We start from the raw sequence: 70,993 nt of genomic DNA on the forward strand, positions 1-70,993 counted from the left end.
ACAGCTCTACAACAGTTTTGGGTGATTGAAAAGAACAACAAAACCAGACGTATGTGGACTTTTACTGCTTGTGGTGCAGAAGGGGAGATAAAAGAGCCAATTTCACTGAAGAGAGCCAAGTTTCCTCACAGCCTCCAGGGGTTCTTGTAAATGCTCCTCATTGTGTTTCAAGAACTATTTTTAAGGTTTTGAGGAAGGCTGAGAACCTTACCATGGCCTTCTAGATAACCTGAAGAAGCATAGGGCAGGCCTATATCCTGCAGGGCTTTTCCCCTCTTGCATTGCAAGCAGGCTCCTTTATGGCATCTCAGATTGTGTTTTAGGGGCAGGAGAAAAATTCAGCCAGGGAGTTTGGCTTTGAGGGTAGGAGGAGGAGCACAGTAATAAGGCAAGGTAGACAGAGCTTCTGGGAGCATCCATATGGAACAAGAAATGGGACCTGTGGTCGGTCTGGACTTTAACTCCTCTCCAGGAGGGCACCTATTCCCCACCCTCTCAGGTGTCCAGGGTAGTTCTAGGTATCTCATTAGTGTGCATCAGCCAAGTGGCATCTTTGTGGTGCATGCTTCTCTGTTACAGACAGGAATTCGCAGCCAGATCCCAGAGAGCTCAATTGCCATTTACAAAGGAATATAGTTCAAAGAGGAGGTTGGCTAAAGACCTGAATGCCTGGGGAGAAATGCATTTATGTTTTCACCCCAAACTGGTATTTTTATATACTGTTTCTGGCCTCTTCTCTGCAGCCTACCAGGCCTGAGCAGAATCACAGGATTTTGTTAAATTTTATTCATGTTTCATGAATGCCTCTTCCTTGTCTGTAATTAACACTAATGAGGCTAGACCCTGCTTTAACTCAGCAAGACAGAGTGGAAACTCTGGTGCAAACACCTTCCAGCCTTTAACATGGCATCGCTGCCATGGTGTTTCACTCTGGGGAGTGCAGAGGGTCTGTTAGCCCTCCAAAACCCTGCAAATCTGAGTTACACAGAGCACAGGGAATGTGGAAGGGTCCAGGTCTCTACTGTGACTCCAGTTCTAGTCTTTATCTTGACCAGTCCAGTTGAATCCTTCTCCTTATAGAAGATTTTCTACCATCAGGAGGAAAATGGAGAGTTCAAAGACAATACAATGCCATTCTTTTGCTTCAAACATGTACGTGGCTTTCCTCTTCACCAGGCCATGCATCTTGGTGTTTGAGTGGAAACATTCTTTGTGGGAATGTTAAACACTTGGAGACAGAGAATGGCACATTTGAGAGGGATGCACAATCCCTCTTCTAGATTTTCACTTGGCAGTTGCATTCTGGAGTCCTGGATGGAGGGAGGAAAAGAGGAGCAGGGAAGGCAAGAGTAGTAACAGAGCTTGGGAGTGGACAGAAACAAGAGTGGATAATCTTGTAGGATGAGGTCTCCCAGGAGTTCTCTGCCTGGGCAGGCAAAGCTGTCCCTCCTCAGAAGTGTTGATGAAAATGTCATGGCAAGCATCTGGTGAAGCACTTAGACTACACAGGAGAGCTGTGGCATCTGCAATGCTGGAGTTTGTTAAGCACATGCTAGAGAAAGAGCAGTCTGGGCTAGGTTAGCTAGAATTGATCCCTTTGGGAAAAGGGAATGAGTCAGTGAGCTCTCAGCATCTCTTCCAACTCCATTTGCTAGGATTCCCTGGTTGCTGAGAGCCTTATGGGCAAGAAAAACCACCAGTCTTAATATTCATGCATGAATGGAGTTATACTTCTCTTGCAGGCAAGCAAGTCTATGCACATGCTTGGTACAGAAAATGGCCCCTGCCTACCTCCATCACAGGCTGAAGCCTTTGCTTGTTGCAAAAGGTGAAATCCTAAAGGGTTAGATTTGTGAAGTGGTCATGACCCAGCCTTTAGGTGGAAAGTGGGCACTCATAGTACAGCCGAAAAGAAAGGACAATCAGATTTCATCAATGACATCAAAACCAATGCAAAACTATGCAGAATAATTAAATAACTGTCTCAAAAGCGATGGCACAGCAGCGTTGAGAGAGCGTCTTTCACTTACTGTGCTCTTAAATAATCTCTAGGCCTGTCTTGTAGCTATCCATAAGGGAAGAGCCCAGCGATTTTCTCCAGGATTTGATAACCAATGTGGGTCTCCTCTACGTGCTTCCAGAAGGTTCCTTCTTCCAAAATCCCCCTTTGACTTTGGACAGACCTTCTCCATGCTTGGCCAACAACCTTTTGGAAACAAGTCCCATGGGTTTGTAATGATAAATAGGAAAGGAGTTACTATTAAATAGACATTCATTAGCTTTTCAGACCATCTAGGAAAATGAAGACAATGCTCTAGATGTGTGAGCTGAAGATGTGTGTGGGAGGATCTCTTCTCCTCTCTGCCTTAGATCATATCAAATCCACTAAAGCCACCACACCATGTCTCATGAAGTTTGTTCAACAAACTGTTCTGGAACTGGCTCCATTTGGTGGAGTATCACTATTTGAGTAATGAGAAGATGATGGCATTTTCTTCTGGTCAGGAAAAGAACGGATGGTGACAGAAGAAAAAAAAAAGTCTCTGCTGCACCATTGTCTGAGTCTTAAATGCCAGTTATTTTTAAATAAAAAAAAAAAAAACAACTTTAGAACTGTGTCCATCTTTGTGTTTCTGGCTATTTCATAGAAGGTGATGACAATCAAATAGAGAGGCTCATTTAAAGTGGGAAAAAAAGGCACCGAATCTATTAGTTACTTTGAGATTTGAGTCTTCTCTGTTCGTTTCATAAGAGCTCTCCTACACCTCAGATAAGTCAGTCCTCTTTACCTCTTTGCTGGAACATCTCACAAGGAGAGAGAATGCAGGAGAGCAGGGGAGGTGGGAAACAACATTGACTTGATGATTACATGGCATCTTCTTCATCCCTCAAGCAGATCCGCCTGAAGTTCATGGGTGGAAGACCAGGTTATGTAGTTATGATGTCCCCATGATTTTCAGCTAACACGAGGCTGTTCCAGGAGTCCTGTTTGGAGCTGGTTTGTGGAGACTGGCTGATGGCTGACTGGTAAGCCTGCGGGGAAAGCTTCAGAGCTGAAATGGCAGGGTGAATAGATGATCCATGGCCAGACATGGAAGAGACTGAGAATGCCTATGGAAAAAGAAAACAGCTGTGAACAAAGCTTCAGACCACAGAGGACCATATGAATCCCTTTAGGGGGGTCTGGTGCTATTGTAATAACACAAGTAATGTAATGTAGATTTGCTGTAGAGCTGCAGATTGAGCTTAGGCATGATACTTTGGACAGGCTCTTTCCTTCTTGTTCTAGACCCTGCTCTTTCCTACTGCTGCATACAGAGCATCTTGTTGTCTTCTAAATGTCAGAAATGATCATTTTACCTCTCAAGGCTTGAAATTTCATTGGCCTGTGGCTCTCCTAGCTTTCAGATGGCCTCCTGTGGATTGCAGGACCCACTCACAGTGCTGCAAAGTGCTGCAGGTGCAAGATCGGTCCAGCACAACACTCCACCATGTATTTTTCTCTCCAGGGAGAAAACTGGAGTTCTCTGCATGAACCCAAAAGGAGACCAGCTATCATATACTGCTGTCTCATAGTCGTGCTGTGTGATGATTAATCAGGGCATAGTTAGAAAACCCACACACAGATCAGCTGCCAGAGCTGGGTGTTGCTGTTGTGTGGATGCAGTGCTAATCTCAAGATACCTAGTGGTGGATACAGTACAGAGCACACCACCCTGCGGCCTTCTGCCATCATCCTGGCTTGCTCTACCTTCGCAGGGGCTCAGTTAAGTTTGTGCTGTGTGAGTTTATTCCCCTCACACTGCGTTTCTCAAATAGTTCCACACACAGACAGACAGTGCAGAGAAAGTAGGGTAATATTCCCAAGTTTTGCCTTGCTCACGACAAATCAAATCATAAAAAGGGAATGAGCATTTTCTTGCTATGGGACCTATATAGCTGCCCAGCTACAAGGAATTTCATGTTTTCAACAAAGCTACTACTTCTTGTGGTCCATTCAAAACTACCACACATCATTAAAAAGCTATATTGTGCTGCAGACATAGTGACAAGAATGTGGGGTTTTGCCCATCCCAGAGAATAGATCTCTTACTGTGAACCCCTCGACCCCTGGGTTGAAAAGAGGCAGCCTTTTTCTACAGAGCTTTTGAGGATGTTCTTCTCACCATGTCTACCACCCTAGTTCCCATCTTTGTCCCACTGCCACCATCTCCCCTCTGTACCTGAGAAATTGGGCTGGGGTGCCCATAATGAGATGAGAGCCCAGGTTCTGTTTTTATGGGGCGCATTTCCTCAGTGGGCATGGTGCTGCTGCTGCTGCTAGTGGAGCTGGTTGTTGGGGTAAGACTCTCACTGCTGGATGGACCTGTGAGGAAGCAGATGATAAACAAGGCTCTTTCCAAAGACCTTTCAGTACAGAGCTGTCACCACCCATCAAGAAATTAGTGTGGGTAAAATTAAGAAAATAAGCAGTGGGAAGGGCTTTGTTACTGCTGAAAGGCATTCAGGCATCCCCTGTTCTTGAAGAATCAGCCCATTTTGTGCTTGAGTGTCTAACTCACATTACATGATAGTCAGAAACACACGCACACACACGTATACACATGCAATAAACTCCTCCATTCAACGCTTACCTGCTGGCGTCTTTGTCTTGTTAAGGTTCTTTGGCTTGCGTTTCCTTGTCTGAATGCCCTCTTTTCTCATTGCTAAAGGCCTTGGAACCTATGGACCCAAATATAAAAGCACACTGGTTTCTCTATGTCCATAAGATCATCTAGGAGAACATGATTCCAGCTCTACCTTGTAGGCTCTGTGAAAACCAGCTGATTTAATTGAAAGCAACAGGATGGAGCCCAAGTTCACTGTTCAGCACTGCTGTGTGAAGATATATGTCAAAGCTAAAAGACAGGCAGCCAAATGGGAATAGATAGGCTTTTCACACCGTAGGCATTGCGTGTTTTAAGGCCAGAAGGGAACAAAGGCTCATCTTATTTAATTTCCTGTTTAATTCAGAGCAGAAGATGTCTTTCTTGCTAATGCTTGGTTTCTGGAAAGTTACCAAGCTAGTGTGGGGTGATGTCCCTTGGGAACTGATCCCACTGAGGTAGCCACCCTCATAGTCAGAAACACTCAGGGAAGTCTTGTTGGGTTAGGTACGGTTTCCCCTCATCCTTGTCTTCCAGCTTTAACCTGTCTCTCCACTCTGAAACACTGGACACCACTGAGAGCATGGATGTGTATAAAAACCCTAGGAGAAGCAACGAGAAGCAGAATGGGGTTTGCTACTAAGCAATCACCAGGGTGTTGAAGGCCTCTGTCTCTATCATAGGGGTGGCCCTATTGCCACTGACTGATGGGAGAAGGACTGGAGATGTTTATCTTGAAGTCGTGCTACGCCTTGGACTCTAACAGAACTCTTCTAGATGTGTCAGACATGACATAGATACATGAAGCCCCCCACTGACAGGAAAATATCTGGACACCCGTGCAAAAGAAGTCTTCTATCAGTCCCATGACAAGTCTAAAACCAAGTCTGAGCTGGGACCTGACACCCTGTGTGGAGAAGCTCAGCCCTTCTTTGTGCTTCTGACTCAGATTTTTCACTAAATTGCCTGAGTTTAGGTGGGAAGAATCTGAGCTTCGTTTTATTGGGTTTTAAGACTTTGATGCAATGAGTAGTTAATTAGTATGTGAAAAATGCCCTGCGTGCATCATCCCTTGCCAGTACAAACTTGGTGTAATGTTGAGAGGGACTAAAGCCCAGAGGGATGGCAGGAAAAACAGTTCCAGGAGAGCACAGAGTTGTACAAGAAACCCAATCCCCAGCTTGGTGCTGTCGATACCCTCCCCATAGAGAGCAGAGAGCAATAAAGGCGTTACCCCATGGAGCTTCATGTAGAGTCCGCAGGCATTACAGACGGGCTCTCCCTCAGCATTTCTGCGCCAGAGCGTAGTTGTTGTCGTGTGGCAGTTGGCACAAGAGAGGCCAACGCGGCGGGAAGCCGACTGCAAGAAAATGCAGAGGAAGAAAACATATCAGCCCTCCACCACGACCACCAGCATCATCTCAGATCCCAACAAGCTCACTCCAGCATGCCTCAGGTTCTCCTCTCCTCTTGCCTCTCTTACTTCTCTGCTGCAGTGGATAACACTAGTGTCTTTTTACTCCCTTCTTGCCTTTCAGCTTCTGCTCCACTGACTTCCCACTGCCTCCTGCCTGCCAGTGCTGCACAGACAGTTCAGCTGTCCTGGAGTATCTCAGATGGTGCCAGAGACATCGCTTAAACAGACCCCCAGATCTCCAGCAGAACTAGTAGCTGCTTAGAGACCCACTGCACGTGCACACACCTACACTAAGATGTCTGGATCTCAGACCCTCCTGCCCTTTCAGGCTCCCAAGCCCTTCACCTTCCAAGCATTATGGCGTATCCCAAGAAGAAGTTACCAATGCCATGAATGTTACATACTCCTTGTTGGCTTTGTGTGATGTTGCTCATGTGGCTTGAGGGGGAGATAAGAAAAAGAGTGCTTCCAGCAGCAGCATCTTCCTAAAGATAAAGAGGGATAATTGATAGGAAACCCCACTAATGAATCGGTGTGGGGAACAGGCCTTCTGAAGTTCCCTTTTTGGGTGAGCTAGTTTAGCCAGGCTCAAAATGCCACAGGAGAAAGACAATGGTCTTGAAACCATATAAAATACAAGTTTTGAACTTGGAAGCAGAGTGGGAGGTAGAGGAAGAAAAAGCCACATCCTCCACGCCTCCCTGACTCTTCTCAGCATCCTTCAAAGCTCAGGTCTTATGAGGTTGAGGACAAAGTCTGGATTGGCAGGGGTCAAATTCCCTCTTTGCTTGCTGATAAACTGGGGACTGAACAGAAGTACCAGAGCTGTGTGAAGATGCCTGTTCTTGAGGTCCCTGAAGAGGAGCCTATAGGGAGGAAATCTGGTGGTCTTGGACATCTAACCAGCTCTGCAGGCCTGAATTGCATAGCTGGCAGCTATTTGATGGGGTGAGAGCCTGAAAGATGAGGACCTGGCAGCTGCCAGGGATTTCCTCTGTGATCTTTGCTACAGCTTTCTCTCTGTGTCTTCTCCCTCATTATAAAACAGGATCAGTTAATCTGCAGCTGCAGAACAATAAAAATTGAAATTCGAGTGCTTCTTAAGACTTCGACAGCTGGAAAAACCTTGTGGTGCAGAGAAAACTAACACTCCTTTAGTTGTAACCTCACCATGTATTAGCTTCAATCATCAGACTTTGTAAGTGGACCAAGAGCTTAAAGGAGAGCTTGCAGTAAAGGCAAAGATCTCCCCTTGCAGGGCCTTCTGGCATATCTCAGTCTCTGAAAAAAGGGGTTACACAGTGACAGGTTAAACCCAATCACTTGTACTGAATATATTTATTTATGTAGACCAGTTGGCATTATTTTAACGAAATATTGCATGCCTAGACTTGTCCTTTTCGTCATGGAAAGTCTCTTCTAGAAGAAAAAGCAGGAATTTGGCCATTTTTGCCAGATTTCCAGTTTGCCAGATGCCCAGCCATGTGACAAAAGTGCAGGTACAGATATGTACAGTTCATGCATTTATATTTCTCATGGGGTTTTCCAAGCCTTACCCCAAGGCTGTGCAGAGTTAACAACGTGCATTGCTGCTTGCCCTGAGGGACCAGCCCTGGTACCCAACGGGCCATTCCTGACTACACAGATGTACCCAAGGATAACATGTAGCAACCAGTAAATGAAAGGGAGCGAGGGCCTGGGTGCCAGGGTGCAGACACTGCCTGGCTCAGTCGGTGCAGGATCTAGGAAGGGGTTCTCACAAGAGGGCGCTGGGTGGCTGTGTCTGGTGGCAGTGCTCAAGCCACCAGTGCCATTTTTGACACTTGGAGGGGAAGTCTGTGTTTGAGCGCAGGCAATGTGAAGGACAGGGCAGGTTGGGGATGGAGCCTCATGGAAGACAAGGAGTGGGGAAACGTGACCCTCAGGGATGGCTTCTTGGCTCCTTTCTGCCTGGGATCATTGATTGCAGGGTCCACGTCCCTGCAGCAGAGACTACAGAGACCTTCCCACAACCCCTCAACAAAACCAGCAGGTACAGGCAGGAGGATATCAACACTGAGATGTTCCCATCCCTTATGCATACCCCATCCTAACCCCACAGGCATTGGGATGCCCTGACCCTGCAGGCTTTGGGGTGCCCTAACCTGCCCCATAAGCTCTGCTTCAGCTCACCCAGTGGAGCCATGAGCGGGGTATCCAGAAAAGGTGGCCATTCACCATGGAGTGCGAGGGGTCATGCAGCAGTGACTGGGGAATAAGGACCCTGAGGGTAAGAGGAGATGGACTAGTAGTGCGGTGGAGCTGAGAAGAGTTTCCACTTGTCTTAATATGCCTTCAGGGATACTAAACCAAAGACTGGCTTTTGCTAAACTGACACCACAGTACTGCCCCTTTGTCCTACAACCCCTTCCACTGGCCAGCCTGGCTGTCTGCATAACTGGTCAGGACAGTACAAGGTCTTGGAGTGTACCAAGCACAAGACAGTCTGGCTTATTTTGGAAATCTGGACCAAACCCACCTAGGTTAGGCAGCTGGGAACCCAAGGAGTTGAAACACTCCTGGCATCTCCACCTAGCTGAGGTCTTTTTGCTTCTTCCTTGCACACAGCCTTGCCCCACATGCGTTGTGTGATCATGACTTACCAGCCTCCTCTGAGGTTTGAACAAGGGCCGGTTGATGCCATTCATCTTGTGGTAGAGCCCGCAGGCATTGCAGAGGTAGTGCCCCGTGCCATCTCTCCTCCAGAGTGGGGTGGACATGGCCCCACAGTTGACACACTCTCGCCCCTCTGAATAATCATCGAAAAATTCTGCTGCCATGATGAGAGAGAAGGGAAAAGAGTTGGTTACTTAGGCAGCTGTACATTTAATTTCTGGTCTGGTTCTCAGTTTAGCCCAGAAGTGGCATTTCAAGAAAACACAAACATTCAGATTTTATAGGTTGCAAGAAATAGCTCTTCCTGGGATTATTGGGAAAAGGATCCCCTTTCCCTGCCATACACTGTTGGCTGCAGGACTTCTGTGGCAGCAGGGATATGCGGGAACATAGATACAAGGAGACAGAAACAGAAAACTTCCCTTCTGCTCTGATGTTATCCAGTTTTCAAGAATGGACATATCCAGGGCAAACAGATTGGGGCAGGTGAACAGCCATGTTTACAGTCAAGACAAATTGCCTGTTACTATGGACAACCACAAGCCTGGACCCACAAAGCAGAACTGCCCAGAGATCAGATGCCTGAGCATCTCTCAGCGGGGCTCAAGGGGGTGTGGGCAGGGAAAGCTGTGCCATGTGCTCTGCTCCCCTACAGGACTTCTCCTCACCCAGCCCATGCCAGCTCCCACCCAGCCTCTCTGCAGACGGTAGCGGCTGCAGAGAGCCAAGAGGGAGAGATGTTCATCTAAGACCTACTCTCTGCGATGAACACCTCCTGAACTACAAGAATCTGCATGTATGACCCCAGCTCAGACTGTCAGCTAACAGACATCATTGAGCATTGATGTGTGTCAGAGGCTGAGCTTTTGATGCAGATTTCCATCGTGCTTGATGTCATTCTCTAGAGCTTGGTGCGTTCACCCACCATGTTCCTGGTTCATCCTCCACCGGGGCCCGGCTGCAGCTGTGATGTGAGTGTGAGGACAATTGCCCTGGGCCGAGCCAGTCCAATCCCTCTGACTATGGCAGGTCCATATCATCTGCAAGGCGGTGCAGAGGTCAACACAACACGCCTCAACTGCATAGTCATTTGGAAAGACACAGGTCAGTTCACCCTTGGCTATAATGCCCTCAAGAGGCCAAGACCTTTGCCTAATAAAATATAAACATCATCTATAGGCCTTGCTGAGATGTAAATATAGCTGCATCCAGATGGCATGGCCCTTGAATATGCATGTTGATGACAGTCATCCCACCTGGAGAATATAGGCTATTGAGTTCAGCTTGAGGATGGATTTCTTCTGTTACAAAACCATTCCTTGCTGCACATGGACATGTTCTGTTATAGGCACCAGAAAGGGAACACTATATGGTAAGATAACTGGGGAGAAGAAGATGACAAGACAGCAAAGGGTTCCATTACTTAGCATAGGCTGGGAATAAGCCAGGCTGCTGAAAAAATTCCCAACAAACTGCAGCGCACAGGCGATGTTTGGAGACAGTAAGAGACCTTTGCATCGGGACCTTCAGCCATTATAGGCCAGTGCCCCATTAACTCTTAAAATCTTATTATGTATCTTGCTACTTTTTGTGCTTGTCCGCCTGCTTCTTATACGAGTATCTCAGCTTTCTGCTGGAAGGCAATAGTTCCCCAAAGAGCAAACCCACAGAATCTGGCTTCTTGCCAATCTGTGCCTTGACCCCATGTGGATTCTCTGATATCTAATAAGGGTTATGCTCAAACATCAGTCTTATTTTCTCTTTTCTCCTGACTATTTTTGGAAAATCTGCAGGAAATTAAGTAACCATGAAACAGGCAAAAGATTAAAAAATTACGAAAGTGGCACCAGTAAACAAAGACTCAGAGAAGATAATTCACATGAGCCTAATTCTCTCTAGAAAACCAGGCTAAAAAAGGCAAGGGATTACACCATGTGCCCATGGGGAAATGATAGAAAACAGTAAATGAGCGTACCCAAGGGACTCTGGAGACAGAAAATAAGGAATCCAGCATCTTCTCAGCACCTTAGGAAAATCTCATTACCTTTGAGCAATTCTGGTGGTTTAGGAAAGATGGCAATCCCTCAAGGTTATTTTTGTACACATGGATTCAGTGATACCATAACCATAATGCCTCACTTTCCCCTTTAAAACCATAATTGAGTCACAGCCAAAATCTAGATCAAATAAACTTCCTTTGAAAAGAGAAAGGATTGGAACAGCTGGTCAGGAAAGAACTCATTTCCTTGAAAAATCTCAAGAAAGGAAAACATTTCACTACTTTTTTAATCTCAAAGTTGTTGAAGCTTTTGATTATCATTTTCCAAAGAAAAAGCCAAATTATTTTCACAGTAATTTTTGTGCTAGAAGAAAACCCCTTCTTCTTTGAAAATAATTCATTACAAAGTTGTTGACATAATCCAGTAAGAATTTAGCAGAGCAGAGGTAGTCCAAAGGTAACAGCTAAAACTCCTGACCAATTTGAGTTCTGAGTGTGACTAATTACAAAATATCATCTCTCCTGCAGATTTTTCCACCAGAAAACCAAAATCAAACGTTTTCAGCCAGAGAAAAAGGAGAAATTTCTTAACAGTCCCTCATAAATTAAGAGTTGAACTAGCTCTTGAATAAGAAGAGCTCCCTCAAAATGGGTGTAATATGAAGAAATATCGAGCATGGGTACACTTCTATTTTTAGAAGAAAACAGAGGATGTAGAGTTGAACCAAGGCAAAGTATAAGTCTCTTATTTTCTGACAATAATCAAATTTGCTGCTGAATATTAAGCGTTATTTCCTAAGAGTTTGTGTGATACCCAGCTTCAGTGTCCACAGTATTTTCATTGTTGGTTTATCATCAGACATCTAAAGCACCAGTACAAAGCAGTTTTGAGACCTGCTCTCCTTTTTCATCTGTATTTGTTCAAGCTACATTCTCCACTATGTGTTTGGTGGTTTGATTGGTGGGGTGTTTTCAGTTTCCACGGGATTTGGACTGGAGCTTCTCTCTTGAGGGACTTTTACTGGTTTAAGTGTCCAAAAGTCCTCTTCTGCTTCCATAGTAATAGCATTTGTGTGGTTTTCTCCTCTCAGCTGCAGGCAAAGGTGATCCTTGTGAACGTTAACAAACAGGAATCACTGGTGCTGGAGACGGGGAAGGAACAGACTTTGTTCCCAGGGCACACTGAGGCTCCACGCAATGGGTGGCTCTCCCTAATCACAGCCCTCATGGGGTGATATCAGATGGGTGCGTCCCCTGCATGCACCACCCAGTGCTGAGTCAGAAGATGACATCTGTAGAGTGCAACCTCATTAAAACCATTCCTGGAGCCCCATCAGAGCAGAGGGATCTCCTTGACCTCAAGAGATCTCACCTGGAGGACAATTATCCTCTCCATCTTCAAAGTATGCTTAATGACAGCAAAGGATGTGTCTTGGACACCACTGGACACCGGCTTAGAGAAGATGATGTAGGCTTAGTGCATGCCCTTTAGTGAACAAAGGGCATTTGGGCCCCAGCGGAGAAGTGGAAGGCAAGAGACTGGATTTATTTCTAAAAGAGGTACTATAATTTCACAGCATCACTAAACCCAAGTTTGAAGCTGCCAAGAGGAGCTTTCTGAGCTGACCTTCTGGCCACACAGCTGAGACAGCCCAGCTGCTCTTGAAAACCTGAAGGTCTACAAAATAATGAGAAAGTGTCACCCGAAGAGCTGCAGCCCATGCAGCTTGATGTGGATGGGTGTCCAAGACCTAGGAAACTCAAATGTTCCCAGGGCTCAGAGCCCGCAGGAACGGTGATCCACTGGCAGGCTGAGCTATATTAGGCATGGAGGTCACTGGGCTTCAAGTGCACTAATCGTTTAATTTGCCATTGTTATTAATAATGGGGATTAAAGAGGCTCCCCGGGAAAAAGCAGCGAAGTGTTTTCTTGGCTTCTGTCTCGGGGCTGGTGCTCTAAATCCCGGCATTATGAGATCCCCTGACACTTATTCCTTGTACTTAGCAGCCGGGAAAGGAAACGTTTATTCAGGCAGCAAATTGCCTGAGCGACTCCCGGAGGGCCTTGAACAATGCTGGGGAAAGGAAAGGCTCCCCCAGTCGCACTCAGGGCAATAATTTCCGTTTTGTGGCACAGGAGCCGCTGCCTGATAATGGAGATTTATGGGTCCGTCTGGTGACCTCTGTAATAGCCTCTCTGCTAGAAAGATTTACTCCCTCTTCCAAAGCCAGGTATGGCCAGTGTGGGACAGGGTTGAGGAGAGGATAACGTCTGATGGATAGGCTGAGAAGGACACTGGCCCATGGTTGGAGTAGCCTCCAGTGTGGTGAATGGCCTCATCTTCCTCTTTGAACGTATAGCACCACCAAATGCCTTTGCCGAGCCCTTATCTTGGATAATATCAATCTTGGGATCATTCAGTACTTCTTATGGGCTGGGTCCCTGGTGTTGACTAAAGCTAATGGCCTTCTACTTAGTTCTTCATAAGATCCTACCTCTGGTCCATGAAGGAGCTTCTCATGTGAGAGCATATCATGAAATTTTGCTGAACAACCCAGCTGGTGGAGAGGATGGATTGGGTCCTGTCCCTATCCTGGTCATCAGTTTGCTGTGTAAAAGGAGATCTTTTTCCCTCTCACACCTAGAATTTATGAGGACTGCAAGGTTGCCAGAGCAGGAAATGTCACTTGTGTGTTGCACAACAGCCTCCTAATCTTGGGTGAGGCCTTGAGCATGCTAATGTCGGAAATACTTTCCACAATGGGACATTCAGTCCCCAGGGAGCCAGGAGTAACTCTTAAGTGAGGTGCTGGGGTCTGGTAGAGAAAAAGCATTCTTGGGTATGGCCCTTCATGGCTTTTAGTCATTGGGAGTGGTCCTTCACATTCGCCACCGGGTCTACAAAAATCAACTGGTATGGACAATGCAGGGCTCAACAAGAAAGCAGATCTGAGCACCGCCAGCCAGCCCACACCTACAGGCACTTTATCCAGCATGGATAGGACATGACAGCATCTCTGACCAAGGACATGGCCCACCCAAAGTCTGAGTACTTTTGCCTTCCCAAGCAGGAGAATCAGATACCCTCTTGCAACCAAGTCAGCTCATAGGGAGGTTGCCCAGGGCTTGAGTCTGAAGAGTGGCTTGAACTGCCTTCCTTGGGTCTTCCCAGCAACTCTGCAAACCCCAGCTCTGCCAGTCTGACAGTATGTCCATTCCTAGGTCCAGACCTTCTGGGTTTGTTCGGGCTTTTCTTTGACAATCCTAAATCTCTTAGCCTTGGAGAGATCATCTTGAATACGCGAACCTGATGGATCAGGACCCAAAAGAATAATAACAATAAAAGCACCTGCAATAGAGAGATTTTGAATCCTTCAGTTCAGAGCCAGCAACCAGCTTCCAAGTTTATGTTCCCAAATCAACTTCTAGAAGGGGACAAAAAGCCCTCCCTTCACTGGTTTTGGTCAGACAACAACGAGGTTGTCCACCTTCTTCTGCCCTCCAAGCCCCCTCCTGCCTTCACTCCCTCTGGGTAAAGAAGAATGGAAAGAGACTTCCATTAATACAGCACTGGAGTTTTGTTTACAGCTGGAGGGACACTTGATATCAACATTTCCCCCTGCAGAAGTGTCTTCTCAACCCAGAGAAGCAACTCAATAAAGGAGAAGCTGTTCTTCAAACACAGCCAAGCACTTACAGGCTTTAAACAGACCCTGAGAGCAGTTTTCCCTGCAGTGAAGCAGATTCCTAAAACAATTTGTTATGATAAGAGGTGAAAGCCACGATCCTGTGTATATGTGAATCCCAAATGGACTCTCAGGGGCACTCACAGCTGAAGGCAAAGGACGTTGGCCCCTTGGACTTATGGACATCCTAGGATTCCACCCAAGACACCATCACTTTCTTCTTCAAGGCAGAGACATGACTGCACAGCAGGGGGAAACAGGTTTTGCCACTCCCAGTTGCTCAGGATGGTTTGTCCCAAATCCCAAGATGGTTTCCATTAAAAAGTGACAGTGTGGAAATCCTTCCGACAGCTCAAACCTTTAGGGGTCCTTTCAATAAGCCTTTTGCTGCAGCTAGTGGGGCTGAAAAGTCACATCTATTTCTTTTGAAAAGGTTGAGATGCTCCTATGAATTGCATGACTCCAGAAGCTGAAGTTTCAAGTGGAAAAGCCTAGCAAAAGCTTTCTGGTCAGATCACAGAAGTTACAAGTGTTGGTTGGTTCAATACTGTGGCAGAGCAGGGCTGAACTGGAAAGGAAGACAGCACCAAGAAACAAGGAGAGATGGAAGTAGAAAGGGCAGGGAGGGACTCTAAACAAAAGAGCCCAAATTTATGCATGGGAGAGATCTGTAGCCAAAAAAAAAGCTGTCAGTGAGCCTTTCTTTTTTCAACATCATCAGTTTGACACATAGACTGGAATCAGAAAGCTGATGTGCATTATCTTACCCTTCAGCTAATGGAGCCAAGGATGTTTCTGTAAATACAGGTTCTGCCTGTTGGCATTCCCCCCCACCCCACCCCCACCCTCTTCTCTGTCTGTTTCCCCTCTGAACAGAATTTGGGGAAAATTCATCCAGGACCCCACTAGGACCTCCCCATATGGGACCTAGACATGGGGAGAACAGGAGAGTGCCTGTTTGAGTAGTGCCCGTCACTGAGTTGGTTGCTGGTGGGAGTGTGGCTCCCTGCACTCCTCTGATTTGGATTAACAGAAGGCATCACCTGTGTGACTGCTGAACTGCAGGAAATGGAGAAGCAGGTAAATTCCCTATGCTTAGCCAGAAACACAGTTTCAAGCAAAACACATCATTGTGCAGCTTCACAGAAATGGCTTCATGCTGTTCCAAGAATGTTTTGGGGTTTATCTGACACATCTGCAGTGGAGAAAATGGTTGGTTGCTCAGTTGGCTGCCTAGATCAGCTTTCCCCCTGCAAACCTAAAGACCCTGCTTAGTGCTTAGGAAACATTCACCCTACAATCTGGCTGAGCCACACACTGCTTTTAAAAAGGCAAAGAAATCTGGGGGTTTTTTTCCCTTGCTTCATGAAATACCACAGCAAGACTGTTCCTGTGCGGCCCTTCCCAGACCAAATGTTTCATGTCAAGGCAAAGGGAACATTGTGTCCCTCCCCTGCAAAGCTCCCTCCTCTGCCTGCGGCAAGCCAAGGTCTATGGCACACACCATTGCCAACAGCCAAGAATACTCCTTTCCTTCATGGATATGTTTTCCCTGGTTTGAAGGACGGTGGAGTTAGAAGCAGCCAAGGGACCAGCTGAGACTGTATGCAAGAGGGGCACAACAGGAAGGTTGGTCACATGCTGGGCCTGGCTTTGAGTTCAGGCTTGGCTCTGCAATAGGCTTCCCTTGAGCAAGGCTTTTCATCTTGCAACACTCCTCTTCCCCCAGAGAAGGAGCAAAGGCTCTTCCCTGCCTCACTGGAGGGGGCAACAGGACCGCTTTCAAAGGCCACAGTCACAGATGTGGAGACAGTGGTTGGAGGAAAGGTGGGTGGAGACGGATTGGATTCCTCTAAAGCAGATTCAAACAAACTGCCTGGTTTGGGAAGGAGCAGGAGAAAGTCCTGGGGGACTGGCCAACCTCATTGCTCAGAAAAACATTGACAGCTGTCTGGCACACCAAAACTACCAGACTCCAAACCATCAAGCCCAATGGCTGTACCAGAGCTGTGTGGAAAGCCTGTCAACCCACACACTAAAGTACTATGTCCCACATCCAAAAGGTACACAGTCTGCTATACAGGAGACAGGCATGCACACATCCCCAAGAATGTAGGCTGCTTTGGGTTGGAGCACTTGCTGGCCACCGCTTTGATAGCAACCTGGTGTCCAACAGCAACTTCTGCTGGCTGTCAACTTGTGTGTGAGTGAACTCTAAGGTCTGCTTTCTTTTGCTGGGATGCATGCCTAATCCCACCCACCAAGATGACCTCGCCTTTCTTACTTTTACTTACAATTCTCACACTTGTAAATATCTGAGGCTCTTCTGATAAACAGGAGATTCCTCTGCTTATCGACTGTCCAAATATTTTTTAACAAATCTTAGATTAGCATGGAGAGCCCAGGGAATGGCCAAAATGAGGCTATCCACAGCCTGGGGTCTGCTTGGCAGGAGGCACCTGGAAATGGTTTTTCTCTCTTTTGACAAAGGAAAACCAGCTACAGCATTATCCTCCTTGAAATATGGCCCATCTCCAAATGGACATGTCTACCAGAGGCTCTTCTTGCAGGGAAAGGGACAATGGGGAAAAAAATGTAGAGGGTCAGAAAAGTTTAGGATTTTCAATGCCATGATCTCACCTAGGCAGCTATTTCTGGGTTGAACATAGGCAATGGATCATCTCCATCATGTGCAGCTGTGTGTGGTGTGCCCACAGGAGACCGCAAGCAGGTGTGCTGTGGAGGCATGCCAAGCTGCTGCTCCCTGGCTGAGCCATGGGAACTGGACATATGGCTACTGGGAGACTGGTGAATTGGGGCCAGTTACTGGGTAACTGGTGAACCCTGACCCTAAGCCCAGTTAACAGAGTCTAGCCATGTTCAGATGCTCTCGAACCCCAATCTACAGGGGTGACATACAAACTGCTTCCGAGGACCTGCACCAGGAGATGCTTGGGTCAGGCTCAGATGGTCTGTGCTTGGACCATGCCAGGAGCTGTGCTACTGATTGAAGAGCGTGGTCTGTTGGGCTGCCACGGCTGGCATCTGGCACTAGTTCATCATCAACGGTGGCACAGCCATCACGTGCTCTTGGTCCACTTGGGGTCCTACAGAGCAGATGATGAGCTGAAACTCCTTAAACAATGGGAACAAAATGGACTGTGGTCATACATCCTAGTGCAGCATCTGTCTGTCTGACGGTGACCATCTGGTCTGCCTGTAGGAGTAACTACCAGCACCCAGGTGGACCAAAGCCAGAGCCAGCTCTGGGCCCAGGGAAATTGGTGCTGTTTGGGATCATTACAAGGGCATCAGATAGCCAGACGTATGCCAGACCACAGAGCCAAACTCTTCCCCATAGTGGGAGAAGGCACAAGGGGGTGCAGCACAAACCACAGGCTGGGCGTTAGGAAAAGCGTTTTCATGAGGGGGTGGGGGAATTTCCATCCCTGGGCATTTCCAAGCCTCATCCAGGTAAAGGTAAAAGGTAAAGCCACAGCTGACCTCAGCCACTGCTAGTAGTTGTCCTGCTTCAAGCAGGAGGCTGGACTAGAGGTCTTCCAATCTGCATGTCTATGACCCTGCAACTCCAGAAACAGAAAGATTCTTGGGTTTGGGTTTTTTTTGCCCCAGACTAGCACAGATCAGACAGAAAGACATTTATCTGAATCAAATGGGCAAAATCCTCCTTGTAGGAATACAATTAATTGTATTATTGTTATCATATGTGTGCATGTGTATTATACATGTGTAAGTGTATATGTACATACATATGAATGTATATATTTGTATATTTACACATATACCATGTCCTGAAGAATGCCATTGTAGCAAGCTAGGAGTCATCTCTAATCAGTTATTTCTGGTTTTGCTGTTAGAACTACTATTCTATGGCTATATAGAACATACCTATATAGAATTGTGTGTGTATATATACATTTATATATACGTGCACAAATATAACACACACACATATATATTTTAAGACTCTCTTTGTATATAAAAAACATATATATACCATGTGTAGGAATGTAAGAAATAGGTAAGGTATATATGGTTCCACATGTCTGAGCCCTCTCTGAGCATGACAGCAGTAACCAATACTGAGGATCATGTGCATATCCAAACCCCTGCCTCAGTTTTCTTTAGTTCACCAATTTAGACACAGGCTCTGACTCAAATTTGGAGGTGTTGCACTGACAAATCCCACTCAGAAGAGTTACACCACAGTAAGTTAGGCCAGATCCTGGCCTCCCTACGGGACACCAGCCAGGGACAAACAAAAAGGTGTTTACTACAGTTCATCACGTTACAGGGGGCAGTCAGTTTGTCTAACCCCTGGCCCTTCTCTTTTCCTCTTTTATTAGTTATTCTGAACGTTAAGTCAACTCAGCCCCTGAGTAGGGTGGGAGGATGGAGCAATTCCTCCGGCTGCCGATAAAGATCTTCAAAGGTCAGTTCGCACAGAGACTGCAGCCCAGGCCAATGAAACTGCAGGTACCGAACTTATCAGGGCAACGTATAACTTGCAGTTTTTCTAACTCAATTGATTGGACTTTTTATCTAAAATAACAGGTATTATAAGATAGGCGAAAGTTGAGATAAGGAAGAAAATTGAGTAGGTCTTGAATCAAGATCAACTTGGGGACAGGTTCAAACTCCCACACCTGCCCCAGAGGAATCAATGAAAATTTCTTGGCATCATCTGCTCATTTTGAAATGCTGCTGAAGTTGAGTGAACTTTGAGACCGCGGCGTTTATTCTGTGATTATAATTAACCTGCTCACCCGTTGTTATTGATTTCGCATGAAGGGAGGTGACAGAGTCTGACTGGGATGTTGGTGTAGGAATAGAAATGCTTGGGGAGGGCAGGCAGCAGGGCAGGCAGCTAGCTCTGCCAGAGCAAGACCCTTCCCTGGCTGGGGGCAAAGGGAAGGGGGCATGAGGGGGATTTCACCCTCCTGCTTGTGGCCCTGCTTGTGCTGGGAACTGAGAAAACCCTTGAGGCCAGACCTCCACATCCAGAGGGTCTGGGTAAATCACAGCATCAATGATCTGCCCCACTGAAGCAACGAAGGACCAAACATGGGAAGCCCCTAGAGAAATTAACCTAATATTTGTGCACAGGATCCAGGGCATCCTCCCAGCCCAGGGGAGCATGAGGAGGAGACATCACCGCAAGACAGCTGCCCCTCTTGTGCTCCACATCACCAAGGCATGTCCCAACTCAGCATCCATCCCAGCAGCTAGTCCCTCGAGCAGCCAGCCCCTGGGGCCAGCACTCCCTTCCCAAAATAATCTCAGGAATCTGGGGCCAAACATGTCATTTGGAGGAGTCCTGATGTCTGGGGCTCATCGCTTCACCGACTTTTTACAGCTCCAGTGCTGCAAGCCGTGAATATTAAATAACGATGGCTCCCTGGGTTGCAAACCAAAGAGCCTGGCTTGGAAACTCACAGGAGTTTAAATCATAAATATCAGGTTGGGTTTTTGTGTCTTCTAGAGTTTCAGCATGAAGGAATCAGAGTTTCCCAGCTTTTCTCTTGTCCAGAAAAACTGCTTCTTCCCTTCCTGCAAATATAATAACATGACTCGGGAAGCTGGAGCCTGAAGGAAAACCGAGGTGCACTGAAGCAGGAGGACTGGCAGCAGCCAGAGGCAGGCAGCTGAGAAGCAGACAAGTGGGAGGTGTCTCCCAAACTGTTTGGAGATGTTTGCAGAACCCAGGGAGACAGCCCACTCTCCCGGCCGTTGAGGCCAGAGGACAACCTGGACTTACTTAAATATTGTTATAGACACAGCCAGAGAGCACCGTGCAAGACAGAGCTGTGAAAAAAAAAAAAAAAAAAAAAGGCAAGAATTGGCAAAATCTTACGCCAAGGGAGCGGCCTGGTCTCCTTCTGACCCTGCTACTCCATCTCTGCACCCAACCGCTTCCACTAGGCTTGAGTTTTAACCTTTTAGGAGTCTGATGGCAACAGGCAGCAGCCCTACCCCAGCACCCCGTAAACACACTGTGCTGCGGCTAGAAGCATCGACCCGAGGAAAACAGCCGAGCTTTGGGAAGAAGAGCAAGAGCAGGCATTGACGTCCCACTGCGGGACCTCTCCTGAAATGCTCCCCCAGCAGACACCGACTTAATTCCCAGGGATTAGGAGGAAACATTTCCAGGCAGCAATTTTGTTATCCCAGATTCAGAAGCGTCCAGTACCAGTCCCTGGTGGAGACAGGAGATCAGCCCCACCGCATCTCTTAGCCGGCTGCCCTCACCCCACCTCTGGTGGAAAACTTACTTTTACTTGACTTTCCATGAATATTTTTTTTTCTTCTTTCACAAACAAAATGAATTTCAGAGTCTCTCCCAAGGCCAGCATGAGCTGTTTGAGCCCAGCTGGCTCCGATAAGGGGCTCACCAGCTCTACTGGTCACTAAAAATAATTTTGAAAAAAAAGCACAAATCTCTACATGCTGCAACATAAAAGCCAAGTGGCCACTTTCCAGAAAGGAAAAAGAAAGGTCCCACTGGCCTTTGGGGCTTCACCCCCCCCGAAAAAACCTGTAACGGCCCCATATAATTTGCAAGGAACTGCATTTCTTCCCTATGGAAGCTTCTTGTATGGGCCTGATCCTGCACCAGCTCCCGGCAAACACCATTTTGCTTTAAAACAGAAATGGTTTCAGCTCTGAGCAAGAAAACTGGGGGGTTTTTGGAGGTTGGGTTTTGTTGTTTTTTTTCACAGTACATACTGAATCTGGTTGCGGGGGGGAGTGGTTGGAAGGGCTGATCCTGCAAACCTTGCCTGGGTGATATAGCAGCATCTGCCTCAGGAAGACAGAAAAAACAGCAGAAAGACGGAGGAAGGACCCAACTTTGCCCCTGCTCAGGCAATGGATGTGTCCTACATTTAGATGTCCATATAATTAAGCTAAAAACCCCTCTGTGCCAGCAAATAATTGAGAAAAACATAAGCACTGGGCATACCATGGAAATAAAAAATTATTTTCACTTCCAGCTGACGCTGCCCCAAACTTGGCTTTAAAATCTAGACCTTGACAAAACCTGAAAGCTGAAACATTTCAGTGTAGATGGAAGGCTCAGATCTATGTTCAGCTTTGAAAATCTCTGCCCAGCTCTTCTTTCCTAGCAGATCCAGTGCCTGCCCACCCGCCTGCGCTTTTTTGAGATGAGAAAATCCAGCTCCAGCTTATCATTTTGAAAAAGAAATCCCCACTGAGTGCTCCGAGTGTTTAAAAGGGTGCAACCGCATGGGGAATGCTGCAAAATCAAGCATACCCTGCAGCAAGCGACCTTCTGAAAAACTGCAAGAGACAAAAAAAAAACATTTCTGCCATATGAGACCTTCCAACGGCATCGCTTAGCACAGCAGAAACATGGGGGTTTTCAAAAGAGCCTTTAATGCCACTTGTATGAGCCCCTGCAAAGCCAATGATGATCAAATTATTTTCAAGTGCTGTCACGCTCGTGTAAGCACCCATGTATAAAGACCTCACTGCTCAGGCGTGGCAAATAATTGGGTTTAATTTGTCATTACAGATGTATTTACAGCTTGGACCGGTCACCATGACCGATGATTTGGGGAAGACTTGTAAAGGCCAGAGAGATTTTAATATTTTGCCGTAATGCTGGACGTTATCGTAGAGAGCTGCAAGGTTTTTGTCTCACAAAGGGGACCTGCAAGGTCTTTTTCTTCACCCCTAAAAAAACAAACCCACCAAAAAAACTCGATCCACCCTTATAATGAAATTTGCTTTTATAATTTGGGTTAATTTTGGAGGCAAGAGCACGTTCTCACCTCTTTCCCTGGTTATTTAAGCAGCACTTCACAGTCACACACCAAAGGCGTATTTACACCTTCCTGCCAGACAGAAACATGAATTCAGGATCCATCTACATGGCGAATATTTGGCATTTCCAATCTCCCTTTTTGCAGTCCTACAGGCATAATTACACACATCCCCCCTGCCAAAGCATGCCATACCTGTAACTACCTAACCTTGCCATTACAGCCGAGGGGCTTTGGCGACATAATTACGTTACTGGGCAATCACACGTCCCGTCCCCGTAACACGGGGCCGGCACAGCCATCCCAGCAAAAAATACATTTCTGTTTCTGCCCTCCCCAGCATGAGCAAAACCAGCCACTTTAAGCCCACAGTCTGAGCTCTTGACACCGATCCCCACCCGATTTCGCAGGCAGTGGTGAGCCCCAAATGGGAGGCAGACACTTCACTACATCTTTTTATGTAAGGGTTGCAAAAGCCTCAAAGGACCCACGATGTTCAGCTGCATCTCCCCACCTTCCTCTGCCTCGTGCCCCCCAGGAACATCACTGAGCAGAGGAAGATCCCCCTGAATATCCCATTTTTGCATTTCCTTTGCAGTAAGGAAATTGTAGGGTGGGAAGGACACACTGGGCTGACATGTGAATTTGGGAACAAAACCTCTGAAAAATTATATATTTGCACCCTTTTTTCCTGTGCATGCAAAGCTCTGTGGGGCTTGAGGAGCAAAAATTTCAGCCCAGAGCCCTATGCCAATGAGACAAAAAGGTTTCTGCAGGTTTGGGGACTACAGTATCAATTTTTTTAAAAATAATTTTTCCTTAAAACTGCATTTTTCCACCTTTATTTTAAGAGCCCCTGAACACATCCTCCCCTTGCAGCAACAGGCTGCCGACCTTCAGGCACAAAAACTTGCTCATCTCACTGCATTGCTGCTTTTTCACCCAGTTTGGGTTTTTATTTGCTGGTTGGTGCTTTGCTGATGTTTGGGTTTTTTTAAATTATCCTTAATTTTTCCGAGTGAGATGTTTTGCCCATTCAAAATACACAGCTGCTTTTGGGATAACCAGTTTTGAGAAGCCCCTCTGTGCCTGCTGAGCAAAGGTTTCTCCAACATCAGAAAGGCACGAGGCAGCAGGATCGGGCCCGATTTCCTTTGGGAAACACTGCCTGATAAACATGTGTTTCCAAGGTTTTTGCCTCTTTCCCCCAAAACTGGTGGAAATCAATATGGAGAGAGCAAAATATCGGCTGTCTCATAAAAAAACTATTGCTGTTATTCTTGCAGGGATAAAGACACGCACATGAGTGCGAGTGCAGAGGAGAAAAATAATTAATCCTGGCTTAATAAAGTCTTAGATTCAGTGCCAATATCCACTGCCTGAAGTTTTACTGCTTTACAAAAGTCCATGAGCATTTATAATATATTATATACTACACCATGGCTGTTCTATGCAAAACGCATTTGTATTCAGTAATAAAGTACAATTTTTGATTAAATAATTGTATTATTAATAAAGGTAATATAGTGCCCATGATTTTTGGTTGTTGTTTTATTCTTCTTGTTGCTTTATTTACAATTTAAAATATACTATTTGGGGACTGGGGGGGTAATAATCAGTTGTGTGTCTGAGCTTGATCTTGCTTAAAGATCAGAAACCCTAATTCTGTGGGTTTCATCCCAAATCCCAGACTAACCAGTGACAATTAAATTAGGCAGGAGAGCAGAAGGTGGCTTGAAACCCACAGGGGGGAACAAAGCCCTGGGCCAGCTTTCCCAGCCAGTGGAGCCGAGGCGAGAAACGCAACCACTTGCAAAACAGGGGATGTAAGGTCCCATGCAAAATGCAAGACATGTCCTACGACCCAACCCTCCAATCTACAGCCCCATCCCTGCATCCTGTGTCCCCATCCCTCTATCCTTTGGCCCCGTCCCTCCATCCTATGCTCCCATCCCTCTGTCCTATGACCCTGTCCCTCTGTCCTACGGCCCCATCCCTCCGTGGGCAGGGACAGCAGAGGTTCTGGGCTCCCCTCATCACCCACTACCCCACGGGGAGCAGGCACCTTGTCCTTAGGTGCATGGGGAAGGTCAGGGGACACTTGTAGGGCAGAGGGTTGTAACAAATGCCAATGAGTCACTGGGAATGCCGGCTCTGGGATGCTACAGGGCAAATCTCTTAGCATCCCTATGGGAAAACTTAAGATCTGGTTCACAATCTCTCCCCCACCAGCAGTAGAGAAGACATTTTCCAACCCAGCGTCTGCTCCAGGCTTTGATCTTCCCAGATGCTGCTGCTGTGTTCAAACAGTGCCTGCTTGAGGAACCCTGACTTGGACTTAGTCGAAACAAAATGCAAAGCACCCATCAGAAATACCCATAGCCCCTCACCCCCACTTACTCCCAACCACATCAACCTTCTCAGTGCCACAGAAAACAAAACACACACACCCCCCAAAAAAAAAATACAAAAAACAAAAAACCAACCCAAAAACCTGCTGCTTTTTTACAAATAGCAAAACTGCAGGGGGTAGGGGGGTCGCAAACCAGGATGTGGCCCTCCATCCCCAGCCTGGAGACATCCAGGAGGCAGCAAGCGGCAGCGACTCTACACGCCTGGGCTCCCGTGCCGGCCTCGATCCCTGCTGCCCTCAGCCTGGGAAAGGGGGAAGGGGCAGGCTGCCTGACCCTGCGAATTTTGGGACAGATTTCAGGAGCTTTTTGGTGCTGGCAGGCAAGTCTCCCGTATGGGGACATGGCAGCGGGTCCTTTTTATGCCTCATTAAGTCGGGAATTCACTGTAACCCCACCCCAGGCAATGCCTGGAGCAAGTTCACGGCCTCAACCACAGGGTCTGATCCTGCCCTTCAGGGTAATGAAATAATTCACCAAATTTACCCTGAAAAGCCCAGATTTGGCATTTTGAACTCACACCAGGGAATGTTTTTCAAATCGGCCCATGTGATTTACCCACCCATCCTTCCCAGTGCTTCACACGGCACAGCTGCATTGGCACGTTTTAACCCTGGCCAAAATTCCTCTTATTAGGGAAAAACAAGATGTTTATTTCTTTAAGGATCATTTTCTTTGAATACATTCTCACTAAACTTCTTTTCCTGGTGCATTGCTCTACAGCAAGGAAAAAAATGTCATGCCCACTTGCATAGACTGCATATCTGTGTCTGCATATTCACCTACACCTGCATAGACTTGATCTTCATCATTAAAAATTGATAATAATTAAAATTCTAAAGATCCCAGGGGTGCTCTGCAATTAGCGCTATCCAGAGGTGGTGGTTCTCCAGGAAGCAAAATCACTGGAAGAAAATGAGAGTGCTGCAAAAATCACTGGATTTAACCCAGCCTTGCACTAAGGATTGCGTTTCCACCTTGAGATTCCTCATTGTGCAGGGAATAAAAATATTTTTAGTCCTAAGGAATGGCAAAGGAAGGAGTAAGCACTGCTGTGCCAGGGACTGCTCAGATGCCGAGCCAGGCTTGGATGTGTTATTAAAGTGGGTCTGTCCACGACGGTGTGTGTCACCCCCCTGCTACATCTTTCAGTGCCTTCAGTTTTTCAGCCCATCGGGGCTTTTCACCTTTGCTCATAAAAAAATCCCCGCTTCTCCCCACTCAGAAACCACCAGCCAGCCTTTCCACGCTTCATACAACCCCCTCTGTACCTGCAGCCTACAGCATTGCCCCAGCATCTAGAGGGGAAGGCAGCGGCCACGTCCCAACTCAGGGAGAAGAGGGGAAGGGGAAGGTCTAGACCTTAAAATAGTTGCCAGGGGAGCTGCCTTCCAAAAAAATCCTGAATTTAAATTAATCCTGAATTTAAAACTCACCAGCTCTCGAGCAGGTTTGTGTTGGTTTTTTGGTTTTTTTGGTTGTGTTTTGGTGTTTTTTTTACCAAAACCCAAGCACTTTTTATTTAAAAGCCAAGTGCTTTTTCCACCTTCAAGGCAGAGACATGATTAGACCCACGCTAATAAATCCCCCAGTTTCTGCCGTGCTGCCCTTGGCGATGCTGGAGATGATACTGTGAGTGCAGCACCCGAATCAGGACCTGGCGATGAAAAGGATCCCAGCTCCTTCCTCCTTCGTTAGCGACTGCTAATGTTTTCTGGACTGGTTCAATTCATCCCATCTTCCTGGTGTTATTTAAGGGCCCAGATAAAAACCACTTCTTGCCACCAAAATGCAGGCTGCAAGACCTGCAACGCAAACAGCTGCGTAACACAGAGCTTGAAACCCCAAAATCACTACGCTTAATCTCTGGCACCTTAAAATCTGCCAGGTGTTTTTGCAACTGCAATTCTTCATTTGCATTATTTTGTCTTTAAGTTATTTTTATTACTAAGAACCCTTCTGAGACCACTGCAAAAACGTAATATATTTTTCCCCAAGGGAGAGATGGCACTGTAGCCAGATACAAATGCACATATGTCCTTGTTGAAAATATCCAATTATTATTTGATTATTTGATTTGTGCTGCTTTTTTTCCTATGCTTTCTACCTTCTCATGGCTTCCCAAAAAACTTGCCTAGTTGGCCAAAACTTTACCCTTAAAGGTAATCTGCCTCTGATTTTTAGCAATTTCATAATGCCCAAAGAAAAGCAGAAGGCTTTGGCAAGGCCAAGCCTTCACCAGCGCCCAACTTGCTTTTCTGTAGTGCTTTAAAATAATACTAAAGATAAAGCAAATCTTGCTAGATACGATGGAAAAATTACCCTCCAAAATTCAGGTTAAAGAACTCAATCTTAAAATTTATTTGCAGACAAATATGAGTCGTTTTCTTTGTTAACCCCGACCCCGAAGCTGACAGAAATACCTTCATAGAGAGAAGGCAGGGAGGAAAAAAGGGTTTATGAAACCGCGATACAAATATGTGCCCCGCATTTCTCTCCCCTTTTCTCCTTCTTCCACCATACCAAATACAAAAGCAATTTTTTAAGCCATTCGGGATGATTTCTGGCTGTGGGACCTGGGGCGCATATTGAACCGAAAGGTTCTGAGATCAGGATCGGCACAAGAGATCAGGGCTGAGATTTTATGGGGCAAGCAGACACTGAAATACAGGGCTGGGTCAGTCAGATGTGCCTGTGAGCCCCCCAGGAAACACGATAATCAATATCTTCTCAGCACCAGATTTCCCTTCACTTTCCCTTTCTCTAGCCAAAACCGACCTTTCAAAAAATTTTAAAAAAAGATGTCACATGCAACAGCCCCAAGGAAAGATCTGGGATTCACAGGCCAAATTTCATTTCCCTATTTTCCAAATAAATTTTCCCTATTTTACACCTGAAGCAAGACCAGGAAGGGACTGCCTGCATGCCCATGGAGCACTGTGGTCCCATACACTGTGGACATCCCCTAAATCCCCTCAGAGCTATTTGTAGACCCAGCAGGCCCTTGTGCAGTAGCTCAGCACATCATTTCTTGCCAGTCCAGACCTACCCTAAACTACATTTATTTTTTTTAAAACTGTGGTCCTTGAGGATAATTTGAAATGGCAGTTTTGCAATCAGAGAGGAGGCTCCAGCAGCGACATCCTGAATATGCCGAATTTCTCCCTCCTGCCCTTCTTGCCTCCTCGCCTGACCCAAAACAGGGTGCGTGCACAAAAAATTAGGGGGGGCAGTGGGGCGCAACCCTCCCTCCCCTATCCCAACCCTGTCTGCGCTCACCTATGTTGGCATGCCGGGCGGCTGCGGGCGTCCCTCGGCTCTGTAGGTTGTGCAGCATGGGGCTGTCGAAGGGCGAAGAAGTCCAGGTCGTGGCCATTTCAGGGCTCATATAAGCTGGGTAGGGGCTGGAATAGGAGCTGCTGAAACCCCTGCTGTACTGCTCCCTCCCGTTAGCAGAAAGGTTCAAGGAGCTGCTGTAAGCCGCCGCAGCTTCCCGGGAAGAGGTGGCAGGGATGGGGGTGCTGGTGGAGAAGGAGAACCGAGGTGACATGGGACGATGAGAAGATCCAGGGTTGTAAGCGGCACCTTCGGCTCCGGGTTGAGTCCAGATGGAGTGGCTGGAGACGGGGCTGCCTTGCTGGGAAGAGCCGCTGCTCTGGAGGTATGGCAGGCTGGGGAGCATGGAGGTGACCCTCGTGGTGGGCACATAGACGGGGGACGCTGCGGCCGCGCTGTGCATGAAGCCACCTGCCCCCTCGTACGCTGGAGGGCCGGGGTTAGCTGCCATGGCTAAACTCTGGTACATCTCGCGATGGGCCTTCCCAAACCCCAGCCGGGTCCCCAGCCACAATCCAGAGCGATGGGGAGCGAGTGAGAAACCCCCAGGCTTCGCTTTCCCCTGTGGTCAGCAGTGGCCAGAGAGGTTTCGCAGTGCTACAGCCTTCCAGCCAAAACCGAAATACCGCCAGAGATGCGATTTCCGTCCACCCACCCCCCTTCCCCACCACCCACCTTCCCCACCTTCAGCAGGTCTGGCCGCCTCTTCGAGACCCCAAGCCAGAAGCCCAGGTCCCTCCGGAGGAGAGATTTAGCTCCCGCCTGGCTTTAGCTTCTCCCACTGGGCTCCATCCATCACCTCCTGCTTTCCCCCCCCCCCCCGCTTTCCCCCCCGGCTCCACGATGGGGCTGGGCTGCTTAAAACCCTCGGTCAGTCTCCTCCCCGCCTTTCCCCCCCCCCGCCCCGTCCAACACCACCTCCGGGGGAGGCAGGGGATGATGCGGCCGGGATGCGGGAGGCAGCGGCCCGGAGCCCCACTCGGGGCGGAGGAGATAAGGAGGTTAGAGCAGTCTTGGGTGGGGGGTGTGTGGGGGGTGGGGAGGGTGTGAAGGGGAGAGGGGCACACAGCCGGGAAGGTGAGAGACAGCGATGCTCTCTCCTAAGGCCTGGAGCAAAAAGCTTTGTCCCGCAGGTACGACCGGTGCTTTAAGCTGTTAATGGCCCGGGCTGATGTGGGCTGGGGGGGGCGGGATAGAGTATTAAATTAGGCAGACAGTGGGGAAAGGGGGGGAAAAGGAGGAGGAGGAGGAAGGGTGACTCGACCCTCCCACCCCGCGCCCTCCCCACGTGTGTCCGCACCCCCCAAAGGCCGGCCACGCGTGGGGACGGGTGCCTACAAGGAGGGGGGGGGGGGGGCATCACCCCCCCATCAATGCTGCCTGGACCCACTTGCAAGTGATGGCATGTGGGGAGCAGACCCCTAGCAGCACCCACAAAACTTCCCCCCCCGGGTGTTTATAATTCCTCTCTTCCCACCACCACCCCGGCTTTTCCCGCGTGGGGAGAGGCTGGAAGCGCAGCGGGGTGACCCACTGGGGACGGGGATGCTGTGGGGACGGGGATGCCGTGGGTCTGGGAGGGGGGGAGGCACTTCCCAGAGCCGGGGGGCAGGGTGGGTGCGGTGGGTGCTTTTTCTTGCCCATCGTGGTTTGGTTTCTGATTCGGGCTCCTGTGACGGGAGGGGGGTCGGGGTGGAGGTGGGGTGTGTGCATGTGTCTTGCAATGGTGAGACCCCAAAACCCACTTGTGGCGGAGGTTCAGGGTGAAATACCCTTCCCAAGGAGGATCTGGGAGGGGGGTGAAACCACCCGAGGTGCTGTTTTCCCTGCAGATCATGGCGGGATCCTAGAAAACCGTATCACAGCCGGCGAAGGGCTGGAGTGGGGGTGGGGTGGGTGGGGTGTATTATGGCCGGAGAAATAACTCTTGGGACTGATTTAGATTGAACTAGCAGATTCCCCCGGCGGAACCCCTCCGCTGGGCTGAATTTAGCAGCAGAAGAGATAACCGGCAGATAAGGACTGATACCCCCGAGGACAGCGGGAGACGGGCAGGCGGCCGAGGAAAGGGGGAGAAGCCGGAGGCAGCTTTGGGAAGGGGTAAGGATGGAAGCAAGCTGGGAAAAAGGGGGTTTAAGGGAACCTCTGCTTCCCTCCGCCACCCAGGGGACGGAGGAGCGGCTGGTTCTGTGCGTGTCACCGGCCTGGGATGGAGCGTTTCCACGGGACTCTCAAAATGAAGCCAAAACGGAGTGAGTTCCCCTCCTGCCTTAAAAATAGTAATGATTATAATAATAATAAAAAAATAATCGACCCCAAAAAGGAAAATCGAGTCCGTTTTCAAGCCTGAGGAGACAACAGGAGGAAGCTTTCAGGGGAGGCCCATGGGAAGGGGCTCGCCGGGTCCCAGTGTGACAACGAGGGAGAGGAGCGAGGGGACAGAGAAGCGCTACCCACCTTCGGTGCTGGGGGGGCGAGGGGTGGGAAGGAGCGAGGCCGTGGGGCAGGACACCCCCTCTCTGCGGGAAAGGCAGAGGGCTAGGAGATGCCTGGCTCCTGCCTGCTCCTGCTTCGTGGGAAGGGGGGGCGTTAGGGGCAGCGGGACTCTGTGTTGCTCCCCACCACCATCCCCCGGCCCCCCTTTGGCTTCCCAGTGTGGCCAGACTCCCCAGTCCCACTCGCTGACTGGTTTGCCCACATCACGTGGAAGTGGGCGGCGATGGGAGGTAAAAGTGGGGGGGTGTGGGGGGGCAAAGGGGGTGGAGGTTTGCTAATATCTGTTGCACCATCAGCTGGGCGCCAGGTTTCATTGCGTTACGAAAAAAAAAAAAAAAGAAAAAAAAAAAAAGGAATAAAATAATACAATCAAACCACCACCATGGGCATGGCCACACGGCTGGCCCCGTGCTGCAGGCAAAGTCCAGCCGGGCAGCCCTACTCCACACCTCCCTGTGCACCTGGAAGGACACCCATGCCCAGCTCACAGAAGTAACAAAAGGCATTTACTGGGGGGGCATGGACACCCTCCCACCCCCCACTAGCTCCCCAATCGCTTTGGAGGCAACCCCCTGCCTTGGAGATATTGCAGGGAGGGGGGGGTATCTCCAAGCTCCTGCCCCAAATTCTCCATGGTTCGAGCAAAGAGATGAGGTTACAGCTGCTCTCCCCTCCACTCCAGCCTGTTTAGGGGTGCCCCCCCAAAAAAAGAAAACCTGGACACCCATCTTTTGCCTCCTGCCTCCTCCCTGTGCACTGCAGAGGCCGCTGGGTCTTAAAGTCAGTGGTGCAGCGCAGGGACAGCCCAGGGCAACTGCACCCCTCCACCAACGTGGGGTCCCGAGGGGCCAAAGGCCACTGGGGGGTCAGCCCCTACCGGCCCCCTTCTCCCAGGGGCTCATTTGAGAGCTGCCGAGGCGTCCCAGAGCCCTGCTCCCCGGGAATAATGCTCGCACCCTGAATATTTCCTACACTCCAGCTCCAGGGTTTCCCTTGGAAACTGGGGGGTCCTGGCAGGGAAGCGGTGTGGGGGGAGTCTGGCAGTGGCTTTTGGGACTTGGAAAGAAAAATAATCCCTGAGGAAATTAAAAATCTCTGTATGGAAAAGGTGGAGGGAGGAGGGGGGAAGGGGGGGGGGGGGAAAGGCCGGGGGGGTGGGGGGGAAAGCGATTTATTGAAGCAGGGGCAGAAGGCAAAGGGAGAGCTCCGGGGAAGCGGGACCGGTGGGGATGCTACAATAGAATAAAACGCAGCTAGAGGTAAATCCGGGCAGATACACAAATATAGGCACGAAGATGATTATAGGCACGTATAGAAATAAAATTACAGGGGCAGAAGTACAGCACAGGGAAATATCGGCAACCGTGCCGCTGTGTGCCTTGCAGATCTTTGTACTTAAAGCATACGGAGGAAATAGGTATGTAATAATGAGTGTATAGTTATATACATACCGATACAAACACTGCGTATAGATGGGACTTAATGCATGTTGGACACGGGAACGTGTGTTACTATCAATATGTATATACTCCCATATCTGAATATCCAGTGTAATTTATGTCACGCTGCGGGCACGTGTATATATAGAAATACGTTGTTGAACATAGGGCCATTGGCATGCACAGAAAGAAAGGATAATTCAATATATCGATGTCTTCTATTATTTTTTTTCTTCTCCAAAGCAGCAGAGTATCCGGCATTTCAGACACGCATCTCCCTCTCCACGCCTTGCAAAATCCCTGGTGATTCTCTCTTTGCTGAACCTCCGTTGAATTCCTACTGAATAACAGCCCTTTCCTTAAAAAAGAAATAAAAAATCCAGTTAAACCCGATTAAAACCGCCGGAGCATCTCCCCCAGGAGCAGAGCCGATTGCAAGGACCTGCTTTGGCTTTGCCTCATCCAGGAAAAAACAGGAAAAGAAAAAAGTATTCCGAGGTCGGTTTTGCGTGTGAGTGGCCGAATTCAGCTGCGTTCAGTGGGAAATATCGGCCCTTGGTACCGAGCACGGCATCCCGGGGAGCGCACCCCGAAAAAGCAGTGCCTTGAGGAGTCGAGCCGACCCCCAGCCGGGCGGGAGAGGATGGATTTGGGACACTTTTTATCTCCCAAAACAGCAGAGGATGGGGCACAGCGGAGCGCAGCGACAGGAAACAAAACCCTGCTCTGCACTCCGGCATTTTTATTTTTTCCCCCTGCGATTCCGGAGCGCGCTCGCCCGCAAAGCGAAGCCGTTAACGAAATCTGGGTGAAAATAACCCAACGGAACAAATCTCAGCCTTTCCACTCTCCTTTCCAGGCCCCACTTCTCCCCCAGGGAGGAAATAAATCGATACGATGCCAGTTGTTTTGGTTTCCCACCCCGCATCGAATTCCTCGGCGGTTCTAGAGTTAAAACTCCGGGTGTTGATAGATGCACCCGCGAGTAGCAGGGAACTTAAAAATAACACCACCACCACCACGCCGCCAAACATTAGGTATTGGGGCTGAGGGGAGAGGGGGAGAAAGATTTATTTAAAATTTTCTCCTCAGGACTTTGCCGGAAATTGAATTTTTTAAAAATCACGAAAAAATTCTTTAAACAGTGGGTAAAAAACCCCAAACAAACAAAACCCAACAAAAACCCCAAGCCAAACAGTATGGTTTTGGCAGAGTGAAAGGACTAAATGCAGCCGGCGGCTGCTGTGCCAAACCTGCACGGGGATGGGGGGTGTGAACTTGTTTTTTCTTTTAATATATTATTTTATTTATTTCATGTCCTGTGTAAGGAGGGTCTGGGCGTTACGGGCTGCGGGAGGGGACGCGCCATCCCGGGGTAGCGCAGGGCGCGCAACCGGGCTTCAAAACACCGGTGCCCTCGGCTGCGCGGCATCTACGGGCGGTATAGATCCGTAGGGACAGACTTAATACGTATGTAGGGATAGACCTTCCGGGATACATCTATAGGGATCCATCGATAGGTACAGGGGCTACGGAGATGCAGCCCGCGGTGTTTGCACGGCGCTGTCTTGTATTAGAGCAGCCGGTGCCGTTGGGGAGGTGGAAGGCGGGGGGTGCACGGATGCACCCCCGGCTTTGAGGGCAGGATCAGGCCGGGGTGGGGGGGCTGACGACGGAGGGAGGGGGGTGTCCAGGCGCCCTGCGAGCCCGGCGATGTCTCGGGGCGGCACCGCGGCGGAGCGCACCAACCTCCCCTTGCCTCCCCTCCAGCCTCTGGGGCTCTGGGGATGGAGGGAGGGGGGGGGGAGGGATGCCGCTAACCGCCCACCGCCCCTGCCCGCCCCCCGTCTGGCCGAGACGGAGCAAGGGGGTGACTCCCGAGCATTAAACCCCAGTGGAATACTGTGCCGTGTGTGAGTATGAAACAGTCCTTCCTCCCGGGGGGCTGATCCTGGCTCTCCCCATCCCCCGGTTAGCCTTGCAGTCCTTGCTCTGGCACCACCTTGCACCCCCTTGCACCCCCCTGCCCCTATCGGGACATCCCGGCCCAAGGAAACCCCCAGAGCTGCAGGGGTCCCGGCTCTGGCTACCACCGGTGCCCGGTTTATCAGAGGCCCTTGCCACACCTTCAGAGACACTTTCCTAAATAAACATCACATCTGTTCACAGGATGACAGTGGTCCTAAAATGCACCCCCCCACACCTCCACTTATACCCATCCCCCCTCCCAAAGACCAGGTACTACCACTTGGAAGAAGGGTGTCCAAAGAGCATCATGTGATGCTCCAGAGGCATTTCTAAATTGTTTTTGACTGCCCCCAAATATTGTTATTGCTTTTTGGTTTTCTCTTCCCCACGTACCCCCACCCCCACCCCCCCCACCCCCCCAAATGGAAATAAATACAAATGACTTCCTTAAGGACAAAGCTGTGGGATGCAGGGTGCGTGGAGCAGTGTGCTTTGTGCTCCGATGCAGCAGGAGTGGAGAGAGGCTGAGCAGTGAGGGTCAGTGCTGGGTTTTTTGGGGGAGAGTCAGGATTCAAAGCCCACGTGGAACCAGACTCTTTAGGGAAATGGGGCTACATGATGTGAACATGTATACCTTTGTGTGATGCCACGCATGTCTGCACCACTGCGTGTGAGTGGAGGATCCCTGCTGCAGGTGACAGAGATGTCCCAGGGTATACTGAAAATACCGTGTGGATCAATGTGCTATGTTCCTGTTCAGCTTTACTGCCAAAATCAAGTGAATTGAGCCTCAAATATCAGGGCTCTGCATCTCCCAGTCTGGGACCCTCTCAACTGGCAGGGATCTGTGAAAGGTCAGTGTAGAGAGGGCTTCCCCCAGGCGCAAGGGGCTGTGCCGTGGGCACATGTCACTGGTGGGTGGGGGCATCCCCCGGGGCTGCTGGCACAGGGATGAATAGGTGAGCATCACCTCCAGGGGTGGGGTGATACCACAGGGGTGGATGGAGGTGTGTCAGCCCTGGAGTCCCCGTTGCCCGCTCACACCACCATCCACACATGTGGTTTTAGTGTCATTATGTCAAAGCACCAATAAAACCATATGTGTGGAGCACACCTGCTTATAAAATCACTTTTATGGCTGTTGGGTACCACTCAGGCCCAGGCAGTAACAGTGTCCCCATCCGCTCCTGTCCAGCAGTCACAGCAGTAGTGATGGAAAGCCCCTTCCCATGTTGGAGAGGCTGGAAAAGCCTCCTGCAGCAGGCAGAAGGATGAGCTGCTTGTGAATGCATGGGCTGGAGCCCTGGCAGTGCAGAACGCCAGTCAGTATCACTACCCATCTATCCATCTAGCTAGCCATCTAGCCACATGTCTATGTAATTTTCCAGTCATTCCTATGTCTATTTGCCTATTTGTGCCTACCTACTTGCCAAAATACCTATATATTTTTCTATACCTAGGTATCCATGTGTCTATGTCTCTTTCACTTATATGTCTATCCGCCTACACCTATTCACTGTATATCCTTATCTGTCACTGTATCTCTGTGTGTGGCTGCACTGGTGTGTCCCTCACTGGATGTCTATTATGGGTCCGTGCGTTAAGCCCCGACCCACGCGGCAGTCAGTACCACCCCAGCTATGGGGCTGCCCGTGCCCCCAGGCCTGTAGGACTCCCTACAACCCATGACAAATGGTGCTGCCTGTGACCTCCCAGATCCATGGCTGCCTTGATTCTCTGGTCTGCCTGTCTCACAGACCCACAGGGCAGTTTGTACCCCTTGACAAGTGATGCTGCTGCTACCCCAGACCTGTGGGGCAGCCATGGGAATGCCTGCAACCCCTGGTCTTATGGGGCTGCCCATGTCCTGACCCATGGGGCTGCTTACCCCAGATCAACAGGGCTGCCTGCAACCCAACCCACGAGGCTCTCTGCACTCCAACTTGTAGGCTGCCTGTACCCCAAAGACCCCTGGGACTGCCTCCATCAGGACCCACAGCCCTGCCTGCACTCTGCCATAGCTGTACCCCGAACCCACTGCTCTCCCTACAGCTCAGACTGATGGCGCTGCCCACACCTCAGACCCTCGAGCCTGCAAGCCCAGCTTAGGGGGCTGCCTGCTTGCAGCCCTGACTCTCAGCCGTGCCGAGCCGTGCCGAGCTGAGCCGAGCCGAGCCGAGCCGTGCCGTGCAGTCAGCAGTGCCGTCGGGGCAGCGAGGCCGTGGTTGTCAGCCCCTATTGATGAGGTGTGGGCTGATGGCAGGGAGCGACGGCCGTCCGCCGGCTTCACTCCAGACTCCCCGGCGCTGGGGTCAGCCCCCTGGCCAGCCCCGTCGCCGCCGGGAAGGGAAGGGCTGGACCTGGAGGGGATGCCCCTGCTCCCCCTTCTAGCATCACACACCAGGTGCTGGGCTGTGACAACTGCAGCGGTGGGGTTGGATATGATGAGAAAGGGCCAGTCTTGACCCATATCCTCTGCCCCTGAGTGGCAGATGCTGTGTCAGGATGGAGGCTTCATCTCCGATTTTCTTCTGGACTGGAAAAAAACTATTCTGAAAAGGGGAAAAAACAAACAAAAAGAAAAACAGAATTGAAACGACAGAGCTAAACAGCAGTTTTCCATATCGATGCTCAGGACTCCAAGCACTGAACCTCCAAGGGCCAAATCCATGTGAAATTGTCTCACACGAGCAAAGGACAAACAGTTTCAGGTGCTGGCAGCACTGAGCAGTAACACCGTAGGTTGGTTTGACCTTGGATTAGATTAACAGGCAAACCCCACAAAACACTGATAATTTTAAAAATGGAAAACTTGAAAAAAAGGCATAAAACTCCCTCATTTTCTTCAACAAGGCAAAAAAACCCCTTTGGCGCAGGGTGAGCATGTGATCTAAGGCTGACAGTGTCCTCCAGCAAGGGACACTGGAGTCGTCTGGGAACTCTCTATGAACCTTCCTCTCTTCACCTGGATCTGTCACAGACAAATTCCTTGAGCCTGGAACAGTGCTCACATGCAGATGCTCACACAGCCTCCCCCAAATCCCCCGGCCTCAGCTTTGCAAAGGAAAGGGGACCCAAACTCCTGTGGGAACTGGGGACTTAAAAGCCTCAGGCACCCTTAGGTGTTAGGGTAGCTGCATGTGGGAAGCACTCAGCTCCATCAGAGCTGGGGATGTTTGGGATCAGAGGCTGGATAAACGGATCTGTTGCTATTAAATAGTTGTTAATCTCCAGGTGTTGCCAGTCCTTTGGATTATATCTAATTTCCGTGTGATCTACACAACAATTTCTGGAGTAGAGGCAACACCACGGACATTTTTTTATTTCCTAATTAATGTCCACCCAACACTCCAGAAATGTCCCACAAAAAAGCTGCTCAGAGCACCCCCTGTGCTGCTGATCTTCAGCGAAGTTGATCACTGCAACCTTCCCTGGCTTCACTCCCAGCAGCAGGAATTCAGGCTATGCCACTGAGATTCCTATGGCCGTGCAAATAAAGCTTCCAGTTTCCCTTTACCATCAGGAGGAGTCTGCTCGCTCTTTTGCTTCTCCACTTCTGGGTTTGTACTGTAAAGAAAAATATCACCAGTGTTGATATTGCTGATGCATTGGCGTGACTGGACAACCACGGAGCTGATGCTCCCTTAAATCTGCTGAAACCCAGCTTGGCTTTGGCTTTCAGACTCAGCATGAAGCTTCACACCAACCTAGGACTGCTTTCCAGGGTGGAAAGTCTCGAGTGAAGGTGGCATCTTGTCACCTGTGGGGAAAAGAGAGGAAATACACAACGTGCTATAATCGTCAAAGGCCCTGTAATGTGAAAGTTCAATTTATCGTGAAATTATATTGTTACTGTTAGGCAAAACAGCAGTGCAGCACACCATGGAACGAATGCTCAGGTATGTTGGCAAATTTATATCTAGTTAGCCCTCATTCTTAGATCATTAATGCATTCTTAGATCAATAGTGTTGATATTGTTAATAAACAGTAATACATGTTAGGCAATGCACTTGGAGACAGATGCAGCTCTGATTTCTTGTCCATCACACAAACTGGGAGGGATGCTGTGAGTCCTGGGGCTGGCAGTGTGGGAGGGGGAGAGGCGGACTCCTGGGCATTACTTGAGTTTTGAAGATTTTTACTGGGAAAAAAACCCAACCAAACAGTCAGAGGCAGGAGGAGCCTGGACTTGAATGTCTGTAATTCTAGCTATCATCTGCCAATCAATACATCAATTTATCTATTGTTCCAGGTGGCAAAAAAAATTAGATACATGATATGCTTATACATGCAGGTATTAGATAAAATAAATTAGATACATGATATGCTTATACATGCAGCTATTTGAATTTGGAGTCTACCTGGCTGAACAGACGGTGCTTTGGGTAGGTGTATATACCTCTTGGCTTGCAGGAGAGCACAGCACAGGCTCAGCCCCATGCTGTCCTACCCTGGCCAGGTACCAGGGACTAGATGGATGCCCTAAGGAAGGTACTGGGAGATGTTGTCATTAAGGAAAGTGAAACTTCTGCTTGAGCTGGACAGTGTGAGCTGCATCTTGCACCTGCTGGTGGGATCTTGCCCTGTAACCAGTCTGAGATTTCTTTGGCTTAACATTCTTGCCAGTAGCGCAAAACCAGTAATAAAGGAGGAGCAGGAGTGCAGGGAGAGGGCGTAGCTTTTATTAGACCAGTTGACATCTTTAGGAAAAAAAAAAAAAAAAAAAGAGAGAGTATGCTTTTGCCTGACAGATCTCACATTTTTTAGGGTGAGCAGGGTTCCCTGACATTTCAGAGGGGCTAGGCAAAGGCAGAGGTCTTCCTTTGCCCTCCCATCTGGGTGGCCACCATCTTCATGGTTGATGCTAAGGGTAATATTGCACTGGTGAAAAGATATACCAACAGCATTTCAAGTAAGGGGGACAAAGCAGAATTTGATTTAGTACATAACAGCAAAGATTTCACTAAAGCACAGGTCTTTACATGTGCTGGAAAAACGTGTGTCACGTACCCTTACTGGTACCCAAGGGGCTAAATGAGGGATGGCCCCTGTGTTCTGCCATGGTACCTCCAAGAGGGATATCTGACCTTGGGCTTGCTTGTGTCGATCAGCTGTAGCTCCCTGGGAATCGCTCCTCGGCCATATGAGACCAGAATCAGGCTGGATAATTTCTTTTTTCTTTTCTGTTTCTTTTCTCTCTTACAAAGGATCCCTGGGCCCTTTATAAAGATTACCAAGTTAAGCCACACAACAGCACTGCAGGGTAGGTAGATCTTCATATCTGGGAATACAAGGGAAAGGATGATTAAAGGTCTTGTGGGGGACAGCAGATCCAGGATGGGACCCGCCTCTCACAGAGCACTTAGTCCCGTGCCTTACTTAACACAGGATTATGTATTTTTGGCAGAACAGCTGTGAAGTCTCACTGTAATGCTAGTGGGACATTGGAGCATATTCCAGTTGTTAAGACCCAAAGATACGTAAACCATCATGGAGAAGTGGTTGCATGCACCCACGGAGGGCTCCTCTGCAAAATGCATACTTTTGATTTACTGTCTTCTGACATGCCAAAAGGGCAATATTTAGCACCTTTCCATACAGACTGTGGTAGAGCTGTACGTCTAATGTTCACTCAAGGAAAAAACACATGTCAGAAGTAGAACTGATTAGGAAATGCATTTTTTGGTTCAGTGGAAAATCTTCCCAAAATCAAGAAAAATATCATTTGTGTTTCATCTGGAAGAGGAAGAAATACAAAATTACCAAACTGGGAGGTTCAATCTTTTTGTATTTCTGGCTGGACGAAACTCTGAAGTGTAATAGCTTTGTTCAATTTTTTTTTTTTTTAATTGAATTTAATTTCACTTTGGGGTTTTTGGTTTGGTTTTGGTTGGTTTGCTTGTTTTAAGAAGATTTGAAGACATTTCTGGATGAATTGCTATTTAAACTCAATAAAAAGAAAAACTGGGCTTGAGCTGCTATAAACAAGAACTTTAATCATTTTTAATTGTCTTCAGGTACATCTAGGGTTGAAGTTTTGTTCTTGAAAGGGCAATATAATGGGATCATGAATTCAGATGGGCTTTACTAATTATAACTGAAATTTTTTTGAAATATTTTCCTTAGCTTGCAGTAAAAATGTATTCCTTCTTTCCAGAGTCGTGGTTGTTTTTTGGGTTTTTTGGGTTTTTTTTTGTTGTTGTTCATATAGAGAAGAAAGAACATTTTCAAAACTCTGTCTTCTTATTGCACGCCTGCACACCTGAAAAGCCTTGGCTGTTAACAGCATGCAGTCGGAAAAACACAGAATGGGCAAAAGATGTTATGTTTTACATTGTTGCAGACAAAACCCAAACTCACAAACAAAAAAACCCCAAACACCCAATGGGACCTTTGTTGTTTAACTGTTTATTTCTTGGCTTTTCATCTTCCATGGAAAATGTTATTAAAAATATAAGAGCTGCAGCTCTGCAGCACAAATACCAGGATAACAGAGAAGTCTCTGATGTTTTTTTTCTCACTTGCTTGCATTGGATGAACATTTCTGTCATCACCCCTTGCAGATGTTTCTTGCACTCACCTGTTCTTTAAACAAATCTCAGCATTGTAGTTGGGTCACATCATCCCTGGCCTCGAGGCTGTAGGTGAGATTCACATAGGAACAGAGGTTTTGCAGTTTGTTCTGCACGTCTTCATATCCCGTTCACAATAAATCACAGGTTTTTTTCGAGGGCACCCTAAAATCTTCCATTTTCCAGTGACCAGTTTTGTGAAGAGCATCTTTGAGCCTTAGCTCAAATCCTTGGGATTTCAGCCCCAAATCAGAGATTTGTGAGCTAGTGTGCCATGCAGAGCTCTTTACATCTGACGGAGCCTAGGCGCTGTGGCTACAGGGGAGATTCTTGGAGAATGGCTCTCACCATCTCTACTTTCTTCTGAATTTCAAGGCTGGGGGCAAAATTCAGGGGTTGTTTGTAAGCATGGAAATTTTTCTGATCCACCGCTTTCCTCTGCTGTCCAGATGTTCCTCCTGTGAATTGCAAAATGAATGTCCCACTTTCATCCTCATCTGAACAGGATCAACCCAAGTTATACATATACCACATCCACTGCAGGCAGGACCATGGCTGAGTTTTAGCTGGTGAAAGCAAGGCCACAGTCACACCCCTTAATCTTCCAGGGTTAGCCCCCTTCCCTTTTTCCAGGGGCCCATAGACTGAAGCTGGTAAAGTCCCATTAAATGCAGAGATCAGGAGATGATGGCAGTGGACAGCTGTGGGTCTGCTTTGTTCTGCAATTCTCTGCTAAGGGTCTCCTGGCAGATTTTGAGGCAGGATGTCTCCTAGTAAGTTTAGCCACAGTGGAGCAAGGGTTCTGGACATCAGCTACAGGGGCAAGCAAACACATATTCCAAACCATTCCCATGAGGTGGCTTGGCTGTTGCCACTCTGAGTTGGGAGCTGGAGTTCAATAGGATGGGTGTGGCCACCTGGCCAAAATTCAAGCCTGGCTCTGTTATAATTTACTTGATGTTCCTAAAGATGCTGTGGCCAATTCCCTTAGCTCTGCTGTGAGCTGTCCAGGAGCTTCTGGTCAAGTCATGTAGGCTTAATGTCACTCTGCAGTCACTCCAGAGGGTGCTTCTCAGGTGAAGGAACTGTCCCTCTCTGTTGGTTACCGACAATAATTTAGACACACTGGGAAGCATCTGAAGTGGGTCCAGCTGGCCTCCAGGCCAGGTCATCCTTTTAAGAAATGGGGCTTTTTTCCTTCCCTTGTATACAGTTGGCCACCAGTGTTAAAAACATGGTGGAAGATGAGGACATCTTCTGTTGGTGATTAATTTTTTTTCCAGAATTCTTAGACAATTTCAGGTTTTTCATACGAGCGTTTCCACATTTTTATCAGTTTTTCCTGGTTTCTCTCTCCCCTACTCTCATTTTTTCCTCTCTGCTGCTGGTTCAATACTGGAGCCCAAATGCCTTACATATTGCCATTTTTGGGGAAAACCCCCACAAAACAATAGAAGTATTTGAGGGAGAAATCTACCCTTCAGATTTGGCCTGATTTGGAGCCTGGATTATCACAGAGCTTTTACTTTTACTTTTTTCTTTCTTCTTCTCCACCCTGTTCTTGTTCTGTCAGATGAGTTCTGATCTCATCAAGATCTCTACAGGTGCTTATCTCTGCTCCATTAACTGGAAGAGGGTTGCTCAGTAAATAAAGCCAAGGGAATGGTCACGTCTTCAAAAGATACCAGGACTTTAGGTGGAAAGGTATCTCTGGCCAAGGCTGCTGTGTTTGGCTGTCAGCACAATAATGCCCTGACTTGACTGGTCCTTTACAGCATTGTTGGAGGAGAAGGATGTCCTTAAGGCCTGGGAAACCCTAGCTCAACTCTCAATTGTCCTGAGGCTTCGGAAAGGCCACTGCACCTCCCTTGGGACCTCAGTTTCTCATCTGCTAAAATAAAGGTAGTAAAGCCCCATGGGGTGCAAATGGTGAATCTTTGACTGCGACATGCTCTCCACATAGCCAGACTCTGAGATGGCCGAGGGGACATTCATCCCAACATCCAGCTTGCAGACAAGGGAGGGAGGGATTTGACCATGCAAACAGAGATTAGGCATTGATCAAAACAATCCTGAATGGGTTTATGGATAGGTCTATCAGTGGCTAGAGCTTGGTGCCCTCCCTGAGAAATCTGGAGGGCTGATGGCTCGGCAGTGCCACTGTGGTGATAAGACGATAATGCTGACAAGAGAAGTTATCGGGGTTGGGGACAATGCGAGGACATAAGCAAACATTGGGCAGTGTCATTGCAAGAAAGGCTTTGGTAGTCCGTGGGGTAATGCTGTCTTGCAAGGCAGATGCTGGGAGCTGCCTTCTCTGCCCGGTGGTGTTGGGAGGGGGGTCTGTGTGTCCTAAGGGTGACTGTGGCAACCTTAGGTCATGAATGATGGCTGAGGGTACAGCGTGGTGGCGTTTGGGTGAAAGCACTGGAAAATCAGTGTGCAAAGCAGATGTCTTGGCCCCCCTCACCAAGTGTACTGAAATCATCAGTTCTCAGCCCAACTTTGTGCTGGAGAAGGCTGTTGGAAAACAGTCTCTATGTTATCTCTGTGTCTGTAGCTTCCTTTTAAGAAACAAAACTATGTGACTGTGCTGGCTGCACGTTCGTCCAGATAGTGTTTACTTTTACTGATTACTTCAAACCAGATTTGGGAAAGGTGTGGAGGCCTGCAGGTAAAAGCAGGAATAGGTACCAGGTATCAGGATTCATAGACCCTGGCTAGAAGCAATGCTGAGCCAGGAACTCTGTGTGTCTGAGCTATGGGCAGGCTGCAAGACTGGCTAAAGGTGAAGCAGGTGTTCTGTTCTAAGGAAAATCACAGAGTTTTATTCTCCACCCCCCCAAATGAAGGGTTTCTAGCTTTCCCATAAAGAGAAACCTGCTCTTAGGAGGTGATATTTTGAGACAACCAATATGCACCCCTTCCTACTGGGTCTGTAATGAAAATGAGATCCCAGAGCTGAGAGCTGTCGGCCGGTCCCTGTGAAGCTCACACATCTAAATGTTCCCATCAAAGCAATAGGAACATCCAGAAACCTTGCAGTAATTGGATCATGAAGTGCAGTCTCCTGTGATTAGATCAGGAGTGCTCTGCCAGGATTACACTAAATCAAAATAACTAATCAGATGGCTAGAAGAGGGAGCTCCTCTTCATTTAAACTTCATGAATTTCCTGTCCGCTTGCCAGAGCCCACAAGTTATGCACTTAAAGATGCAGAGGTTACTGCTAGTGAGCACAGGCTATTGCTGCAGCAAGAAAAAACCTTCATAAGCCACACAATGTGAAGAAACAAAATCCAGGCTCCAACTGTCCCCAGTGTGCCTTGTCTACAGAAAATACGTAGCTGCCTGCTGTATTTTCTATTCAGGTTGTAAGGCTGCTGCTCTGCTTTACGAGTCTCCTGGGACAGCTGGGGTCCTTCACTGCTGGGCTAAGTGGTGGCATTCCTCGAGGGTAAGAGGAGGGAGGTAAAGGTGCTGATGATGGCTGGTTGGACAGGCCCATGTGGTGTGCTAGAAGAAATGCAAAGAAGTGACTATTATTTTTTATCAAAAAATCAAAGGTTTCTCAGAAAAGTTTCAGAGGTCTCCAGCTTATGCTGTGCTAGATGAGGGGTTTTCAGCTCTCATGCTGCTGCTCAGAAGAACGTTTGTCTAGAGGGAAAGCCACATGTTTCCTGCTTAAAAAGAGTTTTACTGGCAAACACTGGGCATCCACAGGTTTGGCCCTGCTTAGCTGTCGCTGAGGTAATGCTGATGATCATTTGTTTACATCTTCACCTAAATGAAGTAAGCCAGGATGTTTTGCTGGTGATGTTATTTCTTGGGGAGCTGGACAACAATACTGTGAGCCAACCTTTCTGTGCCACTTGTCTGTGAAGGCCATACCACCTAAACCTCTGTAAGGCTTGGCATGGAGCTGAATTTGCAGCTACCTTGTCTTATCTAACTGAGTAGCTCCATAGATTCACAGGGGAGGACTTGAGTGAGTGAAGATTGATGGGGCCGAGCCCATTGTTTGGGAGGTATAACTGGGTGGTGCTGTATATACTCATCTTCTGGCAGTGTGCGAGCAAGTGCTTGGTTTTAGGAAGACATATACCATGGCAAGGTTTCTTGTACCAAGTTTTGTGTGTCTTAGAGGCTGAGTTCCCTGGAGTTTGCGTGGTGAGCCACACTTTGGTTGTGTTGGCCAAGGTGCGCACCATCTGATTCACCATAACCATAAAGAGGTCCAAGCCCTGATTAGTGCATTGTGGAAGGTAGGTGCAGGGATGCTGACCTGGTTTCAGGAGCCCTAAAGTTGTCCTTACCACAGCCTGAATTTATGTGGACATCTAAACCTGTTGGAGCAGGAAAGACCGAAAATGTTCTGGGCTGCAACTACTCTACGTAGCGTAACTTCCCCAGAAGGATACTGTGGTTTTAGCCAGAGTTTTTCATGACAGCAGCTGAACACACTTCCTACTGTTAGGAAGGTGCTGGTTTTTTTAAACAGAAAATCCCCTAAAATCCTGTCAATTTTGGTTTGAAAGCAAAAATAAGGGAGTTGCTGTCAGCAGAAAGCTCATTCAGCTTAAAACAAAAGACATTCCAGCCAAATTAAATAATAAAAGAGGTGATAAAACCCACCTGCTTTTTAACTCCAGGTTTCTGTTTCTTCTTAAATCAGATCAGTGTATTCAAGATATTGAGGTCAAGATTTTTTGTGTGGAATTATTGGGCCAGATCTGTATCTATTTCAAATAGGAAGAGGCATATCATTCTAATCATCATCATTTTATGATGCTGCACATCCCGTTTCACTAGCCAGTCTCAGGGGAAGCAGATTTCCCTCTTGCTTTACAGGAGGGAAAATCAGAGCAGAAGACTTTCCTGAAGTTCCTCAGAGGGTGAGGGAGAGGGCTGGGAGGACAGGCAGAACTCTGTGCCTGTTCGTTGGTCTGGGCATGAGATCATGCTTCAGACCCAGACCTCTTGGCTGTGTCTCAGAAATGGATCTGCCAGTTCCCAGTTCCTGACATTTATTGGCCTCCTGGTCTAGATGGAAACACTGGCTGTGCAAGAGGATGGTGAAAAAGGGAGGAAGGAATAGTAACAACACCTGGGCATTCAGCACCATCTCAGCCCCCCATAGTGTTCCCCAGTGGATGTCCAACCACAGCCATGTTTCACCTGTAGCAATACCCATTCTGACACTTCTTTACAGGCAGAACTTTGCAGTGGCACAACTGCAGCTTGTGCAGTCTGCCAGAGACCTAAATTTGTGCTGCTTTGTCTGTTTCTGGAAAAACTTGGAAACAACAGCTTCTCCTGAGACCCAGTGTTGGCATTCCATACTTTGACATTGAGGCTGCTGCAATTCCCAGCTGACCATGGAAGAGGGTCCTTCTTGGAAGGATGTATAAAAAGAAAGGACTTATTTTGCTGGTGGTTTTTTGCTTGATGTTACCAGAGACAGCAGGATGCTGCCAGGAGGTGGGCTGCAAGAACCCTGCATTAAGGATATATCTAAGGAGCCTGTATGTGAGCAAAATGGACAGTAGCTAATTGGTTTCAAGGGCTCTAAACACCTCTGTGACTAGCAGTGTATTCTTAATTTAGGGAATGGACATGTCACACAATGTCCATGCAAACCTAATAAACCTGGACTGAGTGAGGGGTGCATCTCTTGGCAAAGCTAACTCAGTTGCAAAGCCTGGGACACACAAACAAGAAGTGTGGAAGCGGTTTATGATACCTTGAGACAAGGGGACACTTGGAGGAAACCTGGAGAAAGGTATGTGCATAACTCTGGGACAAGACACAGCGAGAAATCCAAGGATAAAAGAGGTTTTTTCATTAAGGGCTGCCCTGATTAAACATGAGTATTGTTCTCACCATGGAATGAAGAGGATCAGTTGGAAGTAGGAGCCTCAGTTGTGTTTGGTGTTGGACAAATATATCCTGCTCCCCCAAAACTGACAATCTTTATAACCAAGAGAGAAACTTTGTTGAAGGGGAAAAAAAGAGGTGAAAATAAGTGGAGGGACTTGCCCAGGGCTAAGCAGGATGTGGTGAAGTCAAGGAGGGCACTGTGGTCTCTTGGCTCCTGCTAGCTGCACCAATCTGTTTCAGGAGTCAGAAACGAGTAGTGACAGTAGATAATGAATGGAGTTGGTGCATTTTATTCCTTCCCTTTTCATGATACCCTTGGATGCTTGCACATGTGAATGGAAAGGATGTTCCCGGGTCCACAGAGGTCATAGTGCAACCATTTCACTGGGGTTTGTAGGAGATCTTGGGAGACTGCTCTTAAAAAAAATCAAGATATCCAGCAAAGTGACCTATTTTGTGGCTTTCCCATTGGGGTTCCCCCTATATGGTTGGGTTGAAAATGACAGACTGTTTTTTAACAAATCATCCTGGTATTTGATTCAAGCCTGGGGGAATGGTGGGTAGGTGAGCTGTAAAATGGTATGTCTTTCAGCTCCCAGCCTTTGCCTTGGAGTTAGATAACAGGAACAGCAGATAAGAGGAAAAGCGGGTCTTTAATTCAGTAGAATTTCACTTAGTGTGAAGGAAAGTGTCTAGTGAGATAATTAGACTAAGCCAGGAAATAGCCTTTTAAATCTCAGCTCTCCAGTGCTAAAAGTATATTTAGCATTTTATATATATGCACATCTATATATCTGTCTTTCACTATGCCACCATAAATCCCCTGCCTTCTAGCAGTTTGGTGGCCAAGAAATTCTTTTAAACTCATAAAAATAAGCCAATACAACAAGCTGCCTTTTCAACTACAGAGGCTGGAGCATTTTATATCAAACATTCGCACCCTCTGAGGACACCTGAGGCCAACAGAGCCACAGTCTTTGCTTGCCAAGAGGTGCCCACCCAACCTGTAGCTAGCTGCACAGAGAGGGGCCTTGGCAAAGTGTGGCCAAGATGATGTTTTAGGTGGTGTGTGACCTACTGTGCCCTGGAGCCTCACACTTGCGTAAGGGGGGCCTGACCAAGGCTTTGCATTCAGCAGAAGCTTTTGGTAAGGCTGAGTAGGGCTTGAGGTTTGAGTTTTACTCTTTTTGAAGACATGGATCCCGCTTCTGGAAAGAAAGCCGTATCCACTCTGCTGTTCCTCATACATATCCATCCCTGAGCGTTTGCTGGCAGGAAGCAATGTTCCTTCCATCTGGGTAGTGGTGTAGGGTTAGCGCGTGGGTTAGCACTGTGGTTCAGGGAGATCTGCCATGAACAGCCCTTCCATGGCAAAGCATTGCTGCACCTTCATGTGATCAGGTGGGTTCACACCAAGAGGACAATTTGGCATAATAAAAGAGCATTGGGCATTCCTGGATCATGGCAGCTAGGAGCTGGCAAAATCACCCAGATTCACTTTCTGTTTTGAGAGATAGATCCAAACATCCCTTCACAGCCTTTGCATGGGATCTTCCCAATCTGCAACTTGCTGGTGGGTGGTCTTATGACTCCTCTACCAGCCTCTCCTGAGAGTTCCCTGCAGTCCTGTGCTACTGTCTACACCTCTGCAGCTCCAGGGACTTAGGCCAGGGAAATCCTAAGTGTGGTAGGCTGATGTTAAAACTTGAGATGGAAGCAGAAGAGGCTTGGCCCACATCCATGGGGAAGGTCTAATGGCCCACTGCCATCCTGCTTCTCCACTTCAGGCTCCTGAGCTCAGCTCTCATAAAGATGTCAGGCAAGAGAGAGAGCAAATATGGGGTGGCCTCTGGGGTATGCCTTGTCCAAAGTGAGCAGTTTTGGTTAGTGGTTTGCATTTCATTACTTCAATCCTCTGGCCATCAGAGGCTTCAGGTGGAGAGATACAGTCTGTTCATGGTCTTGCCTTTTTTTTTTTTTTTCTTTCCGGTTATGCTTGTTATGGAAGATCAGGCACTCTCATTTTTGTCAGAAGTAAGCATCTGTCTCCTGGGACACCAGCACCTAATTAAAGGTGGTATGGTCCAAGGCAGGAGCTATGGTCTGTCTTCTGAGAAGTCCTGCTTCATGGCTCCTTTTCTGGTTTGTTTTTAGGTTGCAAACTTACCAGGCTTTGAGATGTCTCAGTATCTCTATCATCTAGTGCAAAAAAAGTCTTGGTGTGCTGGGAGTGAGAGATTGCTGCAATCATACACACATCAGTTGTTTTTTTTTATATTATAGGCATGAAATGCTGCTTACTAAGATAAATAAGTATATCAGTAAAATAAGGATATGGCAATACATCTTTGCTAGACCACACAGTCTCCACCAGCCTGTGGCCGAGGATTATGCTGAACCTGAAGCGAGGACTCTGGGTTTAACTGGGGATTTTTCTTCTGCAATTTTTTCCCATCCCTGCTTGAATGCATATTGGCTTTGCATCTGCAATGTCCTGTGGCCACCTCCACTAGACTGGAGAGAAAACATGCTTCCAGGCAGCTTGTTGCAGCTCCTGGGGGCCAATGCAAAGCCAAAAGACATTCTCTCTGCACCTAGCAAGGAAAGGTAAAGTCGGAGCTTGCCTGTGAACTGATGCTGAGATAGCAGTTCAGTATCTAAACAGGTAACACCCAATTACAACAGAACTGTGTTGACTTACACTCCCCCTTATCAGAAGAATCAGGTATTCATGTAAATCACAAAAGAGTTTGATGGATGTCAGTTCATGGTGAGCCCCACACCAAGGAACAAGAGCCTAGTTAAACAAAATGTATGTTGTTCTTATCTTTAAGCTGTGACTATTGCTATGAAATAAAAAACTATGAAAGAAAGTGCCTTATTGTGGGGGTTATAATTCTTTAATATTCTCCAGGGGCTTTTGCTGTGCTGGAATCAGACCCTTGGGACCACTTTCTGAACCCCACCAAAGTGATTTTCTTGCAGACAGCAGATGATCTTTCCTTATCACGTGTTGTCTTGGCAATAAAAAAGGTCTCTTTCTTGAGATGCATGTTTAGACTGAGCCTCCTGAAAAAAACAGAAAAGGAAAAGAATGGGCAGCTAAATTGGTCTTAATTCTGATGCTTGCCTAAAAGTAAACAATGAGGTCCAGGAACAATCTTCATTCACTTCCCGGGTCTGGAAGCGTGGCGTGGAAAGCGCATGTGGTAAGTAGCCTTGAGACAGCCGTGCCGGAGACTAGCTCAGAGCCTGCTCTGAACACCGCGGCTAATCAGACTCTCTTATCACATTTACTGGGAGATGGGTGATGCCAATAAAACCAAGTCAGGCTGAGTGCACTTAGTGGAGCCAAAAAGCTAATTGTTAATAGATGCCTACAGCTCAGGAAAGGCAGCTGGCTCTGCTCTCCTGCCTTGGTCCTGGGGGGACCTCAGATTCGGGTTAGTCCTAGATTTCCTTTGGGACATTGCAGATATCGAGCCCTGCCAGGGACGATGGGCAGGACATGTACAATTTTATTGACATTTAGCCATATTACGGGGTGTACAGGTGCTCTGTTTGAGATCAAGACCTTATTAATGTGATGCCTGGGGTCTCCAGGGGTGACAGTAAAATCAAGCCAGAGCTTTGTGCTAGGGGTACGCTGAGCCCTGATTTTGCCAAACATGGAAAACTGAAATGTATGATTTGTGACAGTGATGGACTGTGTTTACACCTCCTCTGCCCAAACTGGAAATAGTGGATGTTAGGAGGTATCTGTGGGAAGAGATGAGGCCAAAGTGAACTTGTAGTGATTTCCCCCTGGAATACTCCCCGTGCCTTTAGAAAATTTCAGGTGATGAATATCCAGAATCGGAACTGATATAAATGTGTTTAAATATTTATCTTCATTTTTTTTCCTTAAGAAATGCCTGAATATCTAAAGCCTTGTCTGCTTCTTCTGCATCCCAGTAGTTTAAATACTGCAGCACTCGCCTTGTGTAGGACACAGTTCCGTCTTTGAGATCTTACAGCTTAAATGAATGTATCTCTTTTTATAGCCTAATAAAGGTTGAGCTAGCCAGCTAGATTGATCAATACATAGTTTAATAGATCCTTAAAACCCAGTAACAAAACTATGGGACCCAGGTGTGAATGGTAGATAGTTTTCCAGATGATGCTCTCCCTGCAGACTCTCAGGCTCCAGCAAACACCTCCCACATCTCTGCAGCAATCAGCATCCCCTGTCTGCTCTGGAGGGAGCCTCCACCTCCAGGTCCTTTGTCCAGGAACTTGGAAGATCCTTCCTGGTGGCTGTGTGAGTCTGAGCATGCAAAACACCTGGGAGTCAGGCTGCAATCCTTCCATGATTTGTATCCAGCAGAGGTAGGAGAGCCTTCCCTGGTCCAGCTAGTGCTTATTTCCATGGAGGGGCCATGGTGTTAGCAGAGGTCTCCATTTGCCCAAGCAGACTTGAGTGCCTGACCTGTATATAGGTTAAGGGCTGTGACTTTGAGAGGCAATCACTCCGCACTTTCACTAGCTGCCTCTTCCTTGCTGATGGCCTACAAGGCTGCCATCATTTCTGAACTTCCAAACCTTAGCGAAGCCCCTTTATTACAGGGTTCACAAGCAAGTGCTGGAGACTTTAGAGTGGTTCTTGGAGACAAATAGCAGGGTTGTCCTTCAAGTACAGCACAAAAGGCAGCCAAGTGGCCTCTGCAGAGGCTTTGCAGAATTATTTCCCATCTCTGAGGCCATCATTGGAGTGCATGCTACCATCTGAGTTTCCCTCCCATTTCACTCCATCACCAGATCTGAAATTCGGTGCCGAGATGCAGAGACCCAGTGAACTCGAGACACTGACCTGCAAAAAGGGGACCAGAAAAGCAGCTGGTGGAGAAGGTGAGTGGGCTGTGAGTGTATGAGCATGGCTTTGGCTGCAGGTGTGCAAATACAGCTCATCCCTGGCATCTGCTGAGAACACAGCTGAGCAGGAACCCGCTGCCTTTATCTCTTGACCTCTTGCCCCCCTGCCCTGAGGATCCAAATGCTGTGGGTCCAAATGCATCCCAGCCAGCCTGGATGGGTCCCACACCAGGGGAATGACACTCCTAGAGAGGGAACCCTTGGAAACCTACTTGGGAGCACTGTGGTGGGATGCTGCTTCCCCAAAAACGTACTTGCACCCAGCTCCACAGAAATACAGGTCTCTGGATGCATTTTCACACACTGCAAGGTCTTGTGCCAGCACATCTGCATCGTCTGGGCTCACATCTGCCTGGCAGGATCTGCAATGGGCAGCTTTTGAGGCTACTGCTCACAGAGGCTAAGCTGCCTTTATTGCAGGTCACACACCCTCTCAAACAGCGGTGGATTTAGATGCCATAAAACCCATGGTCTAACACACCCTGGGAGTCTCCCACCACCCTGTGTGTTGCAAAGCATCCTTCATTGTATTGGCCAAGGTGGTCTCGTTCAGCATCCTTTGCCAGCAGTGCTCTGTCTGTCATTTAGGAGCTGAAAAAATCACAGCAGCCCATGGGCCCCTCTCACTCCCTTTCTCTCTGTTCACACATGTTACTTCTGTGGCCACCTTTCTTTATTTTTCTGGCAACAGAGATAAAAACAGCTCATGTGAAAATTACTTACTTTGTATTAATAGCTTGGAGTCAAAGCCTCAGCAGACACTTGGAATAAACAGGTTCACTCGAAATACAGTTTGAAATCAGAGCTTTGCTCTGACCCTGGGGTTTCTAACCAAAACCAGAAAACCTGTGTATACAGAATCTCTTATACTGCCCTCTACCCACCCCCCCCACCCCCACCCCCCCTTAATCCACAGTACAACAAGCCTCCCTTGTAACCAGAGGACTTTGACCAGGATTATTAAGCCAACATTTCTTTTAAGTGGTCGTATGCATGGTTGTATAGATGGTCGAGATGTAAAAAATATCCTCCTTCTCTGACTAATAAACCCCTTTGCACTTCGAGTGCAGTTGGTATTCAAGCACATCTCACTTCTCAGCCATTTCTCTCCTTTCTTTTCCCTTCTCAAAAATATGTATTTTTAAGTGGGGGTGGCTGTTGAGAGGAAAAAAATATTTTCAAAGAAATTTTCTACACTTTTTTTCTTGAGAAAGATAGAAGGAAAATCAACACCTTTGTTTTTTGGTTTTGCTTCCTCTTTCTTTTGTTTTGTTTTACTCCCTGTCCTGCATAGTCAGTTTTCCAGCCAGATAAAAGGATGAAAAAGGGGAAATAAAAACAATGAGTGAGTTGTTTATATTTTTATCTGGCTTCAGTATGGCTTTCCTCTCTTCCTCTTTTCTCCACCAAATAACAGCAATATTTGCAGCTGAGAATTAAGGCACCTCAGCTTATTTAAATTATTGTGCAATATTGAGCACATCCATCAATGAATGCAGCTGCTTAGCTGTGGTTACCCCTTGCTACTGACGGATTAATTAAGGCACAAAGGGGAAGAACAGTCTATGCAGGGGTTAATGAAGACCTTGAGAAACCCGGGTTCAAGTCCACAAGCTCTTTTATTGACTCTGAATCATCCATATGGTTACTTTTTGTCTAATTTCTTTGTGAAATGGGGGTGGCAGCCCAGACTCCATGGTCTAAGAGCAATACATAGGGTCCGTTGCAGGGTCTTGCACTGCAACAATGCAGCCTATGGGGTATCTGCAGGCAAAGCAGAAGCAACCAGGCAGGGATGCTCCTGGAGTAGCTCTGAAAAAGGTACCTCAACTTTTCTCCCTTTGCAAAATTTCATTATTCCACCTTTGGGCTGGAATTAAAAGACTTTCAAGAGGCAAGCGCTGGCTTTGTTGGCACCCCTCTCCACCCTGCTGCATCCCTGGTGAAGACAGCTCCTGCAGGGCAGGCAGCCAGGCTGCTGAGCCTTCACACTTGCTACGGCTCTTGGAAAACCTCAGCTAGCGGCTTTCCCTATCCCAGCCAGCTGTTAGAATCACACATTGTTCCCGGTCGCTGCCTTGTCTTTTAACAGCACTTGGAAAATGTCAAATGTGGGAGTCCGGCAGCCTTAGGTTAGAGTAAAAACTCCCAAACATATTTGGAGGGCTGCCAGCACTTTGCAAACCCTCTGCAAACTCAGATAAGGGGTGACCTTGCAGCCTGGGGGCTAGGCCAGGAGTTTATAAATCCTCCGTTTGCTTGGGTTGAGCTTTCTCAATATTGTGATCATCCTGTCCCCTTCCAATGTCACCCAGTGCTGTGGGGTGGGAAAGCAGCGTGCAAAAGCAGGGGCTCCTGGCAATGATGACCTTCGCCAAGACGTTCAGCATTCAAGGTGGAAGAACTCGTCGGAGATGTGACGTCCAGAGCCAGTGGGGACAGGATACCCCTGCCCATGCATGTGGAGGCAGATTGTGCCTGGGCCTGGATCTGTCACGGCCAAGTGAGCAAACCCAGCACCTGGTTTTGTTTGAGTTGGAGGTTACAGATGTTGTCCCAAAAACATGTTTAGGTTTGCAGCACACAATGGTCCTGAAAGTGTGGTTGGGGAAGGATGGCAAGCGCTGCTTGGCAGGGAGGGGGAGGAAGGGTTGAGTTTGGGGATTAATTTTGAACCATAACGAAATCTAAACATTTTGAAATTCTTCCCCAAATGACAAATAATGTCAAATACTGAGATAGCACTGGGCTGGATTTGAGCCGCGAGGCACCTTCTTATATTCCTAACCTCTGATAAAACGGATGGAACAGAGTCAGGAAAACTATCCTCTCCTTCCCCTCTTTTTTTTTTTTTTAACAAAAAAAGCAACCCACAACCTCAGTGGAATCAGCAACATCTCCTGAAATGTTCCACTGTGGATGGGAGAGCCTTTTGCAGCAGGAAATGTTTCCCTCAGGGTTTTCCTGGCCAGCTCTGGCCGACTGCACATCCTCAACCCGCTGCCATCAGGCTGAAGGTTCAGCTTAGGCACAGCAGCTCAGCTCGAGGGGGGGGGGCAAAAACCTCCCCCCCCCTAGAAATCATCTCTAGGGGAGCTGGTACCTCTATGCACAAAGCATAGAGAAAACAGCTTGAATTCCCATTAATTAACTCTGTTAATTATCTCAGAGGCAGCACAGTAGCTGTATTAATGAAGGACATGGGTCCTTAAGACGGTGTTGTTAATCTGCTTTTTTCCCCGTCTGCTCTCCTTTGATTTAAACTCAAGGCTTTCTGGTAAAACCTTTGTGGGTCAGTTAACCAATATTTCTACATTTTAGGCCATGAATAATTTATAAATCCTTTCCCCTATATCCTTATTGCATGGCTGTCAGTGGGTGAATTATTTCTCACTTGTCTATACATCATCTACTGAATTCAGGAGCTTTTGGGGTCTGCCTGCAGCCTGTTGGCAGATCACGTTTTCTTACTTGCAAACATATTTTTCTCTGGGTCAAGTAAGCCATGTGAAAATGTCAGTGTGTGAATTACCTGTGAACTATTTACCCCCTGAATCCCAAAAGGGACCCTCTGAGCTTCCTGATGCATGGCTGGTCACCTGAAACACCATGAAAGACTTGGGGTAAAGCATGATAAATGGCCAGAAAAATGTCCAGGTGGATTCTTGTTTGCTTTCACCTTTGTAAGAGAATCGAGGGCTGTCGTCCTGGACAAATTCTTGGCTCCCAAACCTAAGCAAACTCAATGCTTTTATGGGAAAAATACTCGCAGACATCTTTTGGGGCTGCTTGGAAAGCTGGACTTTCCCTAGTTGTCCTTAACCCCTCTCAGCAGATGAAAGTTTTTTGTTTGGCTCCGAAATTTGGAGGAAAATTCTTCTGTTATTATGGTTTTTAGCTTCCTGTTACTTTTCCCACTGCACCCTATGGATGGCTCCGTGTCTCAGCCTTCCTGGGCAAAGTGCACATCCCGAGCTGTGCACAGGGATAATAACCCACAGCCTGTATGACATGGAAACAACCTCTGCTTGTATTTCCTTTGGGAAAAACGAAGAAAAGACCCATATCCTCTAGTGCCACATCCCCAGCTGTGGGGAGGTGTTGCAGATTAAGAACTCAAATACCCCAGGACTGGGGTTTTAATTACTTTGGTTAAGGATGGTAAAGCCAACCTGAGTTTAGGTAAGCTGGGGGGTCTCCAAAAGGAAGAAGAGATCATCTCTGGCTGGACCCTGCAGCAGACACCTGCTCCTCCCCTTGTACAAATCAGCCTGCCTTGGACCTCCCTTCTTTTTCTTCTTTCTCCCCTCTTTTTTCTCAGGTCCCCTCTCTGGGGCCATCAGTGGAGCATTCAGCAGTTAATATCCCTCTGTCTCCAATTGTGCTTTAAGAGGTGTAATATTTGATAAGCCCCATTTAACTTGGCTGTACTACATTGTTTAAATAATTCAAATACAGATTGGCCCTTTAGAAGGATTTCTGCTCTATTGACCCTGCTGGTCATGAGTTACCAGGAAGTCAGGGAGGGGCTTCTGTGGCTGAAAGCCTGAAAAAAAATCAATTCCAGCTCTTTAGTGCCCCAATCACACCCCATTATTCCCGGGTAATTGCAGACCTGCTTTGCTGTTAACTCTTTGGGAACGATACAGCCTTTGAAAGGAGGCAGGAAAGCAAGAAGGGTTTTCTTCTCTGGTGGGGTCCTAACCTGCATAGGCAGCATCATGCGCTTATCGATAGAGTTTGGATGAATAATTATTTACAGGTAGAAGTATCAAATTCTTAGTGTTTTTCTGTTGTTTTTTTTCACCACCACCCCCTTTCCCTTTCTTAATACCTGGTTTGCCAGGGTTGTTTGGACTTCAGAATTTGCAATGCATTTTTTTCCTGTTCCTATCTCTTCCTCTCTGTGCATTGATTCATCAGAAATGAGGAATGGGATCCTTTGAGAGTTAGTCCGCATTAGTGCTTGTCTTTCCTGCTGGGGCCCCTTTGCTTTGGGTGCTGCACAGACACGTGGCAAGTTCTATGCAACAGGCTGTGGAAGAGCAAGAAGAAAAACTACATCAGCCAGTGGGATGGCTACATAGGAGTAGGTCCACGGAGCCAATCTGTTGGTCTTCAGTTCATGATGTCCACACCACACACATTTCAGCAGGGGTTTCCTCTGGGCCAGCCCTTCAAGGGTCCCATAGACAAAAAGACTCATTAGCAGCTGTAGTGCATTGGTTGGATTTTAGGTTTTTAGGCACAGGTGGATCTGAGGAGGAATTTTTCAAGGCTCAAAACAGAGACTGGAGTGTGGTGATGCTTCAGAGATTAACTGAGTCAATCGCAAAGGATGTGCTTGGTTCTTTGACAGCTAGAAGAACCCAAAATATTGCACTCCTAAAAATATCAGCTAATGAAACCTGCCCTGATGAGAAGGGGGCTGTTGTCCTGGCACCTTTTGCTTGGGAGACCCTGGGGGCAAAACCTGGGAGATTTCATTCATTAGGCTAGGAACCCAATTGCAGATTAAAAACATGCCACACCCCACCTATGGGGTGATGCCTTCTGTCTTCATCCAAGCCCCTTCTTCAGCTCTTGCTCCTCCTCTTGACATGAAGTAAAGAGGACAGGACCCAGGGCTAAAGACTTCTCAAGACATGATGCACAAAAATCTCTCCTTCATTCCCAGTGCGGAAAGGCTAGAAGCCATCCACTCTGTCATCCAGTCCGATCCAGCCTGTGGCAAAAGCCACGGCCTCCTCCTGTCACCCAACATGGCTGCTGCAGGTGGCATTGTGGGAGGAGATGCCAGTCTGGGTGGAAAACTTCAGGTGATGGGAAAGTGACCACACTTCTTGAGACTGCTCAGTCCCCACCCCATTTACAAATGGGCACCTTATCACTAGGCATTGTTTATCCAGGAACAGGGGAGAGAGGGCAGGGAGGAGCAGCATCAGCCTCCACTCTGAGTTACCAGACCAGAAGTTGCTCAGAGTCCATGTGTAGGTTGGGTGGGCTTCTTGTCTCATCTGCTTCTCCTAGGAGGGCATCCCAGAGCCTCACTCCTCTGTAGGGGTCATCTTCTAATGCCCAGATTACATTTTCAGGGCTTACATGTACTTTGCAACAGTGGAGCATCCCTGGTGCCTTCCTGAAGGGTCTCTTTGGTGTCTGTCCATCTTTGATTGACTGGTTGGTCCAATCTGTGGGTTTCAGGGTGTTGGCAAGGTTGAGGTGACATCTCAAGGTAACCAATGAAGTCGTGTCCATCCTGGCCAGCTTGCAATATTTAATTCAGCAGGTGATATTTTCCTGGGACCTCTGTCATCAGGGTCTTCCAGGGGATGATACAGAGCAGGAGCCTAACTTTGATGTGCTAAATTGCCCTCGGGATGTACCACTGTCTCTCCCTTTACCATTGAGGGCCTACAGAGAATCTCTGGCTAATTTAGCTGCCTAAACAATTGCTGACAAGTCAAAAGCCCAAACACCTTCCTCAACCTCATGTGTCCAGGCAGGAACACACTCTGCTGCACACTGCTGAGACTAAAGCACCCAATAGCAAGGCAAGAGGGTCTTGCCATGGAGACATGAAGTTGGGGGTAAACCCTGCCTGCTGCAGCAGAGCCCTTTACCTGTGATATTTTGTGTCCCCAGGTGAAAGCTGGGGAGAAAGAGCATGTCTGATTAGCTCTGTGCTGTTCAGAGTGGAGATCTTCCCATTACAGACATGTACAGCAGAAGAGGAACTGTAGCCACGGGCAGCTCAGGGAAGCTGTAGCACAACCACCATGGTGTGAGTGCAAGCAACACCTGAAATGTGAAACAGAATCAAGAGGAAGCAAAGTCTGTGATAATTTTTCAGAGCCAATTATTGGGACTTCCTAGGCATTTTAAGGTGGTTAGATGCTTAGCTCCCACTGAAAAAGGATGTCTTCAGATGCAGGTACCAAAATGAAGGATTTTGAAGAGGGTGGGGGATATCCTTTTAGTAAAGCCCTGGATGCAGAGCAAGGGGATGGCATCTTAACTCATGTTCACAGGAGACTTACCCCTATCTCCAGTTGCTCTAAAGAGACTCATGGGACCCTGATTTTAGACAAAGCACAGCTATGCTCACCTCCTCCCCCTCCTTGACCTGCAAAGAGTTAAAGGGTGGGGGAGCCGTTTGATTAATAGATGTTGTGTGAACATGCACATTTGCCTGTGACTACATTCCTGGGGCTTTCTGCTGGGTGATAAGCTGTGTCCAAAGTCCTCTGGCTCTGGGCAAGGAGAGCAAACAGGGCCCCAATGGAGCAGTTATTAATTCCAGCCTTGCATCTCCAAGGGCTGTCTCTCAGCAACGGAGCTCCCAGGAAGCCTTTCACACACCAATCAATACAGCTCGCCTCTCCCCTTGCTCTTTCCATCCTCATCCCCCTCTTTTTCATGGTCAACCCAGTCTCCTGTGCCAGGACCTCCAGCTCTGAGACCCTTTCCCATTGGCAGCGTGGGAAGGAGAGGATGAAATTCCCATTGAGGTGATGGAAACAACCCCCAGCACCCAAGCTGTTGTGTCCCCCATGGGTCTCGGCACAGTGGGGAGGAAACATGTCTGACCAAAAAAGGGGAATTCAGCAGCAATATTTCCAAAGACCACATATACCCTTCTCCACCAATGAAAGGACGCACTCTGAGAGTCATTGCTTTTTTGCAAAATACATTTATAAAATGAACACACCCGATTTGGAATTTCTTTGGCTGCAAAATTTCTTTTTCCTTTGCAGTTTCAAATCAATTCAAGGCACAAGTTGTCTTCTTTTACTCCAGACTTTGACATAAAGATATTGATTGAAAGTGAAACTCCTTTCCCTCCCTGAAAAGCAAAACAAACCAAAACAACCTGGACTTTCCAACTTGCTTGCCTTTGGATAGGACATCATCATATTTGCAAAGCAGCTTTCACAAATGTATATTTTTAGTGGCAAGGACTGTTGCATGGAGGATTTCTGCTAGCCCAAATTTGGTGTTCCAGGGCAAAAAGCGGTTCACAAGTGTGTGTTTTTAGTGGCAAGGACTGTTGCATGGAGGATTTCTCTTAGTCCAAATTTGGTGTTCCAGGGCAAAAAGTGGATTTCTGCATCTCTCCTAACCCCACAGCTGCTCTCAGGAGCCTGGTGGTGGTGATGCTCTGACTGGGAGTGTCTCCTTCAGGCAAATCAGTTTCTTGAGGTGGGCTAAGACATTCAATAATGGCTTTGGGAAGATTTGACTCCAGCCACTTTACAATTTCATCTCAGGGCAGGAGAATGTATTTGGTGCTGTTTGAGAACAAGTTTTTAAGGCATGCCAAGACGATCACTTCCAAAAAGGAAGTCAGCTTTTTATGTCAGCCTGTTTTCCATAAAGAAGGCAACTCTGGATTTCTTAATGAACAATATGGAAATCTTCTGCCATTACAGAGCATCGTAACGGATGCTGTATCCACACATATGCAGGCAGAGGTGAGGGAAAGGCACCACCTGCATGCATCAATACCTTTGCTCTGTAGAAGGCTTTCCATTGACTTTTATAGAGATTGGACCAGCTGTCTGAAAATACTGAAAGGGATGTGGGTGAAAAGAAGCTGACTTATACCAAGATGAGGATAGTGCTGCAAAACTGAAAGACGTCTTAAATGTTTATGTCTGAACCGGTTTTAATCCTTGAGGAAAGAAGCTGGGATTGCACCCCAGTTTGCTCCAAGCCACAGCTGTCCTCCCTTCCTGTGGCTGCTTCAGAGGATGTGGTGCTGCACAGGATGCCAGGACCACTAAGCTACGAGAGGTCTGGGAGAGGGAGCCAAGGTGCTTTAACCTTTGGTCAAGCAGTAAACCACAACCTGTCATGCAGGCAAGGGGCGGACTGGAGTCGGTCAGTTCCTCTGCCTGATAGCTAACATGGAAAAAAGCAAGAAAGATGAGAAACCAACACTATCATCAAGAGTGTTGGGGTAGGAGTCCTAATGTGAGCTGCTGCTTTTTGACAGTGTGCATTTCCTTTTCATTTTATTTCAGGCCAGGAAAAAAAAAATAAATATTTGTGCAGGACTCTGAAATCCAGAGATTATTTTCAGGTGAGGAAGCCGTTCTCTGGCCATTTATTCACAAAGCAGTAGATCCTTGTGCCTAGCCCTGGGTTGTCATGGAGAAACATTAAAATGAGATGTCCAAAGAGTAAAAACTGATCTCTGTACTGAGAAACTCAGAATTAAATGCCTGATTTGGACTGTAAAGGTCTTCATACCTATAGGGTGAGAAAAGTGGTAGTTTTGAGCAGAAATTCCATCCAGCACTGAGAATTTTTGCAGGATTCACTGTAATAAGCACATTTCCATAGAAAAGTGTAATAATAACAATAACAACAACTACAATAATAATAGTAATAGTAATAGTAGCTAAACAAACTAGCTTACTCCATTTAAAAAAAAAAAAAAAGAGTAGTTTTGTCCAAAAATTCCCAGTGGGCTCAAGTTAGGCCTATATCTGTGGTAGCAGATATGAAAAAGGCATACTGAGGTCATCTAATCCAGGGTCTGGAAACCTTTCAAGGGTTGAGTGCCAGACTGTATTTTAGTTCCCTTACAGAAACTCAGCAGTCTCTGTCTCTCTCAAGAAAAGGTGAGTCAATGGGTGGGATCCTGGCTTTCAGGATCTAAACCATCTGCAACAGCCCAGCTACACTCTCTGGAGCTTATCCTCATAGCTCCTCTCGCAACACATGCATGATTTAAATGGTTTTGGAGCTGTCTTCAAAATCAGACCCAATGGTGGGTTTTTTTCCATGTAAACAGACCTACAGTGGGAGTAGGTGACCAGTAAGTCACCACTGCAGGTGATGGTCTGAGCTCTTTCATGGCCTGTAAGCCTTATGCTGATGTACAGGCACACTCTGCAGCTACACATAAGTATACCTGGAGGGAAAAGAGACAAGGGAAAAGCTGAGCCTTCACTGAGTGAAGGTCCACAGTAGCAACACTGTGCTTAAAATGAATAGGAACAACTTTCTGCTTGGTTTGAGGCCTCCATGTGCTGACAGAAGGGGATGGAGGGAGGGATTCAGCTTGCAGGATGAGACACCTGCACTGATTTCATACGTTGGAGGGGTCTCCATAGTCTCTGGGTGCCTGAGCTCACACAATAGTCACTGGAGACCCAGTCCATGAAGGCAGAGGAGATTAATTTAAAGCACCAGGCTTAGGTCAGCCTTGAGATATTCCCACTTGACCCCCACACTTGACCCCCAGCTGCCGGACAAAAAGGCATGAGTCACCTGTATTTCCTTTGCCTTTCAGCCCCATGTCGGTGTCTTGGCTGCTCTAGTGCATCTTCAGTGAGGACAACCATCTTAGGCCCTAAATTTAGTTTCTTGAATCTTTCAGCTGAATCCCATCCAAGGTCTTTGCAGGAGGATAAACACTATGCATTTCTCTGCAGATAAAGATCTCCCCATGGGTTTTGTACTGTGGGAGGTAAAGGGGTTTTCACTAGAGAACTGTACCCCCACAGTCATATCAATAAGGAAATCCCATCAGCTTCAAAAGATCTTTGAGGCCTTGGTCTGGAGACTTGTTTCCTAACAGCGTTTCCTAACTGTTCCTACTGAAGCATCTCCAAAACACAGCAGTGGGCATCTATAAGAATTTGAGACCAGACCCAGGCTGTTTCTGTTTCCTGAAATCCTGAACCTACCCCACTTTTCCTTGGGTCCCTGAAGCCTGCTCCCGAGTCCTCAACCATGTCTGCAGCTAACACGACATAGCTTCTACCTCTCAAAGCCAGATCTAAAAACCACTGAGGTTAGGGGAGGGAAACAGCATAGCACTGAGATCATATCTGCTGTAGTTTGAGTCCTCAGGCAGCTTTGGTCATTTCAACAAGGACACGTGTCACAGGGAAACACCTTCATCTTCTGGGCTGCAGTCTAGCACCACAGAGCCCCTCTTCTTCAAGTGATCTTGAGTCAAAGGAGAAAGTGGCTGTCCCAGAGACCCTTTCTTTCCAGAAGGGGTGACGCTTTTAACAGTGTGGAAAGGTCTTTTATTCTTGGAAAATTTCCTGCAAAATCTTTGTCATTAAAGAGTTCCCCATGGGAACAATGGTGTTAGTTCATTGCCTTGGTACTGTTTCAGAGCAGATAATTAATTTCTCCTCTGAACATCTCCCTGGAGTTTCCATACAATGCCAGACATCTTCTACTGCTTTGTCCTGGAGGTGATCAGTGCTGGCAGACCACAAGCCCTGATCCATGCCAACACATACAGACTGTGGCCCATATTTGCCTCAGTCAATGATAGACAAGAGGTAGGAACCTCCAGGGGATGGGAACATCAAGAAGGATATTGAGTTTTAAGGGAGCTGAAATTCCACTTCATCTTGATTGACTCAGAAGAAGCCTTTAGCACTTTGGGAACACTTTATGGAAAATTGTCTTGGTCCTTCACAAGCACACCTCTACAAACCAATGCAACTGGGGCACAAACCGTACCCCCAGCAGTCCTGATGAGCAAGGGGGGCTTGAGCCTCCACCCCTCTCTTCTTCCAAATGAAGAGGACCTTCTGTTCTTCCTTGTACATCTAAGTACTAAAGTCAGGTGCTATGCCAAGAAAGTACCCTCCATCCACCTAGCTGATATCAGAAGCAAAGTTCAGGCTGGGACTTCCCACACTCACAAGAGTTTGCAATGGGACTGACATGGGGAGCTCCTTCAGTTGTTCAACATCAGTGTATTGAAACAAAAGAGGTAGGATCAAGATGCAAGAGTCTCTTATGTCATAGGGTCTCCTCCACAATCTTCCACTTCCAACAGCTTTGCCTGGCCATCTTGTCTTCAATCTACAACCATGTAGATGATGGCCTTCCATCCTCCTTTTTTTGCACTCTTCAGCCTTTTGGGTTTTGTTTCTACCTTTGGTAATGAGGAATTGGTTCCCCAAGTGTCCAAACTGGTAAGAAAGCCCACTAGTTTTGGGGAGAAGAGAAAAGTTTTAATTAGAATTTTTTCAGAAGAAAAATATGTAATACAGCTTTGTTGAAAACATACCTAGGTTGTTTGGTTATTTGGTTACTTTTCAGTGAAAGTCTCCACTTCTCATGAAACAGAAGGGCAATCTAGGAAGATTTTTAGCCCAGTTTGAATCTCCTTCAATGGAGTTTCATATTTTCTACCCCTGTAATGTGCAATTGTAGCTCTGCTCTACCTCCAAGGACTTGGGTAGGAGGCAGCATCCATTCCCCAGCTTAAAACCCATGCTCTCCCTTTACACCAGGGATTTGGCCAGGGCTGATCTTGCACCAGCTGCCTTGTGGCAGGCTCTGAGCCCCTCACATTCCCACAGTGGTGTGAGCAAACACGGAGAGAAGGACTGGGCCGGTTCCCAAGCCTGTCCTCTGTCCCATTTGGATGGTCCAGTTTTTCACTGGGGCACAAGGTCTTTGCAGCATTCCCACCACAGGGTTTCTCTAGGACCTGTCTGGCTAACGAGTGCAGTGCTGGCACTAAAAAAAGCCCTCTAAACTGAAAGCCAGGCCAGCACGTCCACTGGAAAAATGACATAACCCTGTCACGTAATCAATCTGGAGTTCCTCCTTTGGGGCAGCCTAGCGGGCCAGGGCCGTGTGAGAGGAGATCAAAGGGCAGCACAGGAAAATGAGAGCAGATCCCGTAGAGGGAAAAACACCCTCACCCGCCAGCCGGGGACTAATCACAAACCTCGGCAAGCTTTGGGAGTTCCCGTTCACAGGAGGGATGGAGACAGACATCCTCCTCTGGCTCCGGGCACCCGGGTGGGTGTGGGCGTGGTGTCCTTCTCAATGCCTCTCCCACCTTATCATTCAGACTGGTGTGAGATGGTGGCTTGAGACAAGACTTGGTCCATCTTGTGCCTGGTGCTACTCAAGCCCCATGGAAAAGACTATCGTGACCCAGAAGAACTAGGGAGACCACAGAGCAGTGCCATCCGCATCCTCTCCCCTGCATTCTCCAGCTGATTTCCCAGCCACTCTGACTTCAGAGTACCTGGGGAAAATACAGGAGATGGATGAGGTGGTGGAGGCAGGTGAAACAACTAGGAAAAGCCACTAAAACTGAGGTGTCCCATGCCAGGACTGGTGGTGCTGAGCGAACTGCACTGGGTACACCCTTACACACAGCTTGGAGCAGTCCTGCAGCTCAGACACTTTCCATCCTTTGTCCTTGCTCCCCACCCCTGCAGCCATGGGGCATTTGCCACCACCTGCCCCCCCCACCCCACCCCAGCCATACCCTCCCACCCCAGCTTCATCTGCCCACCAGCGCCCACACCGGGGGATTTGCATTGCCCAGACTTTGTAGTTTCTGACCCCTGACTTGCCCGTTGCCACTGGAATTCCCTATCACTCTGTGACTCAGCTGACAGAAAGGGAGACAATGGCATTTTACATCAGCCCAGGCTATCAGGAGCCTGCCTTATCTGAGCTGTGTTTTTCTATTAGTCTAACACTCCATTGTGCATCCCTTTATCAGCTGCAATGTTGATGTAATGCTGGCTTGGAAGTGGTTTCTGCATCCTAGCACTAAGACAGCTCACTTTTATTTGGGGGGGGGGGCGGCGGGGGGGAGGGGAGGGCACGAGAGGAGGGTTTATCGGGATTCTCAGGAGATAGGAGCCCTTCTCCTGCATAGAGTGGGGAGGGAGGGCTGGCTGGGTGGTGGAGGGTAGCTACCAGCCCAAGCCAAGCATACTATGAGCACACTATTTGCAGCCAGCAATTTAATGAACATAATTTCTGCTCCTCCCCTCCTGGCAATATTTTTAACAGAAGGGCTTGCTCATTAGGATAGATGTCCCCTCTGGTTCCTTCTGCAAGCCCCAGAAAGTGGGGACTGGACTCTCTGCAACTGGACTGGCCCGGCTGCTGGTGGCAGGGTGAGCCCAGACTTGTCCTGCAGTGTGGGTCATCCCAAACAGCACTTTCCTGGGCAGCTTTTTCCTGGCTGATATACTGCTTGAGCTCCCACTGTAGTTTTTTCCCCCAGTTTCTTTCACATCTCTAGACATCTATTTTCAAAAAAACCAGCCAGCAACTTAGCATCCTTAGGTGACCAATAGCTTAAAAAAATTTCTGGGGTTGAATGGGAAGGACTAATGAAGCTACCTGCACAAAGTAATAACATGACTGTGTGGCCCTGTAGGCTTTGCTTCCTGAGGTTTTAAAACCTCAGGACCCACCTCCATTACAGCAACAGGGACAGAGTCACTTCAGCTGCTACACGGGAAGAGAGAAGCACATTGAATTTATGTTGATACAGCAACATGAAGTATACATACAGGTAGGAATAAGTGTGTTAGATTTAGCCTATTCAGCAGTAGTAAGAGCAGCAATGAGGTTATCAGCCCAGGGCACAGGCCATCTGGAGCCATACCTGAGCATCATCCTTGAGTACTATGTCCTGGTTTCACTTGGCTACCCCAGCCCATATGGCAGCCCTACTGCACAACCATCCATTGGCCAAAGTCAGCAGCATCAGTATTTTTAAGTCCACTGTAGCTACCTCTTGAAGCATTCCCTCATGTGAGGGGCCTGGACTGCATCAAGTGCTCTCTGCTCCTTCCTTGATGAGATTTCATGCTTATTCTTTTCACCTGGCTCTGTGCATGGAGGCAGGATCAGAAGGTGTTTGCAGGCACATGTGCTAACCTGAGTTTCCACTGCTTATAATGAACTTGCTCATTTCCTATTCTGCTTCACCCAAGCCCAGCAGGGCGGCAGAGAAGCTGTAGCTGCGATACGTCCTCATAAGGTATGTATAGCCACTTGTAAAAGCCACACAATATTTAATGTGTTATTAATAAGGACCTAGTATGACTCATACTTCAGCTGTCTCACTAGTGCCTGGTTCACAGTGTGACTGAGCAGAGGATGACATTGATTTTGGACTTTGGGTTCAACTACTGAGTGACTCACACCAGGCTGTGTTGTGTGGCTCTAGGTAGGTGTCTGCTGCACATCCATCACTCCGGCAGCTAGGCAGCTCTGGTGTCAGCTCAGCAGGCTTGTTTGATGTGGAAGGATAAGCAATCACATGTCTTGCTACAGATCCCTAAACTCTCATTTAATAGCTGGAGTCAGACTCAAGGCTTCTGTGTTATACATAGGAAGTGTCTGTGGAGCTCCAAAAAGCTACTCAGGACTCATTTGCATCCCTTCAGTTTATCCTTGAGACAAGAGGAATTTACAATGAATTGCAAATACTAACCCCAGGCAAACTCTCTGCACACATGGGAGCATCATCCTCTGGGCCATTGTCTAGGGTGAGCTGGACATGGCTCTCCAGCTGCAGGAGAACTCACACACAACATGCTTTCCCCAGAGGAGAAGATGAGGGGCACGTACAAATGCATCTTGCAGCAGTTTCCATTAAGGTCTGGTGTTGGGAATTACCTCAGGTGTAGTAGTGTGTCCTGTCTGCCACTAATTCAGACATGAACAACAGCACTTTTCATCCATACCCAACAGGCTTCAGCATTTGCCTGCCAGTACTTTTGCATCCGTGTTTGCATACCCCGGATGACTACGTTTGCATGTTGACCCCCGGAGATGTGTGAAGACCACAGTACATTTTACTTGCAATGGAGAAAGCAAAACAGGTCTTTTTGAGAAGACCTTTGGAGTTAGTTTGTTTTATGTCCTCTTTATACAAGACAGTACCCATCAGGCTAGTGGGAATCCCACTGCGACGGAGACTTGACAGACCTCAGTTCAAAACCGAGTGCTTAGTTGGCAGTTCTGAAGTGCTGATGAAGGGAAAGTAAGAGTAGAAACATGAACCATGGTGGGCAGAAAGAGTCATGGTAAATGGTGGCTGCCCATCCCCAGCCACATCCATGGTTTGAATTTGCTGTTGTGCCTTCAGATCCCAAATAAAATTGTGGGAGTGCTCATGCAACAGGGTGCAGCAGTCCTGGAGGGTCTTGGCTATCAGAGGTCCTACCTGGATGAGCTAGCTCATGCACTGAAGCTGTTTGTGCTCTCGCCTCTTCCTTTTCAGCCTCTGGCTGCCAGCAGCGGACCGGCTGCTCTCTCTGCCCAGAGAGTGGCTGCAGTTTTGTCTCAGTCATCATTTCTATTGTTATCTGCCCATTATCTGATCCTCTCCCAGGCTGGGCCAGGAAACATCCTTCTGTCTCTGTCTTCGACGTTGCTCCATCCTCTTCCTCCTTGGAGAAGACAAAAGCAAAACAAGAGCATAATGAATCAGACATTTCCCTTCTCGCTTTGCCCCTTACTTCCCCCTCTCATTTTTTACACGGACCAATTTCTGCCTTTTCCCTCCTGTTTGTTTGGGATGTGGCCTGCGCAGTTCCCCTGTGCTCAGCATCCCGGGGAGTCTGGCTGGCTCCTTTTGGTGTCAGCAGGAGTTCAGCGGTGGGTAAGGCTGATAGGGCTCCTCTGGCCCCCACTGCGTCCTCAAACGTAACGCCTGCAAGAAGCTTGGCCTCATGACACCAGGGCGCGGGATCAAACCCAGCAAGATGAACTCCAGCCCAGCTAGAGGTTCATGTGGGTTCAGAAAAGCAACAGTTGGGTGGAGGAAAAACAGCCTATTGAGGGCCATTAAACATGAGATCAGCTCATCCAGCTCAGGATGTCACGTGACAGCAACTTGCTAGAGGCTGGAAGAGGGTGTTGGGGAAGTATTGCTCTGTCCCTGCTCTGTTTTTGTGTGCTTTCATTGGCTTTGCTGGAGAGGAGGTGGAACACTCACTTCTACTCACTCTATGGGTTTTGTTTTGGCTGCAGAATAGGATGGTGCAAAGCTCTGCCCATGAAACCCAGCACTCCTTGGCCTGTGGTGACCTTTCATGTGTCCCAAAACAATGTGGGGTCCCACTTCCAATATTCTGTGGGATGTGTGTTGCCTCAAAGAGGTCCTGGTCTGCCCTGGACCTGGTCAGGGTAGCTATACCAAGGGCCTGAAAAGAAAGCCACGCTTCTGAGGCATTATGGCTCACCTAACACATCCACACCAGTCTCAATCTGAGCAACATTTCCCACTCCTTCACCTCTCTCGACTACCCAACAATACTGCACTTTGGCTCCTCTGTTAATGAGCGAGCTTTTCCTGGGGGCCAGGGCAGGGGAAGGGCTGGAGATCCCCGCAGCCCAGGGTTAATGCTGCTGTGGGCAGGCCATCCCTGCTCACGCAGGTCATGCCTTCCAGTTAGGTCTTGGGAAGCTCAAATACTTGTTGAGAAGCTCAACTGCTGGTTGGTCAAGGGCAAAGGCATGGCAAAGGCTTTGCTGACAGTGGTGTGGGTGGCTATGGGCCAGTGCCAACGGGTGTGCCTGGCTTTATTTCCTTGGCTGGTATAGCTAGGTAAAAAGAAAAAAAAAAAGTCTTCAGGAAATATTCCCATTTCTGAAACTTCCCCACCTTTTTTCAGAAAATGAAGGTGAAAATCAACACCTTCCTCCCCAGATAGATGAGTTTCCCCAAATATAGATTCTGTAATCAAATCTTTTTTATGGTTTTTGACTGTAAAGAGGAAGGAATAAATTAAAATATCGAAAAGGAAAGATGAAAACGGCCTAATTTCTTTACCTTGATAAAACCTCCTGACTTTTTTTCCTGTCATTTCTAAGCAGGCCACACAGCTTAAACCAGAGAGGTCTTCTCTCTGTTAATGCAGAGACAGGCTGCTGTTAAACACTGGGAAAGCCATACTGCTGCTTTAAAGAAGATACTGAAAATGAGAAAGGGCATGGAAAAAAGGGCTACAGAAACTATCTGAAGAGTGAAGAGAAAGCCTTAGCATGACAGGCTCAGAAAGCTTGTTCTGGTTGGCTTATCAGAAAAGGAGATGGAGAGGTGACTGGAGAAGAATTATTTGAGGAGAAAAATGCCTGATGCAAAAGGTCTCTAATCTAGCAAAAAATGGCCTTCCCATGGCTGCAAAGCAGAGCCAAACCACCCAGGCTTGCAGTTACTGATGAGGGTAATTAGTCACCAGGCTACCCAGGTTCTTCATCCCCAGATACCTTTAAATTAAAAGCAGATGCCTTTCTGGAAGCGATGTTTTAGCCAAAGGCAAGCTGCTGAGTTATGGGCGGGAGTTTCACCTGAATATCATAGTTACAGTGCTGAAATGTAATGGGTTGAGCTATATGGGAGGTGAGATCATGGGGACCATGAATGCTGTGGTTCATTAAAAGTGGAGGAGGATTTAGGAAAAGGATGTGGGCACTTTTTTTTGTTTCGTTTTGGTTTTTTGTTTTGTTTTTTGTTACCCAGAAGCTAGATGGATATTCCAGCTGTATTTGCTTCAGCAAACCTGGAAAGGCTGCTGAGGGAGACTTGGCACCTACTCACTGGCCAGTTCAATACATGTTTATGAGAGCTGTAAGATTTCCTCCCAGTTTGAGGGCACAGCCCTTATTCATAGTCACGGAGCTTCTGCTCGGGGTAAGGTTAGTGACTCAGCAATCAAGGTGATGGAGAAAGCAGAGTGCTAATATTCACCAGGAAAACTTGGAGTAATTCAGGAAATGTTTTCTTGTGCTTTTATACTGGTGTTATTACACTCCTGATCCTGCTGGGTTGGCAGGTCATAAGCAGACAGGAAGGCTGTGTGATTTAGTAATTCACCTCTTCAAAATGGACTTGTCATTTCTTTATTACTCATTATGTTTCTTCTTAATTATTTACATTTTTTTCTTTTTTTCTTTAAAGTTATGTTTCATTCCCATCTGTTTCCTTAACAATGTTCCGTTTTCTCACGGGTCAAGAATTGTGGGACAGACTTTCACCAAATGTGTTCTTTGGAAAATGCTTTTCTCAAGCTCTGCCTACCTTTCTGAGCAAAGCTCTTTGATGGATCTTCACTGGGAAGAGCTGCCAGCAGTTAAATAGGGTCTAAAAACATCATTTAGACTATTGGATGCCAGGTGTGACCATCAGGAGGATGACTTGACCAAATCTTGAGGAAATCTTCAGCATCAGAGGAATAAAAAGAGAACAGGACTGAAGAATATTGTAACAGGTGGGGGCCCTTGAAAAACACAGCCAGTCCAAACAATCCTCCCTTGGCTGGATTAGACCTCCATAACCTTTCCTCCTTGTGCAGCCTGTTCTTGTAAACCACTGGTTTTCCTCTCTACTCTCTCCCTAGACAGGCAAATGAGCTACATATCACATTTACCCTATGTCTTATCTTTGAACTGAACACTCCATGTCCTTCAACTGCCCCTCATCGTCTGTCTTCCACTCCCCTGCGCATCCTCGTTACTGTCTTCTGCATTCCCTCAGCTTGCTCCTGTAGCCTCCTGTGATGCCCCAGGCTGGACCCTGTGCTCCAGCACTGAGCAGTCTGGACCTCCTGTATCCCAGGTTATGCACCAGTTTATACATCTCAACACGGAGTTAACCTCCTTTGCATCAGCTGACTGGTCTGCTCAGCTTCTGGTCTGCAACGCAGATCCTCTTCTGCTCCTGTTGATCTGTTGCCTTGTGGTTGGCCTCCATCAATCCTATCCTATCTTGCTATGTGCAGGATCTCTTTACTAAATCCTTCTTTCTCCCATGACCCTTTGATCCATGGAGATTACCCTGTATTCTCACAAATACTCAGCTTCCAGCACGGGACTTTTATACCGAAATGACAATGGAAATACCGTGCTAGGGAAATACTTGCTAAGTTTCTCTGACACCCACAGAACCAGTGCTGGCCCAGACCCTTTGGAATTCAGACTGGTCACCTCCACGTGAGCTGGAGGTGGGATC

At 47.7% G+C, this 70,993-nt stretch overlaps 1 protein-coding gene and 1 long non-coding RNA gene across 5 annotated transcripts; one reads left to right on the forward strand and one right to left on the reverse strand.

Moving 5' to 3' along the window:
• Window positions 1-232: 232 nt before the first annotated feature.
• Window positions 233-28,448, reverse strand: GATA4 (GATA binding protein 4). 2 transcript variants are annotated; one of them, XM_005443536.3, is made up of 6 exons: window positions 27,900-28,448; window positions 8,706-8,872; window positions 5,881-6,006; window positions 4,635-4,722; window positions 4,224-4,366; window positions 233-3,111 (listed from the first exon to the last, which is right to left on the reverse strand). In XM_005443536.3, the coding sequence occupies exons 1-6, from the start codon at window positions 28,423-28,425 to the stop codon at window positions 2,929-2,931; spliced, it is 1,233 nt and encodes a 410-aa protein (XP_005443593.2). In that variant the 5' UTR covers window positions 28,426-28,448; the 3' UTR covers window positions 233-2,928. The 2 variants fall into 2 exon arrangements, with proteins under 2 accessions (XP_005443593.2, XP_014138961.2); XM_014283486.3 differs by having other exon boundaries at window positions 8,706-8,875.
• A 413-nt stretch (window positions 28,449-28,861) lies between these two features.
• Window positions 28,862-32,794, forward strand: LOC114017048 (uncharacterized). Of its 3 annotated transcripts, none has more exons than XR_008732890.1 (3): window positions 28,862-28,957; window positions 30,123-30,208; window positions 32,138-32,794. It is a non-coding gene; the product is annotated as an uncharacterized LOC114017048 (long non-coding RNA). The 3 variants fall into 3 exon arrangements; XR_003561849.2 differs by lacking the exon at window positions 28,862-28,957 and adding an exon at window positions 28,982-29,089 and having other exon boundaries at window positions 29,899-30,208; XR_003561848.1 differs by lacking the exon at window positions 28,862-28,957 and having other exon boundaries at window positions 29,874-30,208.
• Window positions 32,795-70,993: the final 38,199 nt, after the last annotated feature.

The sequence above is a fragment of the Falco cherrug genome, chromosome 6 (genome assembly GCF_023634085.1).
Source record: "Falco cherrug isolate bFalChe1 chromosome 6, bFalChe1.pri, whole genome shotgun sequence".
NCBI classification, from domain to species: domain Eukaryota; kingdom Metazoa; phylum Chordata; class Aves; order Falconiformes; family Falconidae; genus Falco; species Falco cherrug.

What these genes read in the sequence shown, in the direction of transcription:
- GATA4 (XM_014283486.3), bottom strand. Translation starts at nt 28,425, where the DNA reads ATGTACCAGAGTTTAGCCATGGCAGCTAACCCCGGCCCTCCAGCGTAC. An exon ending in TCAAACCTCAGAGGAGGCTG is followed by an intron (nt 6,007 to 8,705) that starts GTAAGTCATGAT and finishes ATTTTCTTGCAG; the next exon opens with TCGGCTTCCCGCCGCGTTGG. An exon ending in ACCCCAGCCCAATTTCTCAG is followed by an intron (nt 3,112 to 4,223) that starts GTACAGAGGGGA and finishes CTTTTTCCATAG; the next exon opens with GCATTCTCAGTCTCTTCCAT.